Source organism: Equus przewalskii, chromosome 2, assembly GCF_037783145.1.
Source record: "Equus przewalskii isolate Varuska chromosome 2, EquPr2, whole genome shotgun sequence".
Lineage (NCBI taxonomy): Eukaryota > Metazoa > Chordata > Mammalia > Perissodactyla > Equidae > Equus > Equus przewalskii.
This window is the reverse complement of record NC_091832.1, coordinates 41,807,803-41,862,575: the sequence shown is the minus strand read 5'-3', so window position 1 is coordinate 41,862,575 and position 54,773 is coordinate 41,807,803. Positions and strand designations below refer to the sequence as shown.

At 51.7% G+C, this 54,773-nt stretch overlaps 1 protein-coding gene and 1 long non-coding RNA gene across 2 annotated transcripts; one reads left to right on the top strand and one right to left on the bottom strand.

Annotated features, from left to right (window-relative positions):
• Nucleotides 1-20,709: 20,709 nt before the first annotated feature.
• Nucleotides 20,710-53,222, top strand: H6PD (hexose-6-phosphate dehydrogenase/glucose 1-dehydrogenase). The gene is made up of 5 exons (XM_070610908.1): nucleotides 20,710-21,348; nucleotides 30,728-31,364; nucleotides 32,474-32,591; nucleotides 44,480-44,749; nucleotides 45,962-53,222. Exons 1-5 carry the CDS (start codon nucleotides 21,344-21,346, stop codon nucleotides 47,323-47,325), a joined length of 2,394 nt encoding a protein of 797 aa, XP_070467009.1. The 5' UTR covers nucleotides 20,710-21,343; the 3' UTR covers nucleotides 47,326-53,222.
• LOC103549084 (uncharacterized) lies at nucleotides 24,922-28,613 on the bottom strand. Its single transcript, XR_544424.2, has 3 exons — nucleotides 28,428-28,613; nucleotides 27,472-27,889; nucleotides 24,922-27,002 (listed from the first exon to the last, which is right to left on the bottom strand). It is a non-coding gene; the product is annotated as an uncharacterized lncRNA (long non-coding RNA).
• Nucleotides 53,223-54,773: the final 1,551 nt, after the last annotated feature.

Here is a 54,773-nt window from a genome sequence, read left to right as displayed (position 1 = left end):
GGATGCCCGCCCGAAGGCAGTCGGTACAAGAGCTCCGTTTGTCATCCTTCGCGCCGTGGAAGACTGCCTCCTGCCCCAGCCCTCAACTCCGGTGAAGTAGAGTCGTGAAGAAATCGTTGTATAAACAAAGCCAGAGTCTCACTCACGCACCAATCAGGGACGGGGTCCTGTCTCGGCGCGGGCTGCGCGCAGCCGCCGGGAGGTGGCCGTCGGGACGTGAGCGCGCCGCCGGCAGCCCGGAGCAGTGGTGCAGGGCCCCTGCGCCGCCCGCCGCTGCAGCCCCGCAGCCGCCAGCACTGCTGACTTGGCCCAGGAGGGCGGGGGAGGGCCCGCAGCAGCTTGGGTTCCAACTGTCCCTGCGCAAGGAGACCGAAGAACCGGCAGCACGGGCTCAGCTGGCCAAGGCTGGGGCAGTTGATGGGGTGCGAGAGGAGAGCGCTAGAGCAGCCCTGAGTCAGCACTGGTGCATTGCGAGGTGCCCAGGAGCCTCGGACCAAGACGTACACCCCGCTCCGTGCCCCTCCAGCGCACCCTCACCTAATGCCAGGACCAGGCCCGCCTCATTTTCTCCCCTCAGCAATTACTGGATAATAATAATGTGCCCCGCAGCAAGTACTCTGGGGGATGGAAAGATAGAGAATTCTTTTTAAAGACCTATCACCTCCTAGATGTTACTGTGGGGCAGGCACAAGGCCATGGGGATCTGACCTGCGGACAGCCAGGGGAAAATCTTGTCCTCACTGCCCAGTGGTTCTGACATGGGAATAGCAGGGTGTGGTGGTTGTCAGCAATGCGTTGGATTTTCTGCCTGGCAAGACCTGGGAAATGCTGGCCCCTCGCCGTCCAGGGCCAGCTCTTGCCTTACCAGCTCCTCCCAAGCTGGCTTTCCTGTTCTGTGGCCTGAGAGATGAGGGCATCCAGGGGCCTGCAGGGGCGGAGGCCCTCCCTCCGCCTATCCACCCCTGAGGGTCTGTGTCACCTTGGCTGCTTCTTCCCCGGCTGTCTTGAGTGGTCCCTTTGGTCCAGACAGCGCCTGCCTGAGGGAAGGAGCTGGGAAGCTTGTGGCAGCTTCTCGTTCAGCTCATCCTGGCAGTGTGTGCAGTTCATTTCACAAGCTCCAGTGACGTCACAGCGCTGGGCTCAGGGGTCACCTGCTCCCCCTCACAGCACATTTGTGAAGTTCCTGTCTCACCTGACCTCCCCATAGGGGACCAGAGACCAGTGGACATGGACAGGATGCTGGGGGCCAACAGCAGCATTTGCTTTGCAGTCATTGACAAGAGGTCTTTCTCTTGGCTAATTCCAGATATAAAGGAATTAATTCCAGATATAAAGGATGATTATTTGTCATCCGGGCTGGGTAGGGAGGCACTGAGTGGGAGATGAGTGTGCCTGGGCATGCCAGCCCTGTCCTCCAGCTCCCCAGGGTGGCAATGCCATGACACCTCCATCCTACTGATGAGGGGAGACTCATCGTTTGTCCAAACGGCACATCCTAGCAGCTTCCTAGAGTCGGGGGTCAAGCTCTGCCTGATGCACACAAATTCACAGATATCACGTGGTGCTGACCTCAAAGACCCCAGGGTGTGGGACCCTGATGACCTGTCTGGGTGCACTGGACATGAAATCTTTCACATCTAAGGATGGTAGTCTGAAAAATTAGAGTTCCGCATAACATTCAGGGGGTTCTGCAAACACCCGCCACAGATTTACGAGCAGAGGTCAAAGATGGTTTTAAATATACAGGGAATGTATAAAAAAATGGGTGGATCAAGACAAAGGGTTGTGAGGGACAGAATGGGGACTGCGAAAGTGGCAAGTAGAAAGACACTCCTAATTAGGGAAATAGGGGTTGCCTCTCCTAAATCCTGTAGGGCTCTCCCAGTCTAGGCAACTGTGTTGTCTAAGACCCTATAAAATATTTGTCTATGAGCCCGCATTTCTCCAAATGGCTACGGAAGCTTTGATTGGAGCACCTCTCACGCCCCAAGGAGCTTCAAAACCAGCAGCCCCAGGTGGAGTACAGGCACGGTCCTCTCCAGATGAGCCTTCAAGTCTGGCTCTACAGCAAGGACCAGAACACAGTGCAGGAACCCAAGGAGGTCACGGTGCATCGCCAGCCTCGGCCCAGTTGCTGTTTCGGGGCCTTGCCTGGATAATTTATCTGAGGGGTTTGCTGCACACCCTTCAAGCTGATTTATTGCAAGACCGAAAGTGGGTTTTTTTTGGTAAAAAGACACATTTTTGCTTGAGAAGGAATTTTGAGGAGCTCAGCCCTTCCAGTGCCTGGGACCACCTGGGTAGATGCCACGTTGGTCCTGCATAACGTCACCCCCAGTGCAGACCTGGATCCAAGCACGGCCTGTCTGGAAATGCCATGCCAGCAGTGCCAGACTGGGAGCTCTTCCAGGAGGCACCTACTGAGGCAGCAACTGGCTTTGGGGCAGCCCTTTTGCCAGGTAGGGGGGGAGTCTGGTCCCAGAGACCAGGGCTCAGGGGCCTTGGGCTGTTTGTGCCTTTCCCCAAAACAAGCTGCTGCCCAAAGTGGGCTTTCTGCTGCCTCTGCGCAATCTCCATCTGAATGAGCCCCTTATGGAGCACACCCCCAACTGCCTGGCGTCCCAGGCACCATCATTCAACACCTACTACTAACACAGAGGAAATTCATCCCTTCTGAAATGCTGCAGCCTCTGCCCCCATAGTCACAAGTCAAGTCCTTGTTTTGAGTTTCCCTCCAAAGCTCATCTCATTAAACCCAAAAAACAGAAAACCTCCACCCCCAATTAATAAGGCAGTGAAGACTGCGTCTGTGTTCCCAGAGTTCAAGGCAGACTGGAAAGATCACAGTAGAGATCAGACCCGAATTCTCCAGCCCAATTCCACAGGGCTGAAAAGAGCCAGTAACCAGACAACGCACGCACCAAGGCAAGGACCAAGCTTAAACTCCTCAGTAAGTCTGTGGAGTCCCCCGCCCCAAGCATGTGGGAGAGGGAAACCAACCCAAAGTAAGGTCCTGATTGCGTTTGGATATTGCCTGGGGCTGAGCGCTCCCCAGTCCGAGGTACCCAACGGGCTGACCCCGGGAGTGAGTATCCCTTCCTCTCTCCTCCTCCTCCTCCTCCTCCACATACTCCTCCTCCTCCTGCCTCCTCCCCATGCTGCTGCTGCGGTTCTGCAGTCACTTGAAGGAGAAAGATTTCGCAGTACGGCATTCTTAAAGCTGCAGTGTCCAAATTCTCCTTCAAACCCCAAGTGTCACAGACATCAGCTCACTTACCGGGGTCCTTTGCAGAGGGTGGGTGGGCAAGGAGATGGGGGACGGGGAGCTTGGAGAAGCCAGGCGGGCGGGAATCAGAGACTCAGACTCCAGCAAGGGTAAAGAGGAGAAGCCGACGGCACCGTGGTAGCCTCTGCAGTTGACCAGGTTGCTGGGACTGCAGCAGGACCGCAATGGAGGAGAATTTTTTCTTTTATCATAAAACCTCCACCAGAATTTCCTCCACAAACTTATATTCATTGTAGCTTAATTAAAACAAAGTGCAAACACGAAACCAACATGAGAATTAAAAAAATAATAATTCAAACAGCATTTAAAAATTATTTTGAAAAATGTACTCCTGTTAGCAACTGACTCAGCTTTCCCTACACTGCTCGGCTGGAAAGCCATGCGGGGAAGGACCTCGATGAACTTCACGGAGCCCAGAGTTTCTGCAAAGTGCAGGGAGAGGGCCACAGCTTCTTGGAGGAGAAAGCTTTTTAAAAACCCAAAGAAAAGGGGATATTTCTGCTCTCTGCCTAGGGAGCAAGTAAAACAAACTGATCTAGCATCAAGAAATCAACACACCCCTCCCTGAAAGTTACCTCTCTCCTCTGCTCTGTGGCCGCCGTCCTGCCTGGATGCCGGCAAGTTGCAGACTGCTGCTGGGGAGGCAGGACCCGAAATAAGAAGTGTCAGCTGGGTCCCTGCACCGAAATGATGCCGGGAGACAACGCTGCAGGCGGCGGCGGGATGGTCTCTCCCCCTCCCCCCGGTTTAATTTAAGCCCCTGACACTGCAAGATGCCCGCTCCTAAAGACACATCTCCAGACAACCTCCTCCCTCCCCACACTTCCTCACAACCAGGTCCAACGCTTTGCCCCACCTCCCACATTTTGTTCACCTGAAGATGCTTTTCTTGCAAAAAAAAAAAAAGACGGGGATTGCAGAATTCTTAATTCCTTCCTTTCCGGGACCACATTTTGGAGAAGGTGCGACTTGTTCAGAAGTTTGAGAATTGCAGCCTGATGCCCAGGAAGGAGCAGAGGCAACGAGTGACCATCTGCTTGGCTTCAGACAAGTCCACACCATCACTTTACTAAAAAAGGACAGAGGTAGACCCAGGGTGAAAAGAATAGGAAAATTCCTCTCTGTCCGCTGGCATATTTTCAACAGTTTGGGGAAATCTTTAGTTTTGCTTTCCTTCAAGAAAATCCCATTTATAAAATCTGCATGCTTATGAAATGTACAAGATGGCCAGAAAGTGTAAATTTTGTCCTGACGTGTCTATGATTCCTAAACTTTTTGCTCCTGCCTCTATGTGACTTAATATCTTTTAAGATTGAGACAGGGATTTAATTAGGAAAATTCCAGGAGAGAGGAGCGCTTTAAATTACAGATACGGTTAAAACAGTGCATCCTAATATAATCCACAAGAGAGAATGCAGAATAGATGAACCAAAAAGTAGAGAGAGTGAGGAGACAAGAAGGTATTCCCAGATTTTGAATTTAACTCAGAGTCTGAGAAAGGACAATAAAGGAGAAAGTCGGGGCACCGCAACTAAGACTCCTCTTTTAAATAAATTGGTCAGAAGGACCAACTGCATCAATTTCGTGTACATTTCATTACTGAAGTAAGAGCTGCTGTGTGACTTGTTTCTAAACAGACTGGGAGGAAATACTCTGCTGCCTGCATCCTGCCTGGGACACGCGCGGCCACGCTGCTGCAGTGCACCACGGCCGACGTGGGCACCGCATCTTGCCGGCCGCCCTCACCCACCTTCCTCGCTCTCGGGCTTTGGCAGACAGGTAAGGATGGGCAGCAGGGCTATGCTGGCGGACAGAGCCAAGGACTGGCCACAGTGGGGCTGTCAGCGCTCTCCTCCTCTGCGCTGCATCCCCAGCTGTGGTGGAGGGTGGACACAAACTCACAGAGTGTCGCAGTGGAAGGGACCTCAGAGAGCACGCAGCCCATCCCTCCATTTCACAGACAGGAAACCTGAGACCTAAGAAATGGTGGGGCCTCACCCAAGGTCAGCCGGCCAGTAAGATGCAGAACCTGGATTAGAATTTGGGTCTTCAGATTGTTCATTTTATGATCTTCTTGCCATACCTGTCATTACCCCCTCTTAAGTGAGCCCTCTGCCTCTGCCACTTCCTCACATGACCATGAGGATCACCCCTCTGCTCTTCGACTCAATTTCCCCTCCCTTGATGATACGCAGACTTAGGCCAAGGAATTTCAGCTCTTTGAATGTGGGAAAAATACCAAGTCATTTTCTTGTTGCCAGAGACAAGACTATACATAAGGCTGAGAATCCAAAGTAGGCTTTCTTCAGTCTCCTCCAATTCTGAGACCCAGAATGTCACCTGCATCCATCTTCTAGGGCTGCTGTAACAAACTGCCACAAACTGGGTGACTTAAAACACCAGAAATGTATTGTCTCACAGTCTGGAGGCCGGAAGTCTGCAGTCCGTGCGGCAGCAGGTTGGCTCCTTCTGGAGGCTCTGAGGACAATCCAGCCCAGGCCCTCTGGGGGCCGCCAGCCGTTCTTGGTGTTCCTTGGCTTGTAGACGCATCACTGCGATCCCTGCCTTTGTGTTCACATGGACTTCTCCTCTGTGCATCTTCTTCCCTTCTCTTTTTGTCTTTTGTCTTGTAAGGACGCGTGTCATTGGGTTTAGGGCTCACCCTAATCCAGCATGATCTCATCTCAGAGATCCTTGATTTAATTACATCTGCAAAGACCGTTTTTCCAAATAAGGTCACATTCACAGATTCCAGCTGGACATATCTTTTGGGGGGGGCTGTCATTCAACCCACTACATCGTCCAATGAAAGCTTTCATATGAGAGCCAACAGCAAAGAAATGTGATGGCCGCAGCCCCACCTCCATCTTTAAAGATGCCATAAGCTGGGTCCCTTTGGTTAGACAAAGTTAGTAGTTACGTCTACAGAACGCTTGGTGTCTTTCTAAGTGCTTTCTCATGTTGATTTATTCCATTCTTACCACGGTCCTCTGAGGCCGGTACTGTCAGTATCACCACCATTTTATAGTCAAGGAAACCAAGGCCCAAAGAAGTTTAGGTCACACAGCTGCTAAGTGGCAGGATTTAGGCCACCTGGCTCCAGAATTTGTACTCCTAACCATGCTTCTGCTTAATTGTGCTGGGGTTGCAGATTCTTCCCTCTCTCAACTTGACACCATTGATTTTCTATCCAACCCACATCTCTGATTTGTGTCTTTTACGGATATTTATTGGGCATTTTTGGATGTGTGCTCTGTGCTGATCTAACTTCGGGCATCATCCTTTGCCCTCCCTACCAGGGACGGCTCCTCCAGCCTTTAGACACACACGGGGGCTCAGTGAAGTTAATCGTGCAGATAAGCGCACAAGGTCATCCTATGAACGGAGGGAGATGTCACCACACATCTAACTCTGTCACTAGTGATTAACAAAACACCTGTCAGGTTAATAATTAACACAAAACAAGCATTCATTTTTAAGTCAATAAGGAAGAAGTAATGGAGGAATAAGGAAGAAGGAACAACAGTGGTCTTTTGGATCTGCCAACATTATGGTACTTGTTTTTTACCTGTTCTTTCCCATGCTGTTTTAGCAAATCTCATATCCTTTCCCTTTCTTCAACAACAAGTTCTAACACATGTTAGATTTCTTCTTAGCGCCTAAATCCTTGTAGCTTTGGCATGCCAATGACCCTGTCGACTTAGACCTTGAAAAAAATGCGTACTGGCTGAGTCTCCTGCACTGGCACTGAGCAGCAAGCATACACGGGGGTGGAAGGCAGACACGGTCCCAGTTTTTGCCATTGGCTCCCTTATGTGGAGTTGATAGGCAACAATCCCACTGTCTCTTATGTTCAGTAACAGCAGGAGAAAACTAGGTTAAACCTATGGAACGTGTTCATCCTGGAAGTTGTTCTAAAATGTTACCCTATAGCTGATTTCAGGGTCTTTCCCTTTCTGAGGATGAGGCGGAAACCCTGAAGGGCGCAGAGCAGTGCTGCCTGGAGAGAAGCTCTTTATGGCTATCTGACTTGGGAGATTCCCTGCCTCTTAAATCATAAAAAGTCCCTCGACCTTTAGATAGCAAAACATCTGGGTTGGGACTGGAGAACGTTGAACGCATCACAGGGGCTTTTCTTTCCGGATGAGTAAAGCTTTCTGTGATGACTTCCATGTGCTTGGCCTTTTCTGCACTGACACAAAACCACCGTCGCCAGGGAGGGGTTCAAGAGGGCGGCTTTTGTCTTCAACAGAAGACAGAGGCTTCTCCTGCCTTGAAGCTGCTCCACTGTTTATGTTGATAACTGCGACGAGGGGAGTTCATTCTGCTCTGAGCAATGCCGTGAGAGGACACAGGGAAGACAGAGCCGAATGCATTTTATAATTAGTAAGAACTGTAACCGCGGACCCTCTAGGCCCCGTTCAACTGACCCCATCTTATCAACAAAGTAATTAAGAGTTGTCTTTCAGGAATGGAGAGTCCCCCTCTTGTCCAGTACAGGCCCGTTGAGACCACCAACCCATTAACTGGGTCTCTGCAAATGCTCAATGCGACCTTTGCCATGTCGAGAAGCTAAAAATTCCCCCCTCAGATCATGGTAATGCTGCCATTTCGTGAACAGGCGCCCTGTGAAGAGCCCTGGAGCCCCCTATGCTTGGCAGACCATCGATTACCTCACTCCTCACCTTTAATCATCTACCTCCGCTCTTCAGACAGCCCTGCCCTTCACCCCATACATTTTGCCCCAAGCCCTGGATCAGGGAGACAGATCTGAGAGCATACGCCCCTGTCTCCTTGCAGATCGATCTGGTGATAAAGCTGTTTTCTTTTCCCAAAAGCTGATGCTGTCATAATTGGCTTTTTTTACGTGCATTGGGCAAGAGAACCCCAATTTTGTGCAGTAACAGAATCTTTCCACCCAGAACAGTCTCATTGTTTCTTGCTTCTTCATCGTCAGCTATGGGATGGCAATCTCCTACCCTCTCAATCTGCCTCTTGGTATATTTAAACAGAACCATAAATGCTCAAATATTAGACCTGTGAGCTGACATATGCACTCTGTGGATTTTCTCACTTGTTCATTGAAAAAGTGTTTACTGAGCACCTACTAAGTGCAGGGCAGTGGAGAGAGACAAACCCTGTCCACACTGGACTAAAGCTACGGCTTGTTATGTGTCTCTGCCTCGACGCTGGAGGTTTACTGGTTTGAGCTAAGATTCTTCCCAGAAGAATGAAGACACTAACTGCAAGAGGGTGACAGGGCACCTTCAGACCCTGGCAGTCAGATGAAAAGTATTTTCAGCGCAAGGAAGCCTTCCTGGGGTCCTTGAAATTACGACCTTGGCCATAAGCACCTTTCAGTCTGCCCATGGAACCCACATCTCTTGGTCTGTGTCCAAATGTCCCCTTATCAGAGTCCCTCCCTTCTTAAAAACAGCACACCAGGAGCCAGCCCCATGCTCTGCTTCAGTGGCTGGGGTTCTCAGGTTCGGATCCTGGGTGCAGACCTACACCACTCGTCAGCTGTGCTATGGTGGCATCCCACATAGAAAATAGAGGAAGATTGGCACAGATGTTAGCTCAGGGCGAATCTTCCTCAAGCAAAAAAAGGAGGAGGATGGGCAGCAGATGTTAGCTCAGGGTGAATCTTGCTCAGCAAAAGAAATGAAAATGAAAATGAAAATAAAAATAAAATAAATAAATTTAAAAACCCGGCACACAAGTACTATCTTCCTTGCCTGGCTTTATCTCTCTTCTGAGCAGGCATATCAGCATCTGAGATTGTACACTTACTTGTTTATTTGTTGTTATTTGTCTCCCTGCTCTGGAATGCAACCTCCCCCAAAGCGAGGAATTAGCTGTTTCATTCACTGCTGTGTCCCCAGCACCAGAACAGGGAGCTAGGCTCCTGCTACCTTTCTGTCCTGTCATTCTTAGCATGTGACTTCCAATCTCACAGTCACCTCATGAGCCAAGAGAGTTGCTGGAGTCCCAGCTGTCATATCAGCATTCTAGGCAGGAAGCAAGGAGTAGCTGGAGGAAGAATGTGGAAAAAGCACATGCCAGCCACCTGTCTCCCTTTTCATCAGTTTTACTTGACAACTTTTGCTTACATCTCATTGGCCAGAACTTAGCCATGTGGCCGTCTTTAGCTGCAAAGAAAGCTTGGAAATGTAGTGTTACAGCTGTGTACATTGCCACACTGAATAAAATCAAGGGTCTGTTACTAGAAAAAGGAGAAAAGGATATTGGGTAGGCCAGTAGGCTCAATTGAACACCATGTCTTCCTTCTTCGTATATTCAGGACGCTCAGACTTTTCTACAGGAGGATGTTAGGGGCCCACTTTTTAAAAATATAGGCAAGTTTAACATGCCTGCCGTTTTGTTTTATAGACTTCACTCATGATATTTCTAAGCCACCAAGGGCACAATTTAATATAAGAGAAGAGTAATAAAATAAAGCAGCAGATTGATTTTTTTAATGTCTAAAATCTAATTTAAAAGAATGTTTTTAAGGAGAAGAGTGAACTCCTTGAAGAATAAACTCCTGGTCTCTGTGGGTCTCCCTGCTTTATCCTTAGATTGTAACGCAGTTCAGGCTTTGTTTAGATCCTATGTGCCAGGCACGGTGCGGGAGAGGGGATGGAATGGTCTCATGAAGGAGAATGCTGGTTCGTTGATGCTCCGAGTGGGGCTGTAAGGACCTTCCTTAGCTGCTGGAGCTGTTACCAGTGACGTGTTTTTGAGCAATTTTCTGGGCGTCTTGAAGTCACTCAATGATTTGTATAGATCCCTTGAGTCCTGCTGAGAATTTTTCACCTTTTAGACTTAATATTAAGCAAAACTCTTAAAGACAAGAAAAAGAAATCCTGGCTTTGCTCTCAGTGTTTTGGTCCTTAAAGACATGTGTCATGGGACGTCCAAATGGGGCCTGGGATCCATTTCAGTTTCGGGCCCAGTCTTTAGAGGCCACCATTCCCACTCCAGAGGGGGTGTGGACGACTGGACGAACACGCAAAGGAAGAGGCAAGTGATAGTTTGCAGCGATTAGCTCAATAACTGTTTTGAGGAAGTAAGAAAATGCAGCACATTTGAGGTTAGGGAAAGAAGGTGTTTCAGTGGTGGGTGTGTCGTGAGCATCGCCCAGGCGTGGAGGAGCAGGGGCTTGCCTCCCCCTCACCCCCAGCTGACTGTAAGGACCTTTATGGAGAGGACTCAGGGAGCAGGCACTTGTCCCCCAGGGCCAGGGACGAAATGGCCTGGGGCTCAACTCCCACCTGAGAAATCTAAAGGTGGGGAGGGGGCGCCTGGCTATGTGGCCCTTGGCAGTGACATCCTTTCCCTGACAGCCAGTCTAAGGTGGGAGGTTCTGGGGAGCAGGTGTGGGTCTTGGAGAGTCTTAGATCTTCTCAACAGGCGCCTGGAGGAGGAAGGCAACCTCAGAGGAAGGGGTCTGATCTCTGAGGGCCGGGGTGGAATTACAAATGACAGAAGACCAGCCAGAGAAGGTGTTGCCCCTGGAATCAGAAGGTCAGCAGGTGTGAGCGCTTCTCCAAAGCGCCTGGTGTGATAAGCTTGAAATACCTGCTGAGCCTGGGGAGCAGTGATGCCAGTGCACAATCTCCCAGTCCACTTAAAACGCAGCTGTCCCCTCCTTGTGTCTTCTTCCAGCCCGGCCGTCATCCTGGAGACTACAGCCAGCAAGCCGAGGATGCACCCGCGGAGAAACAGTGTCCCAGCCCCTCCCCACCAGGAGCTGGGGTGGGGTGGGGAAAAGCTGTAACTTTGGGGTTTTGACTATTACAGGAGAGTCGACATTTTAATCCCAGCTGGAGAGAGAAGCCAGGAAAGTCATCTTTCGCCCTTAGGTTTGGTCCAAGGGTGGAGCTGGAGCATCTCGGCAGGTGTGAACCGGCAGCGGGGGAAGATGAAGTTGTTCTCTTTTGTATCCAACGAGCCCCCTTGTTCACCAACTACACACAAAAGCTTTACAAAAAAGTCAGAGTTGGTCTGTCAATTGCGGAAAAGCACAATCAGCACATGCATTAATTAGGGCTCCATTTACACTTCCTGCCTCACCTCTAAATACTAGTTCTTCTAACGGCTGCACTCATTGGAATTCTATTTGTAATCTGGATTTCTTCAAGTACCTGGGAGCCTCGCTCTAACATTACCCAACATCCTGGAACTTAATACAGATAAGCTCATTTGGGGCCTCATCCATGAGAGGCTTAATTCTAGAAGAGTTGGGAGAACATCATTGTCATGTTACACAATTGCACGGGTTCTGGGAGTGCCGTGCTCCAGAGACCCTGGTGTGTGTTGGAATTTCACATGCCTTTAATTTGTAACAGGGACTCACAGGAACTCAACATTCTTCCGTACTGGACTGACAATTAAGGCAAAGTGTCTGACTTAAGCTAACACACAATTTTCCTTTACAATAAAGTTGCAGCTGGACAGGCGTCGTTGAGGAGTCAAGAAGGACACAGAAGTGGAGACAAGATCTGGACATTTGAAGGGGTTCTGTTTTTGCTGCGTAGACATTGATTGCTGTCCCACCTCTGACAGGTGTGAGCCTCAGGGATAAACCTCCACGTGTCTAACCTTCCCCGTACACACACTGGCTTGTCCTTACCCCCAGAGACAGGCCAGCATCCTGGGTTAAGTGATACCACACAAGCCAAGCCCCTCTTAGCTCCTCAACCACGGGATGCTGTCCCAATGTGACTGTTTTGTTCTTTTTAGTGATTTTGTTTTTATTGAGATAAAGTATATATAACGTAACACTTCTCACTTTAATCATTTTTAAGAGTACAATTTGTTAAGTATTCATAATGTTGAGTAACCATTACCACAATTCATTTCCAGAACTTTTCACGTGTTCCCAAACAGAAACTCTGCACCCAATAAACAGCAATTCCCCATTTTCCCCTCCCTCTGCCCCTGGCAACCACCATTCTACTTTCTGTCTCTATGAATGTGCCTATTTTAGGCATTGCATATAAATGGAATCATACAACGTTTATCTTTTTGTGTCTGGCTTCTTCCACTTATAATGTTTTCAAGTTTCATCCATGTTATAGCATGTGTTAGAATTTCATTCCTTTTTGTGGGTGAATAATATTTCATGGTGTGGATATACCACATTTGTTTATCTATTTGTCTGTTGACTGACACTTGGGTTGTTTCCGCCTTTTGACTGTTGTGAATAATGCTACTGTGAACGTTGGTGTACAAGCATCTGAGTCCCGGCTTTCAATTCTTTTGGATACATACCCAGGAATGGAACTGCTGGATCACACAGTAATTCCATGTTTAACTTTTTGGGGCATCTCTAAATTATTTCCCACAGCAGCTGCACCATTTTACATTCCCACAAGCAACGCATGAGGGTTCCAGTTTCTCTACATCCTTGCCGACTCTTGTTATTTTCCCTTTTTTGTTTTTTTGTTTGATTATAGCCATTCTAGTGAGTGTGAAGTGGTGTCTCATTGCGGTTTTGATTTGCATGTGCCTAATGACTAATGATGTTGAGCATCTTTTCATGTGCTCATTAGCCATTTGTATATTTTCTCTGGAAAAATGTCAAAGTCCTTTGCCCACTTTTGAATTGAGCTGTTTGGTTTTTCTTGTTGAGTTGGAAGAGTTCTTTACATATTCTGAAAATCAATCCCTAATCAGACATATGATTTGTGAATATTTCCTCCTATTCTGTGGGTTGTCCTTTCAGTCTCCTGATACTGTCCTTTGATGCACAACCAAATGTGACTTTTTGCAAATGTAAAAAATAATAAGTGGTCTGACAAAGATCTGCCAGCTAACAACTATGTTATATTAGTTAATTCATCCATTTAACCAACAAGTATTAAGAAGAACCTCGTGCTGGTTGCTGGGGAGGGGTTTATGTTCATGGGATATAACAGCCACCAGACAGCTCACCTTCAAAGTGTTTATAGTCCCGTTGACAAGACGCTTCCCATAAAACAGAGAGGCTGGAAAACAATAACAACGGATGTTTGTGGGTGTCCCAAACGTGTGAATTCCAGCTGATATGACAGAGTGCTCCAGCATCAAGGGAGGTTGGTCAGGGAAAGCGACACAACTCTTGTCATCACCTGGCCCAAACGACACAATCAGATTTCTCACCGGCAATCAATACATCCACCACCACAGTAGATGCTGTGTGACATCTGAGTTAGCAAGAACTCGAGAACGTTAACTCTAGCTGTTATAACATCCCCAGCTCACTTGGTCCCTTACCAGGTCAAGGTTATATTCTGGGGGAGAGCTTCCACGTGCCTTTGCGACAGATATGAAGGCATCACCAGTCCCCCCCTTTCGTGGAGGCTGCACCATCAAATCAAATCACAGAAAATTTTTTTATTGAGCACCTATTTTAGTGACCTACTTTAGGTCTTGGGTGCCCTGTTTGCTTAATCTTGATTTTAAAATAATAATAATAATGAGTTATTTACTGTTACATATAATTGAATTTAATGAAATTAGATCTTACAAAACAAAAACGTTAAAAGGCAATTATTTACATGGTCAAAGAGTCTATATTTTTGAAAGGCTTCATCTTAAATTCTTATGAAGACATTTTCTAACACAGATAAGATGGGGTTATAGAAGCATGAAATTCAGCAGAAACCCTCATCACAGAAGGGTCCAGGGCCTGGGATTGGAAAGCCAATCAGAAATCACAGTTGTCGAAATGATCATATAAGTACATGGGGGAAACATGATTTCTAAATGATTAGCATAAATTTTTGCATTATGTATTGCTTTTCAGCCACATTTCTGTTATTTAAGGCAAGCTACGCTCATACTTCAGGGAGCCTAATGCCACTGACTTGACTTGACAACTGTCCCTATTTGAAGCCTGCCTCCTGTATGAGAGTTTAAGGTCCCTGAGGGTAGCTATGTCTCCTGGTTCCTCAAACACCTTCTTCGAGATTGAGGGGACCTACTGGCTTAAGCCAAAAGCCTGGCAGCATCCCTGATTCTTCCTCCCCCCTCATCACCTACACCTAACCCATTAGCACATCTTGTCAATTTCCTCTCCTGAGCCTCTCTCCACAGAATACAGGTGCCCCTGTGTGTTAACCATGTGTTTCTGATGCTTTGACAGTCGGGCCTTGCTGACCCTTGAGGGACTGCCCCTCCCAGGGCTAGCCAACTCCTAGAGATAGGAAATGATTCACCCTGAGTGTGCCTTTCACATGCAAACCATCCAATCCAGAGCCCACATCCCAACCCCTCCTCTGTCAGGCTCTCGCACTCAGGGCTGCTGTCCACCTGCCCTCATCACCAGGTAACAGACAACTCGGGGGCAGCCCCTATGCCTTGGAGCCTGGTGATACTATTCACACTAACCAATGCTAACCTGCTTACCCTGCCTTGCCTGTGCCTTCCCACGGAAGCCACAAGAAAGGCGCTTCCCCACATTTCCCTTGGTTCCTTCTGCTCATGGCTGACCCTGGTACCCCGCCTTGGCACTGTGTGGGTGGTGTGCCGTGCCCCCTCTTCTTGGGTGAGAATTTCAAAACACCCTGGAGTTTTGCCACTAGCCAGTCTGGACCCTTTGACAACCCCCATCCACTCAATGTGCCTCTCCTCTAGGCCCACGGCCCAGGAGCCCAGGGGACTTCTCCAAAGTGAAAACTGGTCTTGTCGCTCTCTTATTTAAAATTCCCCAGAGCCTTCCATTACAAATTAGAATCAGATCCACCATCCTCGCCATGGCCTACAAGGCCCTGTGTGTCCCAGCTCCGTGACCTGTTCTTGGGCTATCTCTTGCTTAGTGCTCCAGCCGCACTGGCCTCCTTTCACTTCTTCAGAGATGCCAAGCTATTTCCTGCCTCGGGGCCTTTGTATGTGCCATTCTCTTGGCTTGGAACATCCTTCCTCCAGCTCTTGCACAACTGGGCTCTCTCCCTCTAGTGTCAGTCAAATGTCACCCCTTGGAGAGACTTTCCTCCGTTATTCTGTTTTATTTTCTTCATCTCACTTGTCACTCTGTAATTATTCTTTTACTTGTTTATTGTCCATCTCCCCACCACACCCCCCCCCCCCAACTTGGAGTAGACTATAAGCTCCTTGAGAACAGGCGCCTTGTTTGCAGCCAAGTCCCCTGAGTCTAGCACAGCCTGGTGTGTGGTATTGGATGAACGAATGAGGAGTACCCTACCTGTATCTCCAGGACTGGAGAAGGGAGGAGTGGAAGGGGCTTATGAGTGCCCAGTTGTCCCCTGCTGTGACCCTGCAGCCACTTGGGAGCTGCTGGCTGACCAGAGGCTCCCAAACTCCTGGCCCGAGACCAGGCTACTGCAGCGTCAGAGCTGGGAAAGGCAGACAGTGTCTGCTTCCTGGAGAAGCCAATGAGAAGCCGGCCTCCGTGTCTTGAGGTCCTGCTGACCACCACGTTTCCCCTGCAAGCATACCCCATCCTTCCCCCAGACCCCAGGCTTACCCATTGCCTGCTCCAGAAGATTTGCTGTCCCCAGGCTGCGTCTCCACTTGGCCTGAAGGATCTGATGCAGCTTTTGCTGGTGCAGAGATGTCTGGGTGGCTGCCAGCACTTTTATCTTTTCATTTCTTCTGCCAGCCAAGAGCTTTTCCCTGCTTTTGCCTCTTGAAGCTGAAGGCAAGAAATGTTGACCTTGAGTACAGGTGTCTGTTGCTTCGTTACTCAAGGTCCTCTGTCCTGGTTCCCATCCAGGCCAGCTGCTCCCCAGTGTCCTCTCTTCTTTTCCCTTGACCCCTTGTCCCCTGGGCAGCCTCAAAACAAAATTTGGGATTTTTTTCTGAGCTCTAGCTCAGGCAGTAGTAGCACTGCGAGTTTTCCCATTTTGCCCAAGGGAACCAACGCACCTCTTCAGATTGTAAGTGGCCACTTGGAGAAAATATTCCTAGAGTCATCATAGCCACGTGCGGAGCAAAGGGGACTTAAGCACTTGAGCTTGGTGGCTCTGGCTCCCCACCTGGCACCATATTCACTCGACAAACATTTTTTGAGGGTCTACTGTTTGCCAGGCATTGGTCTTCCAGGGTCTGTCCCACTGGACCGGGTAGGGACTTTGGTCACGTCACTGCTGCATAGCCATCCAAGTAGATGTTTTTGAAGCACACACTTTGTTGACAATTCAACAAAGTATGCTGGGACAACTGATATCCACACGCAAAGGAATGATGTTGGACCCCCTACCTCTCACATCATGTACCAAAATTAACTAAAAATGCATTAAAAGCCTAAATGTAAGAGCTAAAACTATTAAACTCTTAGAAGAAAACACGGCATAAATTTTCATGACACTGGATGAGGCAAAGCCTTCTTAGATATGACACCAAAAGCGCAGGCACTGAAAGAAAAAATAGATAAATCGGATATCATCAGAATTAAAAGCTCTTGTGCTGCAAAGGACACTCTCAAGAAAGTGAAAAGACAACCCACAGAATGGGAGAAAACTTTTGCATTCGTATACCTGGTAAGGGACATGTATCCAGAATATACGAAGAATTCTAACAACTCAATAACAAAAAGACAGCCCAATTGAAAAATGGGCAAAGACTCTGACTAGACATTTCTTCAAATAAGATCTACAAATGGCCAATAAGCACATGAAAAGATGCTCAATGTCATGAGCCATCAGGAAATTGCAAATCAAAACCACAATTAGATCCTACTTCAGCCTCAAGAGAATGGCTATAATCAAAAAGTCAGATGATAACACGTATTGGTGAGGATGTGGAGAAATAGGAATCCTTGTACATCGTTGGTGGGAATGTAAAATGGTACAGCCACTGTGGAAAATAATCTGGCAATTCCTCAAAAGGTTAAACATAGAGTTAGCATATGACCAAGCAATTCTACTCCGGGGTATAACCCCAAGGGGAATGAAGACATACGTCCACACAAAAACATGTACACATACATTTGTAGCAGCATTATTCATGATAGCCAAAAAGCGGAAAGAACCCAAATGTCCATGAACTGACGAGTGGATAAGGAAAACATGGTGTATCCATACAATCAAATATTATTTAGCAATAAAAAGGAATGAAGCACTGATACATGCTAAAATATGGACGAACCTTAGAAACATTGTTTATGCAACAAACATGTGTCTATATAACACATATATAACATACGTGTGTCTATATAACATACATATGCACAAAGGCCACATATTGTATGATTCCACTTACACGAAATGTCCAGAATCAGCAAATCTACAGAGACAGAAAGCAGACTGGTGGCCTAGGATTGAGAAGATTGGGAGGAAATGTGGAGTGACTGCTAATAGGTACAGGGTTTCTTGTTGGAGTGATGAAAGCGTTCTAAATTGATTGTGATGATGGTTGCACAACACTGTGACTATGCTAAAAATCATTGAATCGTACACTTTAAATGGATGAATTGAACAGTATGTGAATTATATCTCAGTAAAGCTGTTATGAAAAATTCATGTGATAAAGATCCTGGACAATTAAGAGGTTTGAGAAGCTACAAACTTATAATTTGTGGCAGGCAAAATAATGATTCCATAAAGATGTCCAGGCCCTAATGTCTGGAATCTGTGAACATGTCACCTTACATGGCAAAAGGAACTTGGCAGGTATGGTGAAGGGTCTGGACTCTGAGATGGTGAGTTTATCCTGGATAATCTGAGGATAATCCAATCTAATCACGCAAGTCCTTGAAAGCAGAGGCCCTTCCCCACTGGGTCAGAGAGATGAAGCTGCAACAGAAGGAGGAGAGACTGAAAGCATTCTGCCTTCCACTGCCGGCTTTGAAGATGGAGGAGGGGGTACAAGCCAAGGAATGTGGTAGTCTCTGGAAACTGGGAATGGCCCTCAGCTCACAGGCAGCAAGGAAACAGGGATCTCAGTCCTCAAATAGCAAGGAACCCAATTCTGCCAACACCCAAACGAGCAAGAAAAGGGCTCCCCTAGAAAGGAATGCAGCCCTGTGACCCCTTGCTTTAGCCCAGTGAGACCCACATCGGACTTCTGATCTATAGGACTATAAGATAACACATCTGCATTGTTTAAGCCACTAAATAGTGGTAGATTTTTATGGCAGCAATAGAAAACTAATACATAGCTACTTTATGTAGACTTTGTGAAGCCTATGTTAAAAAAAAAAAAGAGTTCTGAGCTTTCTCATGTCTGGGGATGAAAAGACCTACTTGTGGTTGAAAATCCACAGCGCCTGTTCTCTCCTTCCCCCCGACCCCACGCAGAAAGCAAAGAGTGAGCGAGTAGTAGAGCTGACTTAGTGAGTGGTGCCTGAAAATAGAAACTGCAACGTGATTTTATTTCTAACTTTGCAGACATCTCTTGTGAGTCATTCATCGCTCTGGGTCTCACTTTCCATGTCTGTGAAGCAGGCTGAGGTAACCCTGACTTCTGCCTAGCCCACAGTTTAGGAGGAGGAAAAATAGCTTCACGAAGAGAGCTCCAGGGCGCTCCTTGACAAGTGTGGGATAAGCCACAGATACAGTTCGGGTCACAGGACCCCCAAGGGGCATCTTTCTTCCGGCTTCCTTCAGAGGGTTTGGGGCACACGCAGATCCTTGCGATGTGGCCTGGCATGTCTTGCAGCTACTCTTAGTGCAGAAATGAGAAAAGCTTCAGGTAGGCAAATGTGCTGAAGCCACTCACAAGGCCCACACGCACGAGGTTTTAGATTTTGGGGGGCAATACTCTCACACCTGGATGAGACCAAATTGTTTTCATGATGGAAAGAAAGCAAAACAATGGTCCGGATCAGACCAGAAGGTACAGAGTCGGGGGGAGACTGAGATTGGCACTAAGGTGAGGGAAGAGGGCAGAGAAATGAAAACATCTCCATGATGTGTGCGAGTGGAAGAAACAGTGAGGAGAACAGCTGTGACACCTAGGCTCATTTCACGTCAGTCCTCAAAACCCACCCCACCTAAGTGACACCTAAGGGGACACACACATTTTCTTAATAAGCTGGTTGCAGTTGACTTGGCTTTGGGATATTTTAAAAGATGGCCTTGTGATGGCTGCACAGGGATCTGGGGAAAGTCCCCTTGCCTCATCTGAGTCTCTGCACGCCTGACTCCTCCCATCTCCCTAGGCCCCAGTTTACATAGTTGTGTGGGTGCCGGGTGCATCCAGGGTTATGGAGCATGAGAAGGGCTCTCGGCCAAGAGTCCTGGCATCGCCCAGTCCGGTTCTGCTGGCCCCTGCCCTAAACCCTCCTGCCTACTTGCAGCGTGGAGGCAGCCCAGCGGGCACCTAGCTCCTTGACCCTCTGCACAGGTCTCACCCAGTATGGCCCAAATCCTTTCTGAGGCCCAGCAGCCCGCTACAGGCCCTCAGATGGCCCCTGGCCTTGGTGATATGGGGGCCCAGCCCCCTCAGCTCTCCAGCTTTCCTGGAACCCTCTTGCCCAACATCCTGTGTGGTAATCACACCTGTTGGCTCCACTTAGTTCTGCTTGCCACTGCCAAGTTCCCTCTGCTGGTTGCCAACGCCCCTAGCTCAATTGTAAGCTTCATGAAATAGAAAGCTGCTATAAATTTTCTCTCTCTGGTGAGACTCCCCTCTCTTTGGTGGCCCAGCGTCAGCAGAGGTGACCATGCATTCATTCTCCTGTCTCCGGGGTGGGAGGAAGGTGGGTCTGGAGAAGGGACACATCTAAGATGCCCTAGGAGTAGGGAGGTCCAGGAGGTGGCCCTGGGTGGTCTGGCTGGTCAGTGCAGCAGTGGCCCTGTCTTATCAAACCCACAGTCACTCAGGGCTTCTGAGAGAAAGGGCCACGGCAGTAAGGAACAGCTGCCTCCCTAATGGCTGAGGCCCCACTGGGGGCACTGACAGCACCGTAGGGCTGGGAGAAAAGTGGGCACAAGGTTGCTGCAAGATGAGGGTCACACACTGAATGATAAAGGTAGGAGCGGGGAAGAGGATTGGGCTGCCATCCACTGAGTGCCGTGAGAGGCAGCTGACCATTTTATCTCATTTATACACCTCACCGCGCCATACAGAGAAGGCCTTATTCCCATGTACTATATTTCTATTAAAGCCGCACAGGTGCAAGCTACCGTTTCCCGAGCACTTATCAGAGGCCAAGATAACCCCTGAGGCGGGTACTCCCATCGCACCCATTGTACAGATGAAGAGACAGTCTCAGGTTAGCGTCTTCAAGGTCACAGGGTGTAAGCAGAGATTTGAAGCTGTCTGGTGGAGGCGTGGCAATAGTGTGCTCCCGGGACACTTCGATCACTACTTGTGAACGCTGAAAATGCGATGAAGTAAGCCGCTGGTTCTATAGATGGAGAAAAGCGAGGCCTGGGGAGGTCAGGTAACCCGTTCCAGGTCCCACAGCTGATGCCAGGTCCTGGGGAGGAGCCAGCAACCCGGCTCCAGGTTTCCTCCACGACACAACTACTTTCCTGGGCCACTTCTGGGGCTCTCGTGCGTCGCAGAAGACAGCCCCTACTATGTACAGCAAAACGCAGGGCCGGAGAGAAGGGCTGCGGCTGCGAGGGAGGAGGGCCAAGTGCCCGCCCACTTCACTCGGAAGTCCCGCCGACCCACGCGAACCAAGGAATCATTCGCTAGGCCCCGCCTACTACCCCGGCGACCCCGAGCTAGGGGGCGTGGTCTCGCCTGCACCTCGGCCTCCGTCTCCGCCGCGCGCCCCTCGCCCCCTGCGCGCGCACCCCTCGCCCCCTGCGCGCGCACCCCTCGCCAGGGGCTCCAGTGCGCGCGCGCCACGGCGCCGGTGTTCTGAGGCCTGGGCCGGTGGAGCCGCGGAGCTCCGGACGCTCCTGCGGCTCGGGCTGGGCAGGGAAGGGGCAGCCGGACTGGCCTTGGCCTCGCGCCCTCCCCGCTCGCGCCCCCGGCTCGGCGGGCGAAACCCGAGCGCGCGTCCAGCGCGGGGCCGCGTGACGCGCACCTGTCGGGCAGGCCGCGCCCGCGGAAGAGGATGCGCGGGGCCCGCGCTTGGCCCGCGCCCGGCCCGCAGCGCCGCGCCGCCCGCAGCGTTTCCCGGAGAAGCGGCCGGCTCTGACGGGCGAGATGAAGTAAGCTGCCTCCCCCTCTCTCCACGGCTCCTCTGGCCTCGGGCGTCGTTTCCAGCCCAACAGCGGCCGCGCGCCCGCGCTGGGCCGGCCCAGCTCGGTGGGTCGGGCGGCCGGCCCGGAGGCTGGCCACGCGCGGCTGCAAAAGCCTCGGGCATTTGCTGGAAGGTGTCACCTCGGCCACCACCCAGCTCCCGCCGAGCTCCGGCCCCGGCCGGGCAGAGCCCGCCCCGATTCCCAAGTCTTCCACTTTCTCCCTGCGGATGCGGGCGGCAGGAGGCAGCCCGGCCCTTGGAGGCTGGTCCAGATCAGGGTCTGAATTCGGGAGTTCAGTTCAATGAGAGGGGGATTTCAGGGCTTTTTTTCTGAGATCTGCTTCATCTTTGGCATTTGCCTTCGGGTTCCAATCAGCGTTTCCGATGCACGCATCCAGGGAATGGTGTTCCAGAAGTGAGCTGTCTGCATCCCTGCAAAGCAGCTCGCTCAAACTTGAATGTTTAGCCGGAAATGAGAACTTGTGGAAAAATCATAAGCCTAAGCTCCTTGTCGACCCCCCATCCCCACGCCAGGCCGTGGCTCCTGAGACCCAGCAAATGAGGCAAAACTGATGAAAGTGGGCGTGTTTTAAATTATGTTCTACGTTCTCTGCAGCCATGGATGGCTGATGGAACTTTTGATCTCATGAGGCTAATCTTTTGGAAAGTTTTAGGAGAGCCTGAGATAAAAATGCTCGGTGTTTGGCCTGAACAGAGCTCATTTTTCAGTGCTTTGTGTAACTTTCTTTGAGGTCCACGATTGCTCAACCAGTAACCGCTCTGGGCAAACATTAACGTTATTTTTATCCAAAGACTGGAGTTCTGCTGAGTGACTCTTCCAGTCAGGTGGCCTTTTAAAAGGGAAACCAAGGGGCACCTTTGGTCCTCTGTGGTCTTGTCGCTTCTCACTTTATTGATGGAATTTGAATGAGGCAAAATGTGGCTGAGTGTCCCGGGCTTCACCATGGGTTGGGCCGGGCCAGACCCTAACCCAGGGGCAGAGCAGGGAGTCTGGTTTTGCTTTTTGCTGCCCTGAGTTGGGAGCCAGGTGACAGTTTGTCCAGGAGAGTTCTCACCTCCATAGCCTCCCAGAGTATTTTCACAGCCATAATCTGTGTTTTTTTTGCCAGACATTAACATGAGGTGGATGACCCCCATTTTACAGCTGGAAAAAGGCCCTGAGCAGTTGAGTGGAAGGCCTAGGCCTACAGAGTTGGGGGTCTCCTCTTTACCCCGTATTCTTTGGGCCACATGATAAACCCCTCTAGGGCTGGGCTGGGGACTCTAACCAACTCAGCGTTATGTCCCTCTGGTTTTTCCTCTATAACTGGAAGGTCTTGAAGCTGTCGATGGAGCTACTCCTTGGCATGTTTTCTGTTGTGGGATGGTTGACTGATTTTGCAGCAGTTCCAAGAAGCTAACAAGAAAAGTCCCTTTATTCATGATGCCATTGGTTTAATGATAGAAGCTCACGCTTCTTGGGTGCTTACTGTATGCCAAAGCATCGTGCCAAGTGCTCTAGATGGATTATCTCATTTTGTGCTTCTTATCGACTTGTTTTTCCGCTCTGTGGTTGAGGTACAGAGAGGTTAAATAGCTTGTGTGAGGTCACACAGCTACTAAATGGGAGAGCAAAGATTTGAACTCAAGTTCTCAACTTAAACAGTTCTCCAAGAAACTAGCCACGCTCTCCTCCCCCCACCCCCCGGGCCCTCCAGTTTTAGCAAAGCAACTCAGGCTTAAACGCAGGTCTTCATGACGTCAGAAGGAAGGAGAGTGAATCACTGTTAGGCGAAGTGGACACGTGAGGCCGGGGTCATTCACTGCAGTGAGTGTTCAGGGCAGCTCGACCTCAGGGGGCAGAGCTGCCTGGCAGCTTGGCCAGCTTACGTGAGAGAAATAGCCCATCTGTTTAAACCACTGTGGGTCCACGCCTTTGGAGGAGCAGTCAGTGTCCGCACTTAATACGGTGTTTTAGAGTTTGCCCTATGGGGTTGTCGTCACTCATTTTGCAGGAAGGTGGGAGGTGAGCGTTGGAGCCAGTCTGCCTGTATTCAGATCCCGTCTCCTCTAAGCCGCCTGCCTCTCAGTGAGTTACTTTGCCTCTCTGCACCTTAGTGTCCTCCCTACTCGTTCTAAGATGGGGCTGCTAATAGCACCTGCCTCACAGGTTGTGGCGAGAATTAAATGGCACGGTACGTGTCAAGCTCTTAGCCTCACATTTGGCATGTAGTTAAATACTTTATAAACACTTCTTCTTATTAATGGTGTTGTTGCAAGTAGTAAGCCGCTGCCACTGCGTGCTGTGTCACAGTGCTGAAGTCACCATTAGAGATCTATTCCTTTGTGCTGTCATTCAAATCCGGGTAGCTCATATACGAGTGACAGTGGTCTTGTGCAAATGGGATGTACTTGTTCATTCAGCACATATTTATAGTGCGCCTTCTGTGTACCAGGCCCTATTTTGGATACTGGAGATATGCAGTGAACAAAACACAAAAACCCCTGTCCTTATTGGCACTTAGATTCTAGAGGGGAGAGGCGACAGACTATAAACAAAGTAAATATACTTGTCACATACAGTATATTAGAAAGTGATGTGTGCTATGGAGAGAAGTAAGGCAGGGGATGAAATGGGGGTGGCAGGTTCACAGTTTCACACAGAGTGGGCTGAGAAAGCCTCACTGACAAGGTGACATTTCGGCAAAGAATTGAAGGTAGTGAGGCAGTGAACCATGTGGACATCTGTGGGGTAAAGTAGGTCAGTCAGAGAGAACAGCAAGTACAAAGGCCCTGAGGCAGGAGGATGGGTGGCTGGAACCTAGACAGGGGCAGAGTAGCAGGAGAAGAAATCAAAGAGGTAACAGGCCAGAATGTGTAGACCCTGCAGACCACTGAACAGAGGAACGACTTGACCTGACTGATGCTGTGAAAAGATCCCTGTGACTGCTGTATTCAGGCAGAGACAGAAACGGGAGCCAGTTAGGTGGTTCCTACAGTAACTCCGACAGGGGTGATGGTGGCCAGGACCGAGTGGAGTGGTGGTGGGTGGTGAGAAGCAGTCGTAGTCTAGGTAAATTATGAAGACAGAAACTATAGGATTTGTTGACAGACCGAATGACTCCAAGGTTTCTGGCCTGAGCACCTGGAAGGATAGAGTTCCCATTTACTGAGGATGGGGAAAATCTGCATTTGGAGCAGGTTGGGAGATAAGTCAGTTCAGTTTTGAACACAGTAGGTCCTCTATACATCCAGCTAATGATGTCCGAATAACAGTTGATTCTATGAATCTGGAGTTTAGGGGGAGAAAGTCCAGACTGGAAATAAAGACTTAGTGTGTAGGCAGTTGTGTGCTGGTGAATATTTAACAACTAACTTTGCAGGGGGTGGGGAGCATTTGCCAATATCTGAGATAAGTATTCCCATGCTGGCCAGTTCAAAGACACCATTGTAGAGTATCCTCACCTTACGGATACAATAGATGTAAATAAAGTCAAGAGCATACGTAACAGCAAAATGTAGTCAAATCATTAGGCATTGATGAGTTTTGAGGGTTTATTACCTTTGTTTTTAATATAACTTATTTGGTTATAAATTTGTATCATTTGGCTTTTAATAACGGCACTGTTTAACAACTGTCTTGAAAAATTCTGGGAAATTTAGCGGTCCAATCTTGTGCGCAGGTATGAGGTGGCTCCAGCACTCCATTTGGGGCATAGGGACCCAAGACGGGTATCTAAAGAGGTGATGGGAATAAGGATTCTCCAAGATTAGGGAGGAAAAAGGGCGCTAGAGCCTGTGATCTCGCGGCTTTTGTGTCCAGTCTAGCCCTGAGGGGAACGAATGCAGATCACAGTTCTCTGAAGAAGGGTTTGACTTGCTTCTGCGTGGGTGTGTTTGGCACACATGGACCAGAACAAGAAGGAAAGAGTGCAGGAGAGATACTTGAGTTTGTGATTGTAGAAGGGACTGGGCACATCCCCTTGTACTTTAGCTAGAGATGATCTTAGTTTGAACTCTTGTTTTACTCCCACATATTCTTTTAAAAATTCCAAGCTAAGGGCCAGCCCAGTGGCGTAGTGGTTGGGTTCACACACTCTGCTTTCTCAGCCCAGGGTTCATGAGTTCGGATCCTGGGCGCAGACCTATGCACTGCTCATCCAGCCATGCTGCGGTAGAGTCCCACATACAAAATGGAGGAAGATTGACACACATGTTAGCTCAGGGACAGTCTTCCTCAAGAGGAAAGAGGAAGATTGGCAACGGGTGTTAGCTCAGGGACAATCTTCCTCACCAAAAAAAATAAAATAAAGTAAAAAATTCCAAGCTTATGGGCTGTCATTTGAAGAAAATTTCCCTTCTTCCTTCCTGCCTTGCAAATAGAAGGCAGAGGTCAAAGGTGCCGGTGCTGTGTTGGGAAAGAGCCCCAGCCTCTGACGTTCACCTGCCTGCTCCTTTCTCCCACCCTCGTCTGCTGGGAGTCGAGGACCAGAGCTGCTCCTCCAGGCTCACCGGAAGCCACTGTGCCGCCGGCGTGCCAGCACGAGCTAGCTCAGCTAGGACGCCAGGCACGGCTGCATGGGTGCTCCCCACATCTTTCTCTTCCCCTTGGGCAGAAACAGAGACTGGAACCCTGATTCTGACCCAGGCCCTCTGGCTGGCCAGGTCAGTGTTCACAGCTTGGAGGATGTTAGCAGAGCCGTACTTTAACAGGTGAGCCTCCCAGGAGGTCTCTCAGCCTGGAGTTGGGGGCAGTGAAAGGGGCCCTGGATGTGGACACGTGCCCAGCCAGCCCTGACCCTGCGCTGAGCCTGTCGGCTGATCGTCTTTGTGGCTCCCTGGAGGATGCCCCCCAGCGCCTTGTTTTGTAGTCTTGTGTATTTCCAGCAAGTATCTGGATTAAGAATTGTTGTAAATGAGATCCTGTCCTCCACACACTGAAGTTAGAGCATCAGAAAGTTTTACCCTAAGTTCTGGAGGGCGCCCGGTCACGCCCCTTGCTTCATGTTTTCGTCTTCTACCCCTGCCCTGCCGCGTTGGCCGCAGGCTTTGCGCACTTCACTGCCCTTACAGAAAGGCCGCGGGCGTCTCCCTGAGCCAGAGAGGTTGTCTGTCTCCTTTCTCTGGACACTAGGCCTTAGACGCCTTCCCGGGTGAGGGAGCTGAGGCCCAGCGAGGGTGAGCGAGTGTTGGAGGCCGTGCCTGGAGAAGACTGACCACGCGCTGCAGTTCACAGTCTCACACGCTGTCCTTCCGTCCCGGAGCTTCTCAAACTTTTCACGAAGGGTTTTCTTAGTTATTTATTAAAAATAGAAGCGATTTATAGCAGCATCAGCCCTTGGAATGCCACTTCCATGCTTTGGGCTAGCTTCGAGGATGTAATTTTGGAAGAGTTATTTCACAAGCCCATTCTTGTCAGAGCAGGAGGGAGGCGGGTGAAGTGCTTCAGAAAAGCCTCCGAAGCAGGGCCTCGCAGCAGGAGAGCGGTGTAGACCGCGGGAGTGGGGGCGCGGAAGGCTGGAGCCGGCTGGCTTCCCTGTGACCTCATCTCTGCTCCAGGGGCCGGCTGGGCCCTGCTCTTGCCTTGGACGCCACTGGGCCTCTCCGGGCCTGGTTGGTTCCCTGTTGGGGCCGTGGGGAGGATAACCATGCAGTCTCCGTGCTCGAGGGCGGGGCGTGAGCGTTAGGTAACTATGGGGTGCTGCCAGGGGTGCTGCCTGCAGGGCCGGCTCGAGCCCCGGAGATCCGGGAACTGTAGTTCCTCCTGCCGCGATGGCGTCATGCCACCCCTGGGGGCCAGGAGCCACTTTACGGTGGGTTAACTTAATTAGCTAACATTCGGATAGGGTTTTTGTCACATGTATCCCCTCAGCTAATCTCGACCCCCCCCCCACCCCATTTAGTTTGGTGGTATTAGCCCCGTTTATAGATGAGGAAACGTGCTCCCAAGCTGACTAGGTGACTTAATTAGGTCATACAGCTGGGAGGTGGCCCTCAGCCCGGGTCCTCTGACCCAAATGCCACGTTCCTCTAAGGAAGCTACAGTGACGGGGGGCTCGAGCTTTGTGACTCGACAGTCGGCTTTACCTACCAGTTTCCTCATCTGTAGATTGGGCATCGTTGCTGAGCCCCCTTCACAAAACTGTTTTGAGGAAAGATTCAGACAGTGCCTGTGAATCCTCTGGACACGCTGACGACTCGGTAAACGCTGGGTGTTTTTATTAGGCTCTCAGTAGTTAGTCTGCTGTTGCAGGGGGATGGGCAGGTCTAGAGCATTCGAGGCTGGTGGGAAATACCCATGTTTTGACCTACCGAGTCAGAAGTTCAGTGCCTGGAGAAGCGGGTAGGAGGCCAGGTGTGTGTATTTTGAAAAACCCTCCAGTTGATCTTGATGCCCCCCTCTGGTGGGAGCCACTGCTCAGTAACCCAGAGTCTGCTCCTCAAACTGTGGCTTTGAATGAGCTGTCAGCACCTCAGGCCCCTACCTCCTGGGCCCTCTGCATTAGAATCTGCATTTTAAAAAGATCCCCAAGAGATTTGTATGCACGTTAAAGTTTGAGAAACACCGTTAAAGTTAAAAAGCATGGTATTAAAGGGGCCGGCCCGGTGGTGGTGAAGCGGTTAAATTCACACGTTCTGCTTCGGTGGCCCAGGGTTCGCTGGTTCAGATCCCGGGTGCGGACATGGCACTGCTTGGCAAGCCATGCTGTGGCAGGCGTCCCACGTATAAAGTAGAGGAGGATGGGCAAGGATGTTAGCTCAGGGCCAGTCTTCCTCAGAAAAAAGAGGAGGATTGGTGGCAGATGTTAACTTAGGGCTAATCTTCCTCAAAAAAAAAAAACAACACAAAAAACACATGGTAATAGAAAGACGAAATGTGCACACACACCACCCACACAGTTTAGGAAAGAGTTGTTGCCTGGTTATGTAGCACCACAGAGTAAGCAACCACGTTACAACAACTGATGTTGCGGATTTGTACTTGTTTAAAGGAATTCTGGGGATGTAAGCAATAGGGGATGTAAGCAATAGGTAAGAGCAGCTAACCTGAGCACTGGGCACCTGGAACAGCACTGGTCAGGGAAGACTGCAGCAGACTTCCGAGTCAGCACGGGGTTAAATAGAGGGCCGGCATCGGAGTTCAGGCCAGGCAGCCATCCATCATGGCTTCCTGCAGTCTTCTGGCTGGGGGTAGAGGTGCGGGCCCTTGGGGCTCCCTCTTCTGCGCCAGGCGCTCTGAGGTTCCTGAGCTCCTCCCCTTGTACCAGGCACGTCAGGAGCCCTGGCCACAGTATCCCGTCAGGAGCTCTGAAATGCAGCTTGCCAGCTGGCGGCTCCTCCTTCTCCAGGCTGTTCTCTGGGCTTCACATTTCTTGCTGCCTCTCTCCCGCACTGACCTTGCAGCTTTTCCTTCCCTCCAGACAGGGGCAGTTGCCACTTGTGAAAGAAATGCTCGGCCAAGGACAGGGATTGGAAAGCAGGAAAAGAAAGTAGAATGGTCCTGTGGTCCATTTGTGGATTTAGGGGGGAGAGCCGATAAAGGGAAAGTGGAAGAAGGCTTGGAGGCCACTCAAGTGGTCCCTTGATCCTCCAGTTAAAGCTCCAATAATGGAAATGTCTGGTGTCCTGTGGCTTCTGGTGCAAACACTGTTGTTGGATCCTCTTCTTGGTTTGGCCAGTAACTGGGGCCATCTTGGGGATGGACCACAAGAGAGATGAGGAAGAGGCAAAGGGAAAGTGGAAGGAGGGGGTCTGATGTCAGAGTTGGGGGGTAGCTCTGGTCCCTCGATGTAGGGGATGATATAGGGATGCAGGAAGGAAACCTGGCCAGGTCTGCAGAGCCTTTTGTAGATTCCTGTTATCTCTTAAATCTCAATTTCCCTATCTGTATAGCAGCCTCATTGTTGAGGATTTTGTTAATTCTTTATGTGGTGGAATGCCTGCCATATAATAGGTGCCAAATCAGTAATCTTAGTTCCTTCTTCATGACTCCCTCCCGTGCCCTAGGCTGGGCCCCACTTCCCCCATCAACTTCTGAGAGCCCCGTCGCTGGCATGATTCCTTTCCTCCTCACTTCCTCTACCTTTCCCTCCAAGCACTGGCCTTGCTGGGACATTGGAGAATGGGAGAGCCGTGGGGTAGGAATTGGCACATCAAGCCCTACAGCCTTGATCAGAGCAGAAGTCCAGAGAAAGCAAATCCTCTGTGCGTTTGTGACAGGTCCGAGGCCTCTCGCCTTTCGAACTGTCAGCTGCTTCAGATTAGGCTGAAAACCAGCCAAGGTGTTCAGCTTCCCTCAGGGAGGCCCAGCATGCAATGGCCACGTGTCAGCCCAGGAGGCAGGGAGCCTGGTACCTGTCCGGCTCCCCCACCTTCTCGCCATGGGACCTTTACCTGCCTGAGTCTCAGCTTTTCTGTCTGCACAAGGGGGACCCTAATAGTACCCACTCCACTGGTTCTTTTCAGGGTTCTTGTCTAGATTCAGTGAGATCTAATGCACAGAAGTACTTAGTTCTGTGTTTGGCACATGCTAGCATTCAGTAGTCATTGCTATTATTAATATCCTGTAATAAGAGCCACCACTTATATAGTGTTTAATAGGTGTTAGGCGCTGTCCTAAGCATGTTATAAATATTAACTCATTTTATCCCTATAACAGCTCTATGATGTAGGTACCACTATTACCTGTGTTTGAGATGAGGAAACGGGGGTACAGAGAGGTTAAATAACTGTCCGAAGTCAAACAGCTAGTAAGGGGTTGAGCTGGGATTCAGACTCAGTCAGTTGGTTCCAGAGTCTGCGTTTTTACTCATTGTGCTGTGGCAGTTATTAGTGGTCATTTTGTGATTGGAGCCCAGTAAACATAAGAAAAGCAAAAAGAGAAGTGAGAGGAGGTGGTCACAGTTCCAGCCATCGTTTAAGGTCCTGCTACCATTTCTGAGCTGCCCCAGTGGTCGAGGCAACCTGTGCCCATGGATGAGACTGGCCTTGCTCGTAAAGTGGACAGCTCCAATCCCATGGCAGTCCCATGGGCCTCCCTGGTGGCTTATGTCACTTTCCCATGCTCCTGCAGCAAAATGGTCCGTCTCTAGCAAGTGGCCTACCCCATTCCTGGGCATGGGCCCTGTTCACAGGGCAGGCTTCCTACCCACTGGCTTCCTGGCACAGGAGCCAAGCTGTTGAGGGAGGAGGGGGAAGCTGTGGTCCTAGAATATTTTTCTGAGGAACACTTGGCTGTTTCTTGCCAGGCAGGAAATGTTTGTTGGCCTAGAAATGAGTTTACCCCCCACATCACAGCCACCTGAGCCGTGTCTGATCTTTCCTTCTTCCTTGTCTGTCTTTCCCAGGCACCCAGGCTTTTGGAAGATGCTCACAGTGGCAGTTTTCATGGCCCTTCTGGTCTGCCTGCAGGCCCAGGAGCACCAGGGACATGTCTCCATAATCCTGCTGGGAGCAACTGGGGACCTGGCCAAAAAATACTTATGGCAGGGCCTATTCCAGCTCTACCTGGATGAGGCAGGGAAGGGCCACAGTTTTAGCTTCCATGGGAGTGCTCTGACGACCACCGAGAAGGGCCAAGAGTTCATGGCCAAGGTCCTGGAGTCCCTCTCCTGCCCCAAGGATGTAGCACCCCCTCGCTGTGCTGAGCTCAAGGATCAGTTCCAGCAGCTGAGCCAGTACCGCCACCTAAAGACGAGTGAAGACTATCTGGCTCTGAACAAGGACATTGAGGCACGGGTCCAACGCGAAGGCCTCTGGGAGGCTGGCAGGATCTTCTATTTCTCGGTGCCGCCCTTCGCCTATGCAGACATTGCCTGTAACATCAACAGCAGCTGCCGTCCAGGCCCAGGCGCCTGGCTGCGGGTTGTCCTTGAGAAACCCTTTGGCCATGACCTCCTCTCAGCCCAGCAGCTGGCCACAGAACTTGGGAGCTTTTTCCAAGAAGAGGAGATGTACCGGGTGGACCATTACCTGGGCAAGCAGGTGAGCTTCAGCCAGGAGCCTGCCAGGTTGGAGTGAGCTGGGCACATGTAGACCCCATCAACAGGGCCACACCACTAACCACGGAATTAGGCCTGAAGGCACCGTGAGATCTGAGCTCCCGTGGTGGTCTTGAAGGTGGGCAGGAGGTGAGAGAGCAAAGGAAAAGTGGTGAGCAGCAAGGGCCAGACTGCTTGCCCCTTGTCCCTGTGTCCAGCCGCTTATTCTCTTGTGCATCCCGTCCTCTATGTTTCCAGCCAGGGTCTAGGTCCTGCAGCCTCTGCAGAGGTGGCCCCGAGACTCTAGTATCTGGGCCTGGCTTCCATTTGGGCCTGCTGTGGGAATGCAGTTAACTTCTTATTCCATACCTACCTGCCTTGTTTCAATATCTTTTTCTTCCTGAGTTCTGTTTTGAGCCAGAAGGCTGGTAAGAAGGTCTTAAACCTGAACAGGGACCCTAAGTCCATGCTTCTTAGTCAGGCCCTGTGACAGAGGATGGGGCCGACCTCCTGGGGGATGCAGGTCAGCTGGCCACTTCACTCTGAACGTGCCCTCTAAGCCCCTCAGGACATCAGGACCCCAGCAAGAAGGTGCACCTGTATTCTTGGGCCCCACCATGCTGGTGAGCCAGGGCCACGTGGGTGGGCAGCACCTAACCATTTGGGACAGAGGCGTTGCTTTCCATCCAGCCCCATGTGGAGTTGTAGTATTCCCAGAGAGTGGTCCTTAGACCAGTGCCTGTCCTGGGAAGGTTTTTCCCTTGTTTATGGGAAATGAGAAGAAAATGCTGAATGTATTCCATTTGAAGCTTTTCTTGCTCTATTTTTGGTGTTAAAATGTCTTTCTCTTATTAAAAGTCGATGGTAATAGAAGAGAAATAATCTTAACTATTTTCTTTCTTGGCAAAATAAAAAGCCGTAACCCTGTGGAGGTCACTTAAAAGTTCCTGGAGTCCTCACTGGGCTGTGAAGCTCTGGAGTCAGGGACCGTTGTTCCAGAGAGCGTCTTCTCTGAGCAGGGAGTAGAGAGGTTTGGGGCCCTTCCTGGGAGTCAAGATTCCTTCTTCATCCTGAGAAGAGCCTTGCAGCACAACCAGTCTCCTTTCCTGGCAGGCCGTGGCTCAGATCCTGCCTTTCCGAGACCAGAACCGCAAGTTCTTGGATGGCCTGTGGAACCGGCACTACGTGGAGCGGGTGGAGATCATCATGAAAGAGACGGTGGATGCAGAAGGTGCGTGAGTGGTCCTGCGCTCCGAGGCTCCTCAGCTCCCTCCCACCCCCCGCGCCGTGTCTGGTGAGGTGTTGGGCCCCGCAGGGCTGGAGGATCAGCCCGGCCTCTGCGCCTTGGCCAGTGCTTCCCAGAGGGGAGTTTTTGCAGGTGTCTTTCTCTAGGGCCTGCTGTGTGCAGCTCTGGACCGTGCTAAACTCCAGGGTGCCTGCAGGCACACCCAAAATAGTCACTGCTGCCCTTGGGGGAAACAGGCGGTCCAGGTACGTAAACGTGCCCCAGACGCTGGAACAACTGGCAAGCAGTGAACGCCGGAGGTTAACCTGGGTTTCACCAAGTCAGTGTGGTGGAGACCGTCAGAGCGGCCTGAGGGCTCCTCAGACTTTCCTGCTTGCACAGGCGGCACCCTCTGCCTCGAATGCTTCTCCTCGTCTCCTCCTCACCTTCCGATCCCTCTCGTTCATTAGTTCTCAGCTCAGTGGTCACTTTCTCCGGGAGCCTCTGCTGGCCGTCCTGACAAGGTCCACTCCCGTGACGCTATCAGAGCGCCCCATGCCGCCCTTTGTTGCCCCTCCTCACTCTTCTCTTCATCTTATCCCTGCCCAGTCTGTCTCTCCCACCAGACTGTAGGTTCCAGGCCACTTGTGCTCTGGCACCTGGCACACACCTTGGAAGTGCTGAATAAATTCCAACTGAATGAGCAGTGTTGGCCTGGGAGTCAGGACACCTGAGTGGTAGGCCCCATCTCTGCCTACACCTGGGTGACCTCAGCACGCCACTTCCGTCGTCTGTGAGATGAGCAGGTTGTGTAGATGAGAACAGCTAAGGTCCCTTTGAACTCTGGTATTCTGTGATTTCATCAAATTTTTTGAGCATTGTCTGTGTATGTTCAAAGCATCGGTTCTTACCCAAAATAATAAAAGCTGATTCTTACTGTGTCCTAATAGCTGTATGAGATGGTTGCTATTATTAGCCTCCACTTACAGATAAGGTTTGATGATATGCCCAAGGTCACATGGCAGGAAGTGGTGGGGCCGGGTCCTGGGGGCAGGCTGTCTGGCTGCAGCACCAGGCTCTGCACCACTTCCTCCAGGTCATTCCTGTCACTGCCCTCTGCAGCCAGGGCAGGAGTGCCAAGGCCACTGTCCCGACACCACAGTGTGTGCCTGGGTGGAGGAGGGCCCCCACTCCTCTGGCCTCCGTTGGGGGCCAGGAGGTCTGTCTGTTTCCCTTTGCCTTTTCCTCTTTTTCTTTCTCTTTTGCTTGGTTACTCTCTTTAGCTTTCTCTCCTTTCCTCTTTGAATGTGTGTTTAGTGCTGGAAGCTCTGTGCCAGGGCTGTGGGGATATAGAGAGGCATGACACCCAGCCTCTGTCCCCTGGTGCCTTGCAGATTCATTGGGGGAGATAATGGGACAAACTCCAGAATGAATGATGCAGGCAGGTGCTGCTGTGGGAGGCAGGGGAGGGGAGGAATGGTGGGCTGGGTGATCAGGCAGGACCTCATGAGCCAGACCTCAGAGGGCCTTGCTGTCCTTGGGAAGAGTGGGTGACTCTAGTCTGGAACTCTTGGCAGAAAAGAGGTCCTCTCCCCACTGCAGGGAGCCTTTGTGGCCTTGGGCACGCTCCCGAGCCTTCCACATCTCCCATCCGCAGCGAGGGCTCAGACCTGGGTTTCCTCCTTGTGCCTGTGTGTGCCTGACGTCCTGGCGGCAGTGCTGGGCCTTGCCCTTCGTCTACAGAGAGATGAACTTCAGCTCTGGTGCTGAGCGAGCATGGGGCGGAAGGGGAGGGTGCCACTGCCACCCCTGCTGCGGGCTAGGGTAGGAGCCAGCACCTCGGCTGCCTGGGCTTGGCCCAGTCACTGGCAGGGCCGGGACCCCAGGGCTCCTCTCCTCCCCCATTTTGGGCAGCTCCATTCTGTGCCCCCCCCTGGGTTGGGGAAGAGCTGTGATGTTACCAGTGGGCACTGTTGCGTCGTATTTCTTGCAGCCCTCCCACCCCATTTCCTTCTTGCTATCTGATGCTATTTGTGGGTTTGTTTGCAGGATCCCTATGGAGCCAGGGCTAGGCCAACTGCAGGCCTGCTTATCCTAGCAAAGGGGCTTTTGGATTTGGGAGAAAGGAAAACAGAAGGCAAGACCAAAAGGCGGGCAGAGGCCTGGGCAGGTCTGTTTGCCAAGGCAAGCCTGAGGCAGGGAGACCCTTGGGTTTGGACAGCAACTGATGGATGGCCCAGGTCCAGAAGGGAGGGCACCAGGGCTCTGCCTTCAGGGCTGCTGTGTGGGACCAAAGCTCAGGCCCAGTGGCATGTGCGGTGTGGGTCCTGAGGGGAGAGTCTCACAGCTGCGAAGCCCCAGAGCGCAGTACTTTCTCACTCCGCTGGGGGCAAATGAGTGAGCTGGGCACAGGGAGACGGGGCCACGCCACTAACTGTGGAATTAGGCCTGAAGGCATTGTGAAATCTGAGCTCCCATGGTCTTCTTGAAGGTGGGCAGGAGGTGAGAGGGTGAAGGAAAAGTGTCAGCAGCTCTCCCTTCAGCCCAGAGGCAAAGGGAGACACAGAGCAGGGCAGGCCGCCAGGGACCCGCCAGCCCTGAGGGGCTTGCAGCCAGTGTGAGTGTGGCCAGAGGGGCCAGCAGGACTGCAGCTGTCCTGGGGTTGGATCTCCCTGGTCGGGCTGTTCACCTGCCAGTTGCGTACACAGTGTTTGACAGGGGATGACTTCCTGCTACTGTGCACATCACCACAGCAAGCGGGGCCTCTGGACCGGGGTCTGTTAGCAGAAGAGTAGGTTCTCTCTCTTTCCTGGGCCTTGGGGACCCAGAAGGACAAGCATTCTCTGTATCTTGAGGTGGCCTGGTGTAGCTCTGGTGGCCCGAGCACTGATCCTCACTGTCCTCTCCGAGTCCTGATTTGGAGCCCATCCCTCAGGGGCCCCTTATAGACTCTAGTTCAGATTGGAGAAAAAGGATAGCACTGTGGACCCTGCAGCCACCCCACTATGGCCAGTAAGCCCTGTGCTGAGCACATCAGGGCCTCGGCTGTGCCTTCTCCTGGAGTTGGGGTCACAGTGCCTTGCTGTGGTTTGGTGAGCTTAGTAAACACCCTGCTGCAGTGGGACCGAGCATGGTCAGGAAGTGTCCGAGGAAGGATTCAGAGCCCAGCAGTCTGACCTTTAAGCAGAAAGACAGTGTGGCTGGCATTCTCCCTCCACCTCGTCCCCCATCCCTTCCAGGTCCTGCCCCTGCCAACTCCTATGTAGTGGGCACAGAGGGACTCAGCTCCTGGTGGCAACCTGGACTGCACCCTGAGTGCTGGAAAGGGAAGGGGCTGCAAGCCAGGCCTGCGAAATGGAGCTTCCTTCTTCTGAGCTGCTGCAGGCCCTGGAAAAGGGACTTCTGAGCTGCAAGGTCATTTGTCTGTCTCCCCCACCCCCACTCACACACATCCCAGTGGGTGGAGGCCGGCTTCCCCGGCTCCCTCCCTCTACGGCTGGGTGAGTGGTTTTTTCTCCTTTTCTGCTGCAGCCTCTGGCCCAGCGGAGTTTGCTGCAGAGTCAAGGCTGCTGCATAGGCAAGAGGGGGAGAGAGAGAGACAGACAGACAGAAGGGCGGAGGGAAGGAAGAGGCAACCTCCTGCAGCCCCAGTACCCAGCTCCCTCTCAGTCTCACCTGGGGTGCTTCTCTGGGGAGTCCCTGTGCAGTGAGCCCTAAGAGTCACAGAACCCGGGTACCCAGGCCGGGGTCTCCTGAAGCGGCACCGGGGGCCATACGAGGAGTGACCTTGGCTGGGCCACTTACCCCCTGTGTGGAGATGACCCCTGCTGGCCCTCATCATAGCCATTGGGAAAGGCTCTGCTGAAAGGGGGGCGGTGTGGTTAATGGACTAAGGCTCACTGTCCAGGTTGGGCTGCCCCTTCTCTTGGGAGTGCTGGAGTGTGATCCAAGGTCTGTGGCACCTCAGAACCCAAGCTTCTAACCATCGCACCGACAGCTTCACAGTCTGTCCAGGCCCTCAGCGGTGGCCTTCTTGCCAGGATGTGCTCGGGGCCGTCTCTCTGCTGCCCTAGTTTCCCCTCTGGGTAGAAGGTGTTTTTTTTGGCAGGAGGAAGAAAGGAGACTTCCTGAGGACAGTGTAGCTGTCTCTGCTTGGGAGGGTCCCTGTTCCAACGTTGGGGAAAGGAGCATGATGCATGTTGACCTCTGAGGGTTGGAGTGACTGTTCAGTGCCTCTCACCAAGGGACCAAGGCAGCCAGGGTCCTCCAGATACACAGCAGCTGTCCTGCCTTCCAGCCTGGTGTGCCAGAAGGGCTAGGAGCTCACTCAGCAGGGCCGGCTCCCCTTCCCACGTCGGCAGGGCTGTCTGCAAGGTGAGCTCAGGGCAGCTGCCAGGCCTCCTGACCAGAGAGAGCGCCAGCCGGCCAGCCAGCCAGCCGAGTGCTCTCTCCTTGGCCCTCCTCCCTTTTTATTTTTAGTGATCCCAGGAGGTACTGGTGGGGATACAGCTAGGCTTCAGTTTTTTTGTTTTTAAATCTCGTGTACTTGTGGGGAAAATCCAGATCTCCCACAACGTGGAGGCAAGAGAGGGGGGTTTCTGGTCCCAGTTCTGAAGGCTGCGGTCTTCAACACAGTCTCTGTAGAATGATGATGACCCCTGCCGCCTCTTTCAGGCTTGTTTTAAGATTAAATCAGATAGTGTCCACAGAAATACTTTGCAAATGGAAATGCTGTTCTCCTTCCAAGTTGGCAAGGACAGGAAGTGGCAGTGTCCTCAGCCCCTGGACTCCACGTGACCTACGTGTGACTTGTGTTGGGTCATAAAAGCCCCGCAATTGGTTTGTACATACTCTTTTATGTCCATTCTTCACCTAATATTATCTCTCTCTCTCTCTCACTTATATACGTATTTAAATTTCCATGTATTGACAATCTGCATGATACATACCTTTTAGTAGCTCTATGTTTCTGTTCAATTCTGTTTATGCCACAGAATATGAATTATTCTATTATTAGGCATTTTGGTTATTTCCAGTTTTTGCTGTTTTCAATAGCACTTTGCAAGCTTTAAAAAAAATTAAGAGGGGCCAGCTTGGTGGCGCAAGGGTTAAGTTCCCATGTTCCACTTCGGCAGCCCAAGGTTCACATCCTGGGTGCGGACCTAAGCACCGCTTGTCAAGCCATGCTGTGGTAGGCGTCCCACGTATAAAGTGGAGGAAGATGGGCACGGATGTTAGCTCAGGGCCAGTCTTCCTCAGAAAAAAGAGGAGGATTGGTGGCAGATGTTAGCTCAGGGCTAATCTTCCTCAAAAAAAAAAAAATTAAGATAGAATTCACATACCATAAGATTTACCCTTTTAAAGTGTATAATTCAGTAGTTTTTAATATATTCACAGAGTTGTGCAACCACTGTCTAATTCTAGAGTATTTATGAGCGTTTAAAAAAATATTTTTCCTTTAAGTATACTTCTGAAGTGGAATTACTAGGCCAAAGGGTAAAAACTACTTTGTAGCTCATTTATAGTTGTTATGTCTAATCAGACTGTTTTCCGGGAACTTTCCAGCAACAGCAGCATCTGTGCCTAGCAGCGTTCCTGCAGCCTGCCCGCGTCGGGTGCTGCTGTCTCCCTTCTTCCAGCCAGTCTGGTAGGTTTTTACGGCTCTTTCCAGGCACGTGGGTCACAGCCGAGGGGCAGCACGACCGAGGGGCAAGGCGGTAGATCTCTCCTGCTCTGATCTTGTGATCTTGGACGAGCTCTGCACCCAAACAGTTTGGAGGCCAAATTTATGGGGTCTTTCTTCCAGTTGTCCAACCTAGTCGTGCTTTTTTTAATCCTTGTTCATATGTCAGTGGGTTTTTAGCCCTCAACTTTCAACCTAGGAGAGGATACTGAGTCAATATAGATCATTTTCGGGAAAAATCAGTCCGCAATAAGTGGTGGTAACCAGAAAAAATCAAGTTTTTGGGTGTCATCAGGAGGCCTGGCCCCCAGCTTCCTGTCCTTATGGTTAGGCACACGACCTCTTCCCCAGGTGCCAGGCCTGGTCACTGCATGTTAACTCTGTGAAGACAGAGCTCACCAGGAAAGGCTCAAAGTCCACAGTCCGTGGGCTGTGCTGGACAGGGAGCACCCCCTGAAGCCTGAAATTGAGGAATAAAGGAAGCTCTCTTTACACAGCGGCTAGTAAACCTGTGAAAAGCATCCTCCCCACAGATTGAGAGAGGATAAAAATAGGAGCAGGGCCACTTAGGGATTTGCTGAACTAATGAATAGTAAGCAGACAGCAGGGCTTTTAAGGACTCCGCTGCGTTCTCGCCATCAAAAATTCATCTGTTCTCAAAGCTTTAACTAGCCTCTTTATACTCTTAAACCTACTGTAATTCATTGGTTCTAAGACAGACATTTTCTTCATATTTGAATGTCTCCGAAGTTGGGTTTACCATTGGTAGGGTGACATAGTTGAATTGGCAGCCGTTTCTTTCTTAGTGGTTATAAAATAATGATGTTTTCACCATCGTTGGCATTTTCAACTTGATGAAATCCAGTACATCTCCAGCAGTCACTGTCTTTCCAAGCCCTAATCTTATACCTCCAGCTCCTTTTAGATATTTTCGCTGGATGTCACATCACCACTTCAGACAGCTGATTTAGAACTTAAGCCATCATTGCATTTTTTTCATGAACTACCAACTGCTTTTTCTAACTTCTTTGTTTCCAGATGGTGACTCTTTTCTGAGTTGCCTGACTGGTAGCCCCCGCTTTTGCAGCCCCTGTAGTAATAAAACTACTGGCCAATATTTATCAGTGCTTCCTCAGCTAGGCAGTGTTCCAAGCCCCGTGTGTGTGTTAACTCACTGATCCTCGCAGCAGCCCCACCAGGGAGGGGCCGTGACTGTTCCTCCTTCGTATGTGAGATAGAGCCACTCACCCGGGGTCAGGGGGCTGACAAGTGGCAGAGTGGGTACTTGAACCCACGCAGCCTGGCTCCTGAGACCACCCTCCAGATCCCGACTCTGAACTGCCTTTGAAGAATCCAGCCAGTCACCACGCATTGTTCACTCATCCGCTGAGTAAGCTCTGTGCTTTCTCTGTCACTTCCTTTGATTGCAGCAAATGCTGCCTCGTTGATCTCATTACCACCCGTCCCCTCTCTGTCAGTTCCTCTTGCAGATTGTAGACAGCTTAATCTTCCCCCAGCGCCTCTTTCATGGTTCCACTTCCCTGCTCTAACACTTTTTTAAAAAACCGTTTTCTTGAGACATAATTCACATATCACACAATTCAAAGCATACAATTCAATGGACTTTAGTATATTCACCGAGTTGTGCATTCATCACCACGATCAATTTTAGGACATTTTCATCATCCCCAGAAGAAGCCCTGTACCCCTTAGCTGCCATCCTCATCCGCATTCCCCACAGACCTCTGCAACCGCTAATCTACTTTCTGTCTGTGGATTTGCCTGTTCTGAACATTTTATGTAAAGGGCATCGTACGACATATGGCCTTGTGTGTTTGGCTTGTCTCACTTAGCATAATGTTTTCAAACTTTATCCATGTCAAAGCATGTGTTGATACTTCGTCTCCTTTTACTGCTGAGTAATCTTCTCTTGTGTGGATGTTTATTTATCATCAGTTGATGGTCATTCGGGCTGTTTCTACTTTTTGATTATTGTGAATAATGCTGCTATGCACATTCATGTCAAGTTTTTCTGTGGGCGTAGGTTTTCATTTCTCTTGGGTATGTGCCTAGGAGTGGCATTGCTGGATCATACGGTAACTCTGTTTAACTGGTTGAGGTCAGGAACTTTTAACAGCGCCTCAGTTTCCAAGGCCCTCTGCATCTGCCGTCCGTTTCTGCTGTTTGGAATCGCACGCTGGCTGCTCCTGCCAGGCCAGGTTTACCATTGTCATCTGAGCTGTGTGTTGGGGCCTCTGCCCTCTGGCTTATGCTGTTCATCCCAACTAGGATGTGGCCCAGGGGCAGAGTCAGCCCACACGGATATTTCTTTGAGACACACAACATTTTCTGAAATCTGAATTATTTGTATACATTTAAAAATCGTGAGATTATACTTAATGATCCAAATTTTTATGTTCTCCTAAAAAATTGGAAGAGTTAGTTACTCTGGGCCCACACGCCTACGAGGCCACACCTGACTACAGACTACAGGTGCCATAGCGTTTAAACTTACTGAGGGACTCAAGCCCTGCCCATCCTCCTCCCACTTCTGGCCCACTAGGCCTTGGGGTCCCTGACCTTTGACCTAGATTCCTCCTCCTAAAGCCTGGCTCAGCTTGCTTCTTCCATTATTATGCACCACTTCTGAAAGCCGCTGATGCTTATGCCACTCAGCTCTGCACACACCCGAGTTTAGTGTTCAGTTTTAGGGTTGTTTAAATGGGAGTTGTAAGAAGTTAAAAGGGAAGTGTTTTGGTGGTAAGAATTGTAGGCTCTGAGGCCAACTGCTTGGGTTAGAAACTCATTTTTACCCCTTTACCAGCTGTGTGACCTTTGGCAAGTTACCTAACTTCTCTGAACCTCAGTTTCCTTATATTTTAAAATGGGGTAACAGTAGGACTTCCTTGTATATCGTTATTGTGAGGAGTAAATGGACTGATATACATACATTGTTATTGTTATCTTTTTCTTGATGTCTTCTCAACAGTATTTTAAGAACTTTGAAGACCAGAACCCTGTGGGGCTAGGGGAGCTAAGCCATTGTTTTCTCAATGGGGGCACTTTTGGCATTTTGGCTGCACAGTTGGGCTGGGCTGTCCTGCGCTTTCAGGGTTTAGCATCCCTGGCTGGAGCTGCACCCTCGAGCTCTGGTTGAGAACAAAAGAGTCAGACTTGTTCCACTGAGGACAAGGGTACCTTCCTGCGAGCAGGCCCCAGCTTCATTCTTGCCCCACAACCCTAGTGCCACCATCAGGCGTGGCATGTTGGGCTGAATTCAGGGCAGGGGGTTCCGCCAGTCACGGCCTGGGTCCTGCTCGCCGTCCAGCTGGCCGGAGTGAGCACTGCAGCCCAGTCAGGGCAGGTGGCTCAGGACTGGGGCTGAGGACCCAGCGTGGCCGCTGTAAAGGATTATGCTGGGCCAAGCATGGCTGAACGAGGAGCCGCTTGTTTCTGTTTGTTTGAATTAAATGTTGACTAGATAAAAAAGAATTCTTACAAAATACATGTAAAATCTACAGAACTATGATATAACAGATACCAGTGTACCTACCAACCCGTTCTTGAAGAAGAGCCGTGCTGTCTCCTTGTGTCCCTCCCCAAGTTCTGTCCTGTCTCCTCTCCTTCGCTGCTCCAGGTTTTGGGCCGGTTACTCCACTGCTTTTCCTTAGTGTTTCTGTGGCCGTCGATTCCTTGAACAACCTGTCGTTTAATTTTGAAGAGGACTCATTACTGCGTGTGTCGCGGGGGGGGGAGGGGGGGAGGGGGGCCGTCTTTTTGTCCCTTTATCCTACTTGCAGGATAATCTCTTTAGATTTGTCTTCTGATAACTGACTCTTTTCAACTGTTTCTAATCCATAAAACCCATCCATTGACTTGCTAATTCCCAGTTGTATTTTTCATTTATCGAAGTTTTGTTTATTCTGGCCATTTTATATACTATTTCTAAAGTTAATTTTTATTTCATCAAAGCCACCATGTTTGTTTTTCTCGACAGTGTGTGTTGGAGATTGATCCGTGACGGTGCGTGCGTGTGTGTCTTCTCTGCGGTTCAGGGTTCCGCGGCGTGCCTGGCGCTGCATCAGGTGCTGGGCATGCAGCAGCGAGCAGACAAGTGTGGCTTCCCTTCTGATGGAGCTTCAGGTGTAGCAGGGGAGAGAGATAACGGGCACTGAGTTAGTCAGGTGGGCTTGCAGAAGACGGGGCCCCCGGGAGGGGAGGCCGAGAGGTCAGTAAAATCTCCTGGAAACTGAGACCTGAAGGACGGGGAGGAATTGGCTGAGTGAGAACCGATCCCGTGTTGTAGATAATGCACGTAAAGCCTTGGAGGGGTGATTGCTCCTCTTGTCCTGACCTCAGGCTTCCTGTGTACGTAAGGCTGTGAACTGGCCCGGGTGTTGGCAAGTCAGCAGAATATGAACCCCATCGTGTGCGGTGTTGTACATTTGAACCCAAGCTTTAAGACTGTTGAGTTGTGTGTTTTCAAGTCACTGATGATCAGAGCTCACACTCAGCTCTGGAGGAGGGAGTAGAGTGTGTGTGTGGTGAACCAGCTCTTGACCCTGAAGGTACTAGCCGTCGGCCTCTGACTCTCCCCTCCTGTGTAGGGCGGATAATCATGGTGGCCGCCGTGCAGGACCTGTGAGTGTGAGCGGGGATAATCTTGGTTCCCGTACAGCATGTGACTAGGTTCCTGTGCATGTGAATAGGAGGGCACGTGGAACGTCTCAGCCCCGTGCCAGGCGGCAGTGGCATCGTGCTGTCATCGCCACGTTCTGTGACTGTGTTCTGTACGTTATTCTCTTTTACCATCACATAACGCTGTCCACCTGCCAGCCTGACGTCTCCACCTGGATGTCTTAAGATTAAACACACCTAAAGTGGAACTCCTGGTTCCCCCTCCATCCAACGGTTCCTGTCGCAGTCTCCCGATCTCGGTAAATGCCACCACTGCCTGTCCTTTGCTTAGGCCCCAATTCAAGGAGTTATCTTTGGTTGTGCTTTTTGTTCTTGCTTACCCCCGTCCGTCAGCAGGTATGGTCAGTTCTGACTCCAGAATGAATCGTCCATTCCCTCCGGCTCCTTTACTGCCCCTTGGTCCAGGCCCCACCGTCTCTCCTTGTGCGACTGTAGAGTCTCCTCTTTGGCCTCCTTGCTTCCTCAGCTGTTCTCCCCATGGCGGGCCGGGGATCTGTTCTGAATGTGCATCCAATCTTGTCTTTTCCTGCTTCAGACCCTCCAGTGGCTTCCCCTGAACTTAGAAACAAGTCCGGCGTCCTCACCTGGTGCCAGGAGTCCTGCCCTCCCGTCTCCTCCCTCCTGCTCACCTGGTGCCAGGAGTCCTGCCCTCCCGTCTCCTCCCTCCTCCTCACCTGGTGCCAGGAGTCCTGCCCTCCCGTCTCCTCCCTCCTCCTCACCTGGTGCCAGGAGTCCTGCCCTCCCGTCTCCTCCCTCCTCTCACCTTCATCTAGACCCTAGCAGCCCAGCTCTTTCCTGCCTCAGGGCTTCTGCACTGAAGGTCCCTCCATCCGCAGTGCTCTCTCCCCGGGTGTTTGCAGGGCTGACTCCTCAGATCTCAGAAGGGCCTTCCCATTACCCGCTGTCTCAGTCTCTGTCTATAGTTTCTGTATTGACTGACTGTTTTCTCCCTCCCATCTTCCCTGAGGGCGAGGACCTGTCTGACTCCTCGGCACCTGCACGTTGTGTTGCCCATGTGTGCACTTGTTAGCTCCATTTAAGGGCAGGATGCAGAAACAGAGACTCAGAGGTCAGGTAACACCCAGGGTCACACACTAGTAAGTGGCAGTCAGACCCCAGAGCCAGACCCTCACCACGATGCTGCAGTCCCTGCAGCATCACACCTGCTGGCCGAGTCCCAGGGAGGGGCAGGGCCAGAGTCCAGCTGAATATCTGTAAATGCAGTCTGGCCTTTGCTGGGACTGGGACCTTCCCCACACAGATTCCTGGAGAGGCCCAAGGAGTTTGACACTTTCTCTTGGAATGGTTCTCATTGAAGGCAGGTGTCTCAAAGACACACTCTTTCCTTTTCTTGTTGAGGTTTGCTGTGGCGTAAACTGTTTTTATAGGCTCTCTGGACTGGGGAATGAGATGCCAGGACCAGAGGTGCAGGGTGGGAGTCTTGGTGTCCATCGGGGAAGTGGGACATGTTGCCAATTCTTCACAACCTCTCCCTCCCTCTCTTCTCACTCAGGTCGCACTAGCTTCTACGAGAAGTACGGCGTCATTCGCGACGTCCTCCAGAACCACCTGACGGAGATCCTCACCCTCGTGGCCATGGAGCTGCCCCACAACGTCAGCAGCTGGGAGGCTGTGCTGCAGCACAAGCTTCAGGCCTTCCAAGCCCTGCGGGGCCTGCAGAAGGGCAGCGCTGTCTTGGGCCAGTACCAAGCTTACAGCGAGCAGGTGCGCAGAGAGCTGCAGAAGCCAGACAGCTTCCATAGCCTGACGCCAACCTTCGCAGGTGGGCTCTGGAGCCGGGCCCCAGCTGCGGGGCTGCCCCCTGTCCAGCAGCTGCTTTCCAAACTCACACACCCTTTGGTTTGGATTGGAAGGGACCTGAGGTGGGATTTTCACAAGAGTGCTCAGTGGCAAGGGAGAAATTGCCCTGCCTCTCTGGCCTTCCACCAGCTTAAAGCGCAGGTCACCTGCTGGCTTCCTCTGGGTGAAGGACACCCCAGTGGCGGTCGCAGTTTATTCCACATCCACAGATACTTCCAGGGCTTTCTGAGCTGGGCTCAGACCTGGTTCCCACCCTCCTGGAGCTTACATACAGCCCCCCATTGAGGCTTCAAACCTGCCTGGCCACAGCCAGGGTACCTCCAGGGGGCAAGTACCCTGCTGGTCGGGCAGACGCCCACCAGAGCCATCCTCCGCACAGTTCCCTAGGCTCAGAGCTTTCCGGGAGAGGGCTGCTCCCTGAGACTGCAGGTAATAACCACCCCCAAAGCTGCGGCCGTTTATCAGGCACTAACTGTGTCCAGGCACTTGGTACACGTTGTCTCCCTGGATCCTGACCCGCACAGGCCCATGAGGCAGGTGTGACTGTTCTCCCCATTTGAAGGCGAGGAAACGAGAGGCTCTTGGAACTGCAGGAACTTGCCCGAGGTCGTGCAGAGATGTCCACGGGAAGACCAGGCTTGGGACTTAGTGAGGAGTGTGCTCAGTGTCTGGCTCTCACCCCTGGGCCCCCCAGGCCTCCTTACCTGCACACCGCCACCCGCGGGCCTGCAGCCGAGAGCTCGCCCCCCTCCTCACCTCCCCGAACCTGACCTTGCTTGGGCATGTCCTGAACGCTCTACAAACAGTAGGGAAGTGCCTTTCTCTGTAGGACCACTCCCCTCGCCCCACCGTAAGACTTCTCTTAGAGTCTCCAGGCTGGACACTCTCGGCCCAGTTTTCCTTTGCTTGGGGAACTGTGACTCTAAGAGGTGCCTCAAGGGAGGTGGAGTCTGAGGTGGCCCCAGAGGCTGCTTCTGGAGCATTGACTGGGAGGAGAAGGTCACAGGAGGGGTGATAGGTGGGGGTGAGTGTAGCAAGGCAAGGGGTCCTCCAGAGGCAGTGGGGGCCTGGAGTGGGGCTTGGAGAGGAGAAGGGCTGGCTGGCAGCAAGTCCTGGGTTCTCTCCCGGGTTCTCTGTGCTGGAGCATCACCTCCACTGTCCCCTGTCGCCTCAGGCATCCTCGCTCACATGGACAACCTTCGCTGGGAGGGCGTCCCTTTCATCCTGATGTCCGGCAAAGCCTTGGATGAGAGAGTGGGCTACGTTCGGATCTTGTTCAAGAACCGGGCGTATTGTGCCCAGAGTGAGAAGCACTGGGTCACAGACCAGAGCCAGTGCCTGCCTCGCCAGATCATCTTCTACATCGGACACGGCGAGCTGGGCAGCCCTGCCGTGCTGGTCAGCCGGAACCTGTTCAGGCCCTCCCTACCCTCCAAGAGCTGGAAGGAAGTGGAGGGCCAGCCCGGGCTCCGCCTTTTTGGCCGCCCTCTGTCCGATTACTATGTCTACAGCCCCGTGAGGGAGCAGGACGCCTACTCCATCCTCATATCTCATATCTTCCACCGCCGAAAGGGTTCTTTCATCACCACAGAGAACTTGCTGGCCTCCTGGGTCTTCTGGACTCCCTTGCTGGACAGCCTGGTCCACGAGGTCCCACGCATCTACCCAGGAGGAGCTGAGAATGGACACCTGTTGGATTTTGAGTTCAGTGGCAACCAATTATCTTTTTCCCAGCAGCAGCTGGAGCAGCTGGTGCCAGGGCCAGGTTCTGTGCCAAAGCCCAGTGACTTCCAGGTTCTCAGGGCCAAGTACCGAGAGAGCCCGCTCATCTCAGCCTGGCCCGAGGAGCTGATCGCTAAGCTGGCCAATGACATTGAGGCCACAGCCGTGCAGGCAGTGCGGCGCTTTGGCAAGTTCCACCTGGCGCTCTCAGGTGGCTCAAGCCCCATAGACCTGTTCCAGCAGCTGGCCATGGGGCACTATGGCTTCCCCTGGGCCCACACGCACCTGTGGCTGGTAGACGAGCGCTGCGTCCCGCTCTGGGATCCTGAGTCAAACTTCCAGGGCCTGCAGGCTCACCTGCTGCAGCACGTCAGGGTCCCCTACTACAACATCCACCCCATGCCCGTGCATCTGCACCAGCGGCTCTGTGCTGAGGAGGACCAGGGTGCCCAGATCTATGCCGAGGAGATTTCAGCCCTGGTGACCAACAGCAGCTTCGACCTGGTGCTGCTGGGCATGGGTCCCGACGGGCACACGGCCTCCCTCTTCCCACAGTCGCCCACTGGCCTGGACGGCGAGCAGCTGGTCGTGCTGACCAAGAGCCCCTTCAGGCCGTACGATCGCATGAGCCTCAGTCTGCCCCTCATCAACCGTGCCAGGAAGGTGGCGGTCCTGGTCATGGGCAGGATGAAGCGGGAGATCACCACACTAGTGAGCCGTGTGGGCTATGAGCCCAAGAAGTGGCCCATCTCAGGCGTCCTGCCTGCTTCTGGCCAGCTGGTGTGGTACATGGACTACGAGGCATTTCTGGGATGACGGCACTTTCACCCTTTTCTCACCCTGGGCTGCCTTTCACCTGTCCTCCCCCTCCCCTCCTAGTCCTGCCCCCTGCTCAAAAGCCCTGGCTCTCTGGAATCTGCTGCCTCAGGTTCAGGCTCGCAGAGAGGGAAGACAAGGCCTCATCCCAACCCCTGTGACAGTCCCTGTCTAGGTGTGGGGAGTAGACACAGAACAAGGGAGAATTGGCATCTCTGCTCTTGAGAAGCTTCAAATTCAAGTCAGGAGAGACATATCCACCTTCAGAAAAGGCTTGCAGCAGTTACACACTGACATCACCTGGCACAGAGTCGGACGGCACGAGGCTTCCAACTTCAGAAGGAAGGCAGTGGGCTGCCATCACTCGGGAGGTTTCCTTGAGGTGGAGACCCTTGAACTGGCTCCTAAGGAGAAGAGCATGGACGGTAGAGAGAAGGGCACACGCAGGGCCCTGTGCAGAGCAGGGTGCCGGAGCCATCCGGAGCCTCGAGCTGGTCGAGCCCCTCCTTCCTCTGTCTGTCCCCTTCCCGAGCCCCTGACGTTCAGCCTGCTGTCCTGTCCTCCACGTGGCTGCCTCCACCTGCTCCGTGTCTCCAGGCTCCTTTCTGCTCAGTCCCAACGGTGGAGGAGGTCTTCCCCTCCTATCTCTGTTTCTTCACTATCCTTCAACCTGTCCATTTATAGGCAGATGAAGGGTGATGACAGTAACGCAGCAACAAATACTAGGCTGTTAAGACAGTTCAGGGATCTTGCGACTGTTTGGAGCTCGCTTTCTCCGGAGCTGAACTTCTCTGCAGTGAGGAGGCATTATTCCCCGGCTTCCTCAGAGCGGGCCCCTGACCCTGCCCACGCTCCTTTCTCTAGCCGATTCCCTCTGTGAAACACGCTGGGCGTCGATGACCAGGCCATTCCAGGGATCACTCAGAAGAGGGTCCTTTACGTCTCAGGGGACTTTCCGGTGGACGTTTCCACTCTCAGTATCCCCTCTTGTTTCACCAGCAAAGATCCAGTTATGTCTTTCTCTGATGGTGACAACTCATTCGAGGAGAGAGATGCCATGTCATCCAGACCCTCCAGGTGCTCAGATCTGACCAGACGGGAGCCGGGCCTCCTTGGCGGGCCAGCTGCAGCTCATAGGCAGCAGTGGCTGCCCACGACCCTCTCAGGGACTTGGCTGATTGGCAGTGCCAAGTGGGGACAGACCACAGCCCGCCCTTCTCACACTACTTTGCACCACATCGAGCCTACCGCCTCCCACTTCACCACGGGCACTGCTGACGCCGTGGGGAAAACAAGGGCGCAGCTTCTCTTTCAGAATAGATTGGGTGCTCTGCTGAGAAGCCGTGGGCCACTTATACCTGTTTTTCTGAAACCCTCAAAGGAGGTCTCTGAAATTCTTGAAAAATAAAATCCAAGTTCTCAAGACACATTTAATTTCTATTTCAACTTCCCCCATAGTCGTGCCCCCAAGATGTGACTATAAAGGCGTGACGGGTTTTTCCGTGTGACTGCTCCCCGTGTCTTACAGTCACACTGTGTGTCAGGCGGATGCAGAGGGCCCCCGTCACGCAGACGACTCTCCTTGGTGAGAGGAGCATCACCGAATCAATTTCTCTACCTTTGATTGTTCACACCTTCAACCCTTGAAGAAGGGGCTCTCCATATGAAGGCACTCCTGTTAAAATTCTGCTTCTGGCCTCCAACAACCCGGCCCAGACAGGAGCTCTCTCTTTGGACCAAGAGAGCTAACCTTGGCAGAGCTGACCGCAGTGCCAGGGCTAGGCGGTCTCCTCCCTATCGAGGGGTCAGCGTTTCCCTTTTCTGCATCTGGTGGCCGGTGCTCGCCAATGGACACAGGTGGTTGCAGTCTGGAGGCCACGTGTGGCCACGTGGGGGCGCTCTTGCACCATCCCTGTGGTCTCCACATCTGACTGCGGAGGACTCCCCTCTGTGGCAGGCTGCTGTGTTGGATTTCTTGCATTTCCGTGTTCTGCCTCTCTAGGCCTTGGCCCCCAGCACCCCCCTATCTGTTGTTTAGGAACTCTTCCAGAGAGAAAGGGACCCCCCCCCACCCCGTGCCCAAGTATCACTCTAGGATAAAGGGCAAGCAGGCCATGATGTCACGGTTTCTGAATAATTGTGAGTCACTGTGGGCCTGAGCTGGCTGTCTTGTTCTCAGAGGGGTGCCTGGCCTCAGAATGTGCCCTTCTTGTGTGGAGAGTGTGTGTGTGGGTAGGGGTGGGGGCAAAAAGTGCCAAAGATGAAGTTTCCAGAATCTCGTGCTGCCTTAAAATCACCTGGGGAAGTCCACTGGGAGACATCGTCGATCTTCCTCTGCTTCCCTCCCATGTCCTCTGCTGCGGAGGAGAGAGTCTCAGAACCGGGCCACCTCGGCTAGCAGTTTCTAAACTTTTAAAATCATGATCCACAGCAGGAAACACTTTATATCATGAGTCAGTGCTCTCGTTTGTGCTTAAATCTGTCTCAAGCAAAAGTTTTGTAAAAGAATTCTTACCCTTAAAATGTGAGATACCCTCTGTTTTCTATTTTTCACGTTTTTAAAAAATGTTGTTTGTAGTCTGCTAAATTGAGTTGATACACAGTTTGAAGAATGCTGCTGTACTCCAACTTTGCCTTGTTACGTAATCTGAGGACCCCGAGGCTTGGAGGGGAGCCCATGTGCCCAGCTCACACAGGGGACGCTCGTGACCACATTGGGACGGGAACCCGGGCTTTCCATTCCTGCAGCTTCACCCCCCGGGCTCATCCAGCACAGGAGGGTCGCGCTGGTCCCAGCGTGGATGCTGCTTCTCCATGATGGGGCAGTCAGCTTCCTTCGTGATGAGGGAGGGGGAGCAGTGGGCGAGGAAGAGACTAATCAGAAGCCTGGAGCTTGCAGGGGTGACTGTGGCGTGTCCTTCCCGGAGGGGTTGATAAGCATCAGGTTGATACTAAACGTTTTGTAAACTTGGTCTTGTCTCATCCTTTCAACAACCCTTTGAGGTAGACAGAGGGATCCTCATTTACTGATGATTTTGAAACTGAAACCCAAGTTGTCTAATGGTAGCAGACCAGTTGTTCTAAGCCAGGCTTAGAACCCAGCTCTTCGGGATTCTAGACGCATGTTCCCAGCCACCCTGCACGCCCCCTTCTTCCAGGGAGCCCCGGGGTGCCGGAGCCACGGCAGTTATCTGGAGGCCAGCCTCCCCCAGTGGGGAGAGGACTCCAGTCAGAAGCGTCTGAGCACTGGTAAAAGGCAGAAGGGCCCTCCTCCGGGAGGCCTCATCCCGTCAGCATCTCTAGAGTGAGCGTTGTTACCATTTGTTGTAGGGAAAGAATGGAGGGACTTTCCAGGTTGTTGTAAGCTAGATTCTGATTTTGATTTAGGAGCAGCCTTTTCTGCTAACCACAAGTTAGAGGAGTCTCGTCTCGTTGATCTTCCCTCCTCCTTGTTTCTGTGCACACAGTGCTTTATTCCCACTCACGGGCCTCCACGCTAGCAGCATCGTCACAGCTCTGCCAGTAGGCTAGTATTTCACAATATCCCTTCCAGAATGTACAGGCTTGGTCTCCCTGGTCTGGGGGCTCCCTCCTTTTCCTGTTTGTACAGAGAGCCCATGCTGAGAGCTGGGGACTATGGCAGAGAAAGGAAGGAGAAGCTTCCACAAAAGAGGCGATTTCCTAGAATTTAGTTTTTAGGAAAAAATTTTTTTTCTACAAAGATATATGCAGTCTCACACAAGCAGCCTCTGCATCAGCTTACCCAGCTTTATTTTTATCTTAAGCAGATGGGGCCCTGCAGACCTTGGTCCACTTGTAGAGAAGCTGCCTGGCAGCATGTCAGCGTCAGAGAATGAACAAGTCACAGGAAATGCCACTGGAGACTGGTGACATGAGGGCGAGGTGGCCATGGTGGCAGGCCAACACGATCAGCACCCACCTGCCTGCCCTGCAAAAGACAGACTCCCGAGGGGCTGGGGCCTTGAGAGGCTGCTGCCTCCCAGCGTCACAGGCCGTGAGGCCCACGAGGCGCCGTTCTCCCCAGCTGTCCGCTTGCTGAACTGAGGAACGTGTGTCTACTGCAGTGTACCTGCTCCCCACAGCTCCCCCATGGCCGCTCCGCTGGGCACTGCAGACCCTGCAGCTGCAGCCCGTGCTAAGGTGCTGCCTGCACTGTGCAGGGGGCATTTCCATGAGGCAGAGGGTAGGTCCTCCAGCCTCATCAGCATTCAGCCGCTGATAGATCCGAGGGCATCTGGACTGGTCACAGTAAGGACGGCTCTGGTGGTGCCGCCCTGCCCTCGGGGCCCCTGAGCACTTTAGTGGCAGTAATTGGAGGATCGTGGTTGGAAGTGTGGGTTTATTCCTTTAATAGCCCTGCCTACCGATCGGCAAGTGTCTCCGCAGGTGTCAGCCTGTGTGGTCCAATGTCCATCTTGCGTTGCTCGCTTGGAGGGTTTGAGTTGGGCGCTGCCATGTTCTTTGCTTCCCTTGCTGCATGCCGCGCAGTCTCCATGAAATGAAAAGCCCTTTCTGCCCCTTCTGCTCTAGAGCAGAACGCTGTCTCCCTTTAGATCTGCCTTCCCTACACAGCGTGAAGGGAGCAGGAACCCAAATCAGCATGTGTTCTTGGAAGACGTGCGATCACAGATGTCTTCCAGGAGCATCCACAGACCCTCCTCCAGGGGCGTGCGCTTCAGGCATTCTCCGGTCAGCAGCTCAAGCTGGGGGCATGAGTGAGAGACTCTGAGGATTCCTCAGCTCCTTGCTGAGCAAGGTGCAAACTTACTAATGTTGTCATCAGCCCAAGACAGAAACGGCAAGAGATTCAAGGAGGCATTTCTAAGATTATAGCAAGCTGGGGGACAATGATCTCTTTGATGAAGCTTCCTCTCCAGCCAATTTTGGGAGTGCATTTGTTTGCAAAGCAGGTCCCTGGGGATGTGTATGTCTGTGTGTGAGCCATAGACGGGAAAGGGTGGAGATCTAAATTAGTTATGCTTCTGCTTATTTGATTCCCAAGGATGGCCTTTGTTAAGACTTGCATCTCTTCTCTGCATCTTTTCTGTCCATCTGGCATGCGGAGGGATAAACACATTTTCATTTGCTGAAAGCTGTATGGAATATATTTGAATGGCTAGTAGTTAGCTTTGATAGTGAAAATAAACAGAACTACATGAATTTGTCAGTTTTAGTCCTTAGCGGTACCCCCACAGAAGTCTAGAGGGGTCAGGTATGAAACATGAGGTCCATAGCTCTAAGAGGAAGGGACCCTGGACGAGCCGGTAATCAAGGGCCCAGCTTGCATCCACTTCTCTGAGATGTGACCTGCACAGTCTGTTCCTCCCAGTCCCGTCATTTGGAAGAACCAGGGAGAACAGACACAGCAGGGCCTCTGCTGGGTCCACGAGCTGTTACTGCCCGTGCCTGAGTGAAGGGCCTTGTATCCAGCCAGGAAGGCCAAGTTGGTACAGTGCTTAGGGGCTGTGGCCAGCAAGAGACTAGATGGGGAGTGTGGGGACAGCCCTGAAGTGAGAATGTGCTGCAGTCTGGATAGTGTCCCTGCATTCTCTGTCCCCTGCTGGGAACTCAGGACTGGGCTTCTGTCAAGCGAGGAGAGGAGAGATGGGGAAACTCCTTTCTCAGAGGGACCGTCTGTTCCCTCGTACGGTGGGGAGACAGAGGGCATGCAGACCACCCCCTGCCCTGCAGCAAGAATGTGCCCTGCCTTTCTGCAGTGAGAAACTGCCCTAGTTTTTATGGGAATCTTGGACTCAAAGATGCCTCAGACATCTGAATGCCTCTGAATGAGACACATTCAGAACTGTTTTTAAAATGCCTTTTTGTATGTCAAATGTAACATTTATTTTTTAAACAATAAAATGGTTTTGCCAAAATTCATGCTTTTATTCTTTCTCTGGAAGATGGAGTGTGGGGGCTGTGGGCCTTGTCCTTGTACTGGGTGTGTTCTCGGAGGAGGGAAGGTAGAGGAAGGCCCTGGTGTGGACCGCGTCCCCTCCTGACTGCAGATGTGGAGATGTCTGAGCAGTGCAGCTGTGTTCCATTGGCTCAAGGGCCCGTGGGCCTCCTGGGAGAGGCAGCGTGGGCAAGGTGACCAGAGTTCATAGATTCCCAAACAACCTGAGAAAAGTTGCCCCCCAACCTCCCTGGCAGCCCTCAGGATGGGGAGAGTGTATCGTGCTCTCTGAGAGGGAAAGGCCGGGAGGGGAGTGTCTTTGAAAGCACCAGTGCCTGATGCCATCTCTTGAGTTCTCTGCGTGATCCCCACCCCCAGCTTGTGTCATGTTCCCAGGAACGTAAGGGTCATAGGGAATCAAATAAAATCAACAGGGCCTCTGGGGTACAGGAGCCAGAGATTTGCTGGTCGTCACCAACAGTGAGCAGGACCCAAGCAGATCTGGTGACCCCCCAAGGCAGTGACAAGAGCAGCTTTCATACCCAGAAGGGGTGAGATCTGCCAGGGACCACAGGGTGCAGGTGACAGACACACACCCAGAGCCCCCTTGGGAAGCAGGGAGGGCCCATGGCAGCATGAAGCCTGGAACCGGAGGCTGCCTTCACAGCACTGGGTCGGGCCGCAGCCCGGGAGCAGCAGAGAAAACGCTTCCTGGGAGGGTGGCCCAGAACTGGGGAGAAATGAGGGTTGACTCCCGCTTCTCTGGGGGGTGGCCATTGGTTGTGTGTCCTCGCAGAAGCATGACGAGGTGGGCTCACAGCCTCCTGAGACTTGAGACTGTGGGGCCCAGCTAGTGTCCACCAAGGCTCACTGAAGGGTCACTGGTACCCGGTCCCCCTTTGGGGAGCCTCCCTGTACTTGTGTTCTAGAGGGTTCTGGCTGGTCAGGAGATCGATGCCCACAGCTGCAGTGATTGGTTCAGGAGGGCCCGTGGCCCAAGTCGGTCAGATCAGTGAGTCCACACATGGGGGCTGAAGATGCTCCATGTCTCTGGACTCAAACCTGAGGCTCTGTCGCCCTGGAGCAACTGAGAGCCATCTCAGCACCACAGGAAGCCTGAGAATGAGGCGACATGGAGAGAGCAGAGCCCAAGGATAGCTTGCTCTGGAACCATCCCCAGGCCCAGATTCTTTCACACCACAAGTCTGCCTGCTGACCACTCATTTACAGGTGCTTGAACTCGTTAGAGTCGGGCTGTAACTTGTGACGGAAACTTCATAGGTATCAGAGCCCAGAGCTTGTTAGATATTTCAGGAGGCACAGACCTGAGAGGGGATCCGGCCTGGTCAGGAGGGCGATCTCTCCACCTGGGGCCGGGTTTCATCAGTCTGTGTGGGCAGCTCTGGTTGGTCCAGTGCTGTATGCCTTTGGCTGTTTTCTTATTGCTTAATTTGGACCGTTTTCCTGATTGACGAAAGTTTTGAAAAGCAGGGACAGAAAGAAGGGCAGGAAGGGAGGGATTGTGAAAATG

Bases quoted from the DNA above. Each gene is read 5' to 3' on its own strand.
- H6PD (XM_070610908.1), top strand. The intron at 31,365-32,473 runs GTGAGCTTCAGC...CTTTCCTGGCAG, and splicing joins ACCATTACCTGGGCAAGCAG to GCCGTGGCTCAGATCCTGCC. The intron at 32,592-44,479 runs GTGCGTGAGTGG...CTTCTCACTCAG, and splicing joins AGAGACGGTGGATGCAGAAG to GTCGCACTAGCTTCTACGAG.